Source organism: Salmo salar, chromosome 19 (assembly GCF_965601325.2).
Source record: "Salmo salar chromosome 19, fSalSal1, whole genome shotgun sequence".
NCBI classification, from domain to species: domain Eukaryota; kingdom Metazoa; phylum Chordata; class Actinopteri; order Salmoniformes; family Salmonidae; genus Salmo; species Salmo salar.
Window position 1 is genome coordinate 63,865,001 of NC_138309.1, and position 62,507 is coordinate 63,927,507.

General features: G+C 44.3%; 1 protein-coding gene across 2 annotated transcripts; it reads left to right on the forward strand.

Moving 5' to 3' along the window:
* Window positions 1-11,314: 11,314 nt before the first annotated feature.
* Window positions 11,315-29,749, forward strand: med1 (mediator complex subunit 1). Of its 2 annotated transcripts, none has more exons than XM_014158746.2 (16): window positions 11,315-11,518; window positions 12,131-12,237; window positions 12,561-12,639; window positions 12,826-12,880; window positions 13,182-13,314; window positions 16,763-16,791; window positions 16,956-17,027; window positions 17,123-17,197; window positions 17,400-17,563; window positions 19,128-19,239; window positions 19,443-19,567; window positions 21,142-21,266; window positions 23,479-23,680; window positions 24,009-24,104; window positions 24,463-24,568; window positions 24,846-29,749. In XM_014158746.2, exons 1-16 carry the CDS (start codon window positions 11,401-11,403, stop codon window positions 28,630-28,632), a joined length of 5,385 nt encoding a protein of 1,794 aa, XP_014014221.1. In that variant the 5' UTR covers window positions 11,315-11,400; the 3' UTR covers window positions 28,633-29,749. The 2 variants fall into 2 exon arrangements, with proteins under 2 accessions (XP_014014221.1, XP_014014222.1); XM_014158747.3 differs by having other exon boundaries at window positions 11,317-11,518; window positions 12,134-12,237.
* The last annotated feature ends 32,758 nt before the right edge of the window (window positions 29,750-62,507 follow it).

A 62,507-nucleotide genomic window follows, 5' to 3' on the forward strand; every position in this document is an offset into this window, starting at 1 on the left:
TTTTTTTTCTCTCTTTCTTTCTCTCTTCTGCTCTCCATCCCTCCATCTCTCTCCGGGGACTCTGTTGGCAAACTGGCTCCACTAGCAACGCCACCTCTCCTTCACACTCCCCTCCTGAACACTAACACACACACACGCACGCACACACACACGGGCTGAGAAACGAGAAATCCTATCTCACACAGAAACACACACACACACACACACACACACACACACACACACACACACACACACACACACACACACACACACACACACACACACACACACACACACACACACAGAGTTCTGGCTGTGGATTGTATAGGCTGCTACCTGGTAGTGTTGTCATTGGTAGTGACTTAGCACCTGGGCAAGTGGGGACCATCGGAGCTGTGCAGTCTGGCGGAGTAGAGTAGTGTTGGCGATCAGGGATGCGGGGACGCAGCGATTGAGATATAGAGCATTAGCCGGTGTCAGGAGGAAATTAAAGGCCAGATCGCTTTCTTAATCAGAGCACAAGCACTGTGTTAGAGGAATTAGGTTGACAGCTGCTGAGTTTCACTCTCTCTCATTCTCTCTCTACCTCTCTTGACTCTCACCACTACACCATCACCTCACTCACTCATCCTCTCTCTCACCCCCTCCCACTTTTCTCTAATGAGGGAACGACACTCTCTATGTGTCGCACTGTTTCCGTTACTCTCTTTTATGTTCGGTCAACAACATCCGTTTCTCTCAAAATTCAACCCTTACTCTCTATTTCGCTCTCGCCCTCCTATGTCATCCCCTTTCTTTCTTTCTTTCTTTCTTTCTTTCTTTCTTTCTTTCTTTCTTTCTTTCTTCTTTCTTTCTTTCTTTCTTTCTTTCTTTCTTTCTTTCTTTCTCCCTCATTGCTGTCCTCTCCCTCTTTCAACCCTCTTTCCTCTCATTCCCTCCCTCCCTCTCTGTATTTCTCTCCCTCTTTGTCTGCCATCCTCTTCCCCCCTCAAGACGATTTCAGGATCCCCCTCTCTCATATTATGTACTTTACAGGTCATTCAAACGTGATGCTTTTTTTGCCAGGCTTCTTGTTTTTGAGAACGGTTTTATCTCAGAGTTGAGGGTTTCTGTAGCCAAGTCTCATAGCTACAGCTGTAGTGTTTATAGTACACATATTTGTCTCTTCAGCTAAGGAAGATTTGTGGAAAAGAAAAAAAAAGTTTATCATTTTTGAACATTTAGGAAAATCGATGCCGGTGGGTGACTATGTGATGTTTTTTATTTTCTTTTATAGTTGGGGGGAGGTGTTATGATATGGGGGTTAGTTTAGTGTTAGCACATAGATGGACAGCACACTATCACTACCACATCCCACCCGCAGATTGCAGCAGACACAGGGTCCAGGTGCTGTGCCAGTGACAGGATGATCAGGACAATCGGCGCCCAATGAGGGAGAGGAGGCTAGGAGCCTCCCGTACTGACAGTGTTTGTTTTGTGTTAGTTAACCTCTTTAGTTTTGGCATGCCTTTTTTGTATTTCCTCTTTTCAATATACATGTATTTGGGTTCGTTACCCTAACCCAAACAAATAATAATCCGCTTGTGCTGGCCGACCATAAGGAGTCCTGCCTGAGCTGGCCGTTGACCCAGGAAAGGTTGCTGTCTCCTGGAAACAGGCACAGAATACGTGCCGCATACAATTGACTTCTTATGTGAACACGAACATTAAATCAGGTTACAGACCATTTAGCTAGGCCTTGGTACCCTAGACATAACCGAGTGTAGCAAAATCAGTAGGCTAGCTAATCAGTTTCATAACACGTCTCTCCCAACGTGATGTTTATCAAATTTCACGACTGTAGGTCAAAGATTGCTGGAGTTTGCTGTTTCCTTTGCTGTAACTCGATCAACTGGCTTGACGCAGCCATCTATGAACACAGTGCTTACAGTGACACATGCTTTGGGGATGAACTTGATCAGGTATTTGTCTCCTTATTGATGCAAAAGTGACATTGCTAACTGTCAAAATAGAGAAACTTTATTTATGATACCAGGCTGCACACACACACACACACACACACACACACACACACACACACACACACACACACACACACACACACACACACACACACACACACACACACACACACACACACACACACACACACACACACTATGCTGTGTCTAAGACCTATCTTATCCTATGTTAATAGTGGGATCGCATTGAACAACCCGGACCGCCAGAATTGTCAACACAGAAAAAGACAGAGGGAGGCTAAGAAAGAATGGGTGATGTGGCAATAACTGGAAAGGAGGGAAGAAGAAAGATGGAGGGGTGAATGGTGGATGTGAGGTTTTGGTCTGGCTCCAAGTGCGCAGTGCCACCCATGGCTAATGGATGAGCTGTCAGCGGTTAGACCTCCACATCAACCAGAGATGAATGGAGAAACAGCAGTAGCTCTCTCTCCATCTATCTATCATCCCCCTTTATTTCATACTTTCCCCTTTTCTTCTCTCTCTCTCTCGTTCACTCGCTGTCTCTCTCTTATGCATTTTGCATTTGCTCTCTTGCTTTTCCCCAAAAAGCCCTATTTTATTTAGAAATGGTTAACATGACACTCTAGGGCAATGTTTCTCAACATATGGTCCATGGACTGGTGTCCGTCCGTGAGACACAAACTGACACTAATTGAGTCTGTTTTACGGTGATGGTGTAACAGAGATAAGAAAGTGCTGCAAACTCACTCCACAGCTAGCTTGAAATGGAGCTATCAAACTGGATCCTTTTCTACAGCTCAACTGGTTGGTACGTTGTCAAGGAGGACGGTCACTTGTGTTTGCAAGCAGAGGACCACTAGTTCGAGCCCAGTAAGAGGACAGGGACAGTGGAGGAAGCTATAGTGTTGGCAGCACGCAGACGTCGGTTTCACTAGTCATAATGTAAGTGGTCCCCCAAAATAACTTGCCAGTCCCTGGTATAAAACTGTGCTCTAGCATAGAGGGCAGTTTTTATTTCATGAATTGAACCTTTATTTAACTAGGTAAGTCAGTTAAGAACAAATTCTTATTTACAATGACGACCTACCCCGGCCAAACCCTAACTCGGACGACACTGGGCCAATTGTGCGCCGCCCTATGGGACTCCCTATCACTGCCGGGTGTGATACAGCCTGGAATCGAACCAGGGTCTGTAGTGACACCTGTAGTGATGCCTCTAGCACGGAGATGCAGTGCCTTAGACCGCTGCGCCACTCGAGGTTGAGTGGGTTATGGGTGTCTGAGTAAAAAGTGAAAAAGATAGAAAGTGTGTATAAGTGATAATGAACTTACATTTTTTTAAATAATTTTTAAATAATCTCTGAAAAATGTTTCTTCAATCACAGTATTTTCAATATAGAGCTATTAGCAGAGCTATTTTGGTTGATTTTGTGGTCTCAAGCCAGTGAGTTTATTAACTTTCTTCATCAAGAATATAGGAAAATGTCATTATTGACAATGAAAGAGGTGGGAATGCTGTTCCCTTATCATATAATTGATACATTTACTATCAATTTAGGATTAATAATAGTTTTGCAGATTTCTTTTCGCGATGCAAATATTGGGCCGCAAGTGAGACAACCTGGTTCAATTTGGGTCCCGAGGCGAAACCAGTTGAGAACCACTGCTCTAGTGTCACCATCCTTGAAACTAGCGAGAATCGGATAACTAGCGTCCACTTTTTTTTCAGTTTATAAATTGTTTTCTTTGAGAAAACATAAAACAAATATGTTTTTATAAATATTTTCACACAGACAGAGGCCGGTCTAGCAGAAAAATGTCCAACTAGCCCTCTTTGCAGTGGTTCCCAACATTCTGTTCAACCGTGGCACACCTTGATGGGATATTACATTTACATTTACATTTAAGTCATTTAGCAGACGCTCTTATCCAGAGTGACTTACAAATTGGTGCATTCACCTTATGATATCCAGTGGAACAACCACTTTACAATAGTGCATCTAAATCTTTTAAGGGGGGGGGGGGGGGGGGGGGTTAGAAGGATTACTTTATCCTATCCTAGGTATTCCTTAAAGAGGTGGGGTTTCAGGTGTCTCCGGAAGGTGGTGATTGACTCCGCTGTCCTGGCGTCATGAGGGAGCTTGTTCCACCATTGGGGTGCCAGAGCAGCGAACAGTTTTGACTGGGCTGAGCGGGAACTGTGCTTCCTCAGAGGTAGGGGGGCCAGCAGGCCAGAGGTGGATGAACGCAGTGCCCTTGTTTGGGTGTAGGGCCTGATCAGAGCCTGAAGGTATGGAGGTGCCGTTCCCTTCACAGCTCCGTAGGCAATCACCATGGTCTTGTAGCGGATGCGAGCTTCAACTGGAAGCCAGTGGAGAGAGCGGAGGAGCGGGGTGACGTGAGAGAACTTGGGAAGGTTGAACACCAGACGGGCTGCGGCGTTCTGGATGAGTTGTAGGGGTTCAATGGCACAGGCAGGGAGCCCAGCCAACAGCGAGTTGCAGTAATCCAGACGGGAGATGACAAGTGCCTGGATTAGGACCTGCGCCGCTTCCTGTGTGAGGCAGGGTCGTACTCTGCGAATATTGTAGAGCATGAACCTACAGGATCGGGTCACCGCCTTGATGTTAGTGGAGAACGACAGGGTGTTGTCCAGGATCACGCCAAGGTTCTTAGCACTCTGGGAGGAGGACACAAGGGAGTTGTCAACCGTGATGGCGAGATCATGGAACGGGCAGTCCTTCCCCGGGAGGAAGAGCAGCTCCGTCTTGCCGAGGTTCAGCTTGAGGTGGTGATCCGTCATCCACACTGATATGTCTGACAGACATGCAGAGATGCGATTCGCCGCCTGGTTATCAGAAGGGGGAAAGGAGAAGATTAATTGTGTGTCGTCTGCATAGCAATGATAGGAGAGACCATGTGAGGATATGACAGAGCCAAGTGACTTGGTGTATAGCGAGAATAGGAGAGGGCCTAGAACAGAGCCCTGGGGGACACCAGTGGTGAGAGCGCATGGTGCGGAGACAGATTCTCGCCACGCCACCTGGTAGGAGCGACCTGTCAGGTAGGACGCAATCCAAGCGTGGGCCACGCCGGAGATGCCCAACTCGGAGAGGGTGGAGAGGAGGTATCACAGTATCAAAGGCAGCAGATAGGTCTAGAAGGATGAGAGCAGAGGAGAGAGAGTTAGCTTTAGCAGTGCGGAGAGCCTCCGTGACACAGAGAAGAGCAGTCTCAGTTGAATGCCCAGTCTTGAAACCTGACTGATTAGGATCAAGAAGGTCATTCTGAGAGAGATAGCAGGAGAGCTGGCCAAGGACGGCACGTTCAAGAGTTTTGGAGAGAAAAGAAAGAAGGGATACTGGTCTGTAGTTGTTGACATCGGAGGGATCGAGTGTAGGTTTTTTCAGAAGGGGTGCAACTCTCGCTCTCTTGAAGACGGAAGGGACGTAGCCAGCGGTCAAGGATGAGTTGATGAGCGAGGTGAGGTAGGGGAGAAGGTCTCCGGAAATGGTCCATATATATATATAAAAATATATATTTTATAAAAATGATGCGGCACACCTAAGATTTCCCTATTCATTTATTTCATAGGGAAATCAGATCCATACTACAAACCATCTATTTTCTGTGACAAACTTTTAAAAATAGATTAAATAGGGTATATTTCAAATATTTTCATAGTTCCCTACTCATGAGGGTTCATTTATGTGATGATGGTTCACCCCTTTAAGAGCGTCCCACGAATCTGCACCAGAAATAAGAAAATGTAACTAATAAAATAGTTTTTTTTTCTTTTTACAGTTTGGGCTGTAGACGAGTGGTTTTCTGCATTGTAAAGTTACAACCACAGACACAAAGCCATGCTCTGTTTGTTTTTATGGCAGAGACTGTGGTATAGCTAAGCCAGATCCAAAATGTAAATGCAATATGCAAAAATTTTACTGAGTTACAGTTCATATAAGGAAATCAATGAATTTATATAAATTAGGTCCTATTCTATGGATTTCACATGGCTGGTCAGGGGCGCAGCCATGGGTGAGCCTGGGAGGGCATAGGCCCACCCACTTTGGAGCCAGGCCCACCCACTAGGGAGTCAGAATTAGTTTTCCCCCACAAAGGGGCTTTATTTTAGACAGAAATACTCCTCCGTTTCATCAGCTGTCCGATTGGCTGGTCTCAGACGATTCCTCAAGTGAAGAAGCCGGATATGGAGGTCCTGGGCTGGTGTGGTTACACATGGTCTGCGATTGTTAGGCCAGTTAGACGTACTGCCAAATTCTCTAAAGCGACGTTGGAGGCGGTTTATGGTAGAGAAATGAACATTCAATTCTCTGGCAAAAGCTCTGGTGAACATTCCTGCAGTCAGCATGCCAATTGCATGCTCCTTCAAAACTTGAGACATCTGTGGCATTGTGTTGTGTGACAAAACTGCATATTTTACAGTGGCCTTTTATTGTCCCCAGCACAAGGTGCACCTGTGTTATGATCATGCTGTTTAATCAGCTTCTTGATATGCCACGACTGTCAAGGGGATGGATTATCTTGGCAAAGGAGAAATGCTCACTAACTGGGATGGAAACCAATATGAGCACATTTGAGAGAAATAAGCTTTGTGCGAATGGAAAATTTCTGGGATCCTTTATTTCACCTCATGAAACATGGGACCAACACTTTAGATGTTGCGTTTATATTTTTGTTCAGTATAAGTTGTATGTAGTGTTCAGTACAAGGTCAACCTATCCCATTTAAATGACTCTGGCAAAACCTAATCAGACTTGCCCGTGCTAATGGTTTACACAGACTGAAATTAAATTGTACAAATTACTTTGCTCGTGATGCGGGCCCCTCAAATGATACAAATGTAACAGCCTGAGCGCACTGGACATTAAACAACGATAGGCCTACAGTTGTAACCATGTGCCATTTAATGTAATATCTGACCGGCATTTGTGCGCCCAAGTCAAAATTCTACGTGCATTCCACAGATCACGTTTATAAGTGAGTGTTAAAAAAACATATTCAGAAAAGTTTCAAGGCACACCTGAGAGTTCCTCAAGGCACACCAGAGAGTTCCTCAAGGCACACCTGAGAGTTCCTCAAGGCACACCTGAGAGTTCCTCAAGGCACACCTGAGAGTTCCTCAAGGCACACCAGAGAGTTCCTCAAGGCACACCAGAGAGTTCCTCAAGGCACACCAGAGAGTTCCTCAAGGCACACCTGAGAGTTCCTCAAGGCACACCAGAGAGTTCCTCAAGGCACACCAGAGAGTTCCTCAAGGCACACCAGAGAGTTCCTCAAGGCACACCTGAGAGTTCCTCAATGCACACCTGTTGGGAACCACAACTCATTTGAGAGTGCTGTGCCTTACCATCCAAAGAAAACACTACATCTTCACGTTTGAAAAAAGTCAAACACTTGCTCAATTCATTTATCCATCAATCATTACTTGACCTTTATTTATCCAGATGATTCATATTCTTATTTTCAGAAATGTCTGCAAAAAGGTTTGAATTTGGCTCATTGAAAGATTGCTGACCGGCTGCTCAGCTCACACGGGTATATATACGAGTACATAGCAATACATACTATTCTGTACCAAATAAATAACAGAAAACTGAGAACAGTACACCACGTTGTAAATACCTGGGGCTAGAAAAATTATAGGCCTACCACAAAACAAAGGCAATAAGATAGAATGGAGATTTCTTATAATTGCTGATGTTACTGCAAAGTCGTGAAAAAGGCATTTCTACAGCTGGAGTATTAACAATAAAACGTCTCAATTTTATCCCCTTGTCTTTGCTCCTCTACAGTATCAAAAACAAACGGCAAGGACGACAACAAACAGGACATTGTCTCAAAATGGCGGTGGATCGCCGACTCCCGTACTGTACCCTCTCTGTGCCTGCATGCCCACTTGCCACGCTACTCGGTGGCAGTGATACATTGACTAGGAGGTTTAGGGAGAGCTTACCAACTGTGCCAGCCTTACCCCCTCTACCCGTCAGCTCAGAGGGGGTCCCCGCTGGCATGGCAGGGTGAACTACCCCCTGATTGATGGCACGGTTTCAGACCAGTCTGCCCGAGTGGTGCAGCGGCCCGCTCCCCAGAGCCCAGGCCTCCCTTTATCCCGCTGCTGTCTTGGCACCGGGTGCCCATCTCTCCCCTCCCTCTTTCCTCCCCCCATCCCCCTGCCAGCCAGCTAGCTCCTGGTGGGCACATCAATTACAAGCACCGCACATCCCCTCCTCCTCAGTCTGTCTGTCTTCTGTCTACTGTCTCGGACTATGCCAATCTGTTCTCTTCTCTGTTATCCTCTCTCTGTGTGCATCTCTTTCTCTCTCTCTCTCGTTGTCTTGTCTTTCCTTTTCTTTGTCTCCGTTTGCTACTGCCCATTTTCAGTTGTCTTTTGCTGTTGCTGATCAGTGTCTAACCATAAATTGCAATATCACAACACTTCATCCCCCCTCACACCAACACACACACACACACACACACAGATATGAAGTACCACTCACAGTACTGCACACTCCCTTAAACAGGTTATGATGGTTGGTGGGAAAACCTCTCTAGAGACCCCCCATTGCCGTAGGCTCAGCTGTCCAGCGAGTCTCAGGTGTGTGTGTTTCTGTGTGTGTGTGTGTGAGAGAGAGAGAGAGAGAGAGAGAGAGAGAGAGAGAGAGAGAGAGAGAGATGTGAGAGGGGGCCTCAGATTTGGAAAATCTTAGCCCTTGCTGTTTTTTTAGGATTTTAGGGTTCAATGCTTCAGTTTAATTTCTAAGAAATGTGTCTCAAATATGGCAGTTTGTTCACTAAAAGTAGCAGCAAAACACCTAAAATCTATTGTCTCATAACTAATGGTTGTGACTAGATGGTGTACAACTACAACTTTTCGTAGCAGGTTAGGAGAGCAGTTTAGCCAACCCTAACCCTAACCCTAGACCTTTTCCTAACCTTTTACTCAGTGTTCTAACCTGTTCCGTTAATTATCCTAACCTGCTGTGTAAGTTATCCCAAACTGTTACGAAAAAGTCCCTTCAGGTCGTAGCTGTATTCCACCTAGTCAGAACCATAATTAATGGAACTTGAAAGAAGAAAAAAAGTAAAGTTAAGAATAATCATCCAAGATATTTGCTTGCTAAGGTCGCCCTCTGGTGTTCATACATAGTCATTACTCTGTAGAAAACCTACACTTCTGTTTCACTTGGCTTGTGAGATTTTGGTTGTATTTACATTTCATATAAGGTGTTACTTCAGTGACCCTACCGTGTTTTTAGCTTGGTGGCTACTACTTACCTGCCGAATTAGTCCTAGGACCAATTCGGCTAAACAAGTCTTCCAACCTGGGACTGAACCACTCCATCCGCAACTGGATCCTGGACTTCCTGACGGACAGGGCCCAGGTGGTAAGGGTAGGCAAAAACACCTCCGTCACGCTGACCCTCAACACGGGGGCCCGCTTAATCCTCACCTGTACTTTCTGTTCACCCACGACTGTGTGGCCACGCACGTCTCCAACACCATCATCAAGTTTGCTGACGACACAATGGTGGTAGGCCTGATAGCAGACGGTGATGAGTCAGCCTACAGCAGCGGTGTCAATCTCGTTCCATGGAGGGCCTAGTGTTTGCGAGTTTTTGCTTTCTCCTTTTATTAAAGACCTAGACAACCAGGTGAGGGGAGTTATTTACTAACTAGTGACCTTAATTCATCAATCAAGCACAAGGGAGGAGAGAAAACCTGCAGATACTCGGCCCCCGGTGGAATGAGTTTGACATGTGGCCTACAGGGAGGTCAGACACTTAGCAGTGTGGTGCCAGGACCACAACCTCTCCCTCAACAGCTGATCGTGGACTACAGGAAAAAGAGGGGAGAGCCCGCCCCCATCCACATCGACTGGGCTGTTGTGGAGCGGTTCGAGAGCTTCAAGTTCCTTGGCGCCCACATCACTAAGTACTTAACATGGTCCACACACACCCGCACAGTCGTGAAGAGGGCATGACAGCACCTCTTCCCCCTCAGGACGCTGAAAGGTTTTGGCATTGGCCCTCAGATCCTCAAAAAGTTCGAGACGAGACGTTAGCATCTTGACTGGCTGCATCAACGCTTGCTATAGCAAATGCTCCATGTCATCTAGGACCTCTTTATCCAGCGGAGTCAGAGGAAGGCCCGAAAAATGGCCAAAGACTCCAGCAACCAAGGTATAGCCTGTTCACTCTGGTATCATCTGGCAAACGGTCCAGAGCGTTAGCTCTCAGACCAACAGGCTCCGAAACAGCTTCTACCCCCAAGACATAAGACTGCTAAATAGTAAATTAATGGTACCACATACTCACTAGAATAGACACACCATATACTGTACACACTCACTCACACACTACACTGAAACTCTCACACAAAACTCCCACACATTCACATTTACAAGCATTTTGCTACACCCGCAATAACGTCTGCTAAATATATGTATGTGATGGATAAAGTTTGAATACTGTAACGACCCATTTGATTTGATACACACGCATATCCACACAACACAAACACACGTGCATACACACGTTTACAGTCATCATTTGCGGCTGCTAATCTGTTATTTTATTTTACTCTTATTATTGTTATCAATCTTGATGCCTACTATAGTCCCTTTACCCTGCCTTCGTGTAAATACCTACCTCAAATACCTCGTACCTCTCACATTGATCTGGTACTCCCTGTATTTAGCTCCATTCATGTGTAGCCTATTTTATTTTAGTTACAACTTTTTTTTTTATGTGTTTTTATTTTTAACCTTGCATCGTTGGGAAGGGCTCGTGGGCAAGCATTTCACCGCAAAGTCTGCACCAGTTGTATTCGGCGCATGTGACAAATACAATTTGATGATATAATTTGAACCACGAGACCTCCGACACCGATAGAACAATGAGCCAGATGTTTCACCGGATATATACAACTGAAGCATGCGGTTGGCGTTCCCAAGAAGCCCAATGGCCGGCAGTGGGAGAAGATGGAGCGAGATGGATTTTGACCGATATTCTGCTAAACATTTGATCTCAATACAGTTTTCTGTTCCCAAAAATAAAATATGTTACGAACAGAGTGGACTACGTTTTGTAGACTTGACCTTTGCCAACGTTTTTTTATTCATTTAATTGCGTTGTTTAGGAGTGCAAGGGCTAATTTAGTTATTTCACACGCGCACTTCCCAGAGTAGGAGTTCCCTAACGTAAAATCGCAAATACATGCTAGAATGCGCCAATAGGATCTGGCTAGCTAGTGCTTGGCTCTGCCCACCTTCTCATTTGCTCCCGTTCCGAAACGGCATGCTGTGGTCTATCTTGGGGTTAGTTAAAACATCTTTGACTACGACGTCCCACCCACTACGGAAGTCCAGTGCGAAGCGACAGTGTAGCTAGCAAAAAGACGCTAGCTACTGAAGATGGCGGCGGTTTCTATGCAGGGCTGTAGTCCAAACCCAGCAAGAGAACTTGCCCTTTCAACACAATCTGGGGGAAACCAGGCTCTTGCAGATCGGGTAAAAGCTGAAGAAGGGACCGGTGAGTTGTATCATATTTGTGCAATCGTAGCTAGTGTGGTTACGCTTGGGTCAGATATTTGTTGTCAGATCAGTCACAACAAGCTGAGAGCAGGCTAATGCTAGCTCGGGTATTTGTGAGCTATATTAGCTACCTAGCCAGCATTGTAGTTATCATGCTAGCTAGCTACGATAATACATCATTATGTTTCTCTACGTGCAATTTGTATTTAAATACAGTTTACTGTTACTGACAACTATATTAAATGCACCTGGATTAGTTAAGCGGACATTCGCTACCTAGCCACTTTCTTGTACTAGATACGTTGTAGTCAGTTTATTACATAGCCTACTCTAACTTCGATGCAACATATTTACATTGTGCTGGACCCTCTTGAGAGCGCAATGTAAAAACTCAGTGAAAACCCTATTGGTTGCATCAAAGCTAAGCCTACTCCATCAATTCCACTGTGTTTATGTTTTGTGTAGGACACCATGTAAACAAATGATGTAGTTAGCTATGTAATTAGGATGTTATTAAAACCAGCTTATATTGTTCTCGTGGAATGTCAGTCATTGAACACTGAAGTGCTATAGTTCAAATTGAATGCAACGCACCTTTTTTTATTCCCAGAAGCCGAGAAGCAGAGTCGCGTGAACGCTCTGTTGGAGAGACTCCATGCCAAACACAATGCCTCACGGCCTTGGCAGGAGACCAGCAAGGTGGTGCGCCAGGCCATGGTGAGAAGATGGAGAGAATGTGTGGATGAAATAATAAGAAATGATGGAATGCTAAATATATAGAGTTAGGAATGAGTGTTAATTGGTCCGGTTGCACACCTTATAGACTATGGAAGATGCATACAGGACATGCTTAGAGGTGGAAAAAGAGACTCTGGCTCGCTGGCATTCTTGCATGCTCTACAATGTGATTAATGGATCTTAAACCAACGTTTTAGCCAATAGAACTTCATTGGGGTAAACCCAAATATACGTACATTATATGAGTTACAAAATCTTTACTCTCCTCTAATCCTTCCCTCCTCTTGTTTCTTCTGTCACAGGAGAAACGTGGTCAGATGAATGCGGCTGGACACCAGCTCCTGCTCACCTGTCTAGAGACCCTGCAGAAAGCACTGAAAGGTGAGACCCCAAAGAGAGACTTTGTCTCTCTTGATTGATCACAAAGACAACCTGTCCTATTCATTGAAAGTGTTCCACGGGCACTTCTGCAATTGGATGTCTATAGCAATCGCTCCTGTATCTTCAGATTCTTGACAGTTGAAAGACAATCTGCTGAGTTTTTAAATTTATCTCTCTCGGCTCTAGTGTCCTCCCTGCCTTCCATGACAGATCGCTTGGAATCCATCGCACGACAGAACATGTAAGCTCTTCCTTTCTTCTTGTCTCACTCACTTAGTCCTCCTTTCCCTTATATCACCAGGTCACTCATCCACTGATTCCTTATTCATACCATTGATGGGATAACCATGTGTATTTTATTAACTGTGTATATGTGGTGTGTATCTGTTGTATAGTACATTCCTGACCATGGATTTCCAAACTTGGGACAAGAAAGTCATTGATTGAGGAGGACATGGTTAAGCCACATTGAGTCTGCTTTGCCTCCCTCTATTTCTCTCTAACCCCACCCCACCCCTGCCATCCTCATCCTCTCCCACCAGGCTGGGGTCCCACCTGAGTCCTTCGGGGACAGAGTGTTACATCACTTCAGACATGTTCTATGTGGAGGTGCAGCTGGACACGGCTGGTCAGCTGGTGGATGTGAAGGTGGCCCACCACGGAGAGAACCCAGCGGTCAGTACTATCTTCTACACACAGCACTATTACTCTGTATGTTTATTTGGGCTGTTCATGCATAAAAAAAATATTGGTTGACCAAGAGTTGTCTGTTTCGACCAATTGATTCCTATACTTAGATTTGTGTGTATTGGGTATATGTTGTGAAATTGTTAGATATTACTGCACTGAGCTCGAAACACAAGCATTTCGCCACACATAACATCTGCTAAACATGTGTATGTGACCAATAACATTTGATTTGTCATTTTTGTAAGTGTACTTTTCCATATATAGACACATCCTGTATGTTTCAATCAAGTCAACCTTATGCACTGAGCTTGTCTGATGCTTTAAGCGAGCTGTTTGATGAAATAATGAGGACACACAAATGACTAGAGGGAGTCCGACCGCAATTGATTTGATTGTGCCGCCTGGCTCATACTTGCTGCGCTGTGTAAAAAAAGTAAAAAGAGTGATTTACTAGCACCTGTTGTCTCTCTCCTCCCTGCTGCAGCAACCGCCACAGAACATCAGTGTGTATAGCATTGTCCGTGTTGCTGAAGCTGCAACATAATTACAGCCATTTCTGACTGAAAAGTTATCTTACTGAAATGTTTACTGGTTGTGCAGGAGGTAAAGGGGAAGTCAGATGTGGGGAATAAATTTGACTAGTGCTGGGAAAAAACTGGAGATCAAGAAAAATAAGGTATTGAGCAAGCGCTGCGTGCATATTATGCCTACATGTGCCAAACGGGTGCTGTTAGATTACAATATCATTTTTCTGACAGTTTGGAACAATGTAAACAACACTAAATAAACTATAAGCGTACCAGAGAGTCTGTTTTAATGTTTTTTTCCCCCCTAAAGCCTTTATTACAGCAAAGACTAAAAACCGTCGCATTCATTCGTGAATGCAATTTCTGAAATGGAACAGTTTAGGCCTATTGATTGTTTATACAAATTATTCAATGGTCGTTTAGTTATTTTATTTTAAAACTAAAATACTTGATTGCATTTCACGTCATAAATGACTCGTATGCTGTGTGATGACATGAACAAATAAATGATTGATTGATACAGTAGCCTATAAGTATTGAAATATAGACATAAGTAAGTTATGGTATTAAGACTAAACAGGATGTGCTTCTAGGCCTACAGCTCGATGGTGGTTATAGAAGGCTGATATACTAAGCCTACTAATGACAATAACATGACATTATTATTATAGTGATGATCATAATAGTAATAACAACAATGAGAATGAGATCAAGGATAAGGGAGGGTTATTATTATGAATATAATTTAGCTGACAGTTTGGAACATTGTAAACTGCACTAAATAAATTATGAATAATGTCAGAGAGGCTGGTCTAACGTAAAATAAAGTGGGAAGCCTTTATTACAGCATAGCAAGGATTAAAAACAGCTGATTTGTGAAATTGTTCCGTCACGCTTGCTGCTCACGGAATCCGTAGGCTATCAACCGAACACTGAAACAGGCAACAGAAGCAGGATCACTATTTCTATATATATACAGTGCATTCGGAAAGTATTTGACCCCTTTCCCCCCCCCCCCCCCCCCAACTATCCATACACAATACCCCTTAATGACAAAGTGCAAACAGGTTTTTAGACATTTTTGCCAATGTATTAAAAATAAAACGGATACCTTCTTTACATAAGTATTCAGACGTTTTGCTTTGAGACTCGAAAATGAGCTCAGCGGCATCCTGTTTCCATTGATCATCCTTGAGATGTTTCTACAAATTGATTGGAGTCAACTTGTGGTAAATTCTATTGATTGAACATGATTTGGAAAGGCACACACCTGTCTATATAAGGTCCCACAGTTGACAGTGCATTTCAGAGCAAAATCCAAGCCGTGAGGTCGAAGGAATTGTCCGTAGCGCTCCGAGATAGGATTGTGTCGAGGCACAGATCTGGGGAAGAGTACCAAAAAATGTCTGCAGCATTGAAGGTCTCCAAGAACACAGTGGCCTCCATCATTCTTAAATGGAAGAAGTGTGGAAGCACGTAGACACTTCCTAGAGCTGGCAACCTGGCCAAGCTGAGCAATCGGGGGAGAAGGGCCTTGGTCAGGAAGGTGACCAAGAACCTGATGGTCACACTGACAGAGCTCCAGAGTTCCTCTGTGGAAATAGGAGAACCTTCCAGAAGGACAACCATCTCTGCAGCCCTCCACCTATTAGGCCTTTATGGTAGAGTGGCCAGATGGAAGCCACTCCTCAGTAAAAGGCACATGGCAGCCCGCTTGAAGTTTGCCAAAATGCACCTAAAGACTCTCAGACTATGAGAAACCAAGATTTGTATTCAGACCCTTTACTCAGTACTTTGTTGAAGCACCTTTGGCAGCGATTACAGCCTCGAGTCTTCTTGGGTATGACGCTGCAAGCTTGGCACACCTGTATTTGGGGAGTTTCTCCCATTCTTCTCTGCAGATCCTCTCAAACTCTGTCAGGTTGGATGGGGAGCGTCGCTGCACAGCTATTTTCAGGTCTCTCCAGAGATGTTCTATCGGGTTCAAGTCCGGGCTCTGGCTGGGCCACTCAAGGACATTCAGAGACTTGTCCCGAAGCCACTCCTGCGTTGTCTTGGCTCTGTGCTTAGGGTTGATGTCCTGTTGGAAGGTGAACCAGTCTGAGGTCCTCGTTTTCCCAGGCTAAACTTGCTGGCTAGCTGAACTATGCTGTTTTTCTTCCTCATTGCCAAATTTCATAAATACTGCATCCTCAACCTCAAAACTCCTTTGCCCGTCATACAATCACGTAGCTAAGACATTTGCTGGAAATAATTATTTATTGTTTTGTTGAATAGTCATTACTGGTTTGAGATATCTGTCATAAAACGACGGTGGCAAAGAATATCTTTGCTACTTAATGTGGATCCAAGATCAGTTTTGAGATCCACCGGCATCATTGGCGTAGGGTTGGCTGGACGTTTTTGACTGTTCTTGAAACTTGGCCAACACGGACAGATATGTACACAGTCTTATACTCTTAACCTTTTTTTATTTGTTTTATTGTATTTGTTAATTTAAAGCAGAGTTTATTAATATAATGAATAATCCAGGAATGTCACAAGTTAATTGACACGAGAGAACTCGAGAAAATAGCATCTCCACAGGGCGAAGTGACTACAATGAATGGCCAAATTACTTCCGGACAAAAAAGGGGTCCGCCCGTGGAGCACCTCCTCCTCCTCACCCCTCCACAGTCGCAGAATTAAATCATTACAACATAATTCATATATAATAATATCCAGAAATGTATTGAACTGATAATTTTGCTTAAGAAGTCTTACGCAGATAAGTTGTCCGTAAGAAGCTTCAGATCTGACGCAACGGCATGTGTGCGACACGCTTTACCTATAAAACAAGTGATATACGGTAAATATGTTATCCAAGTATTTATTTTTATATTCATTCTTTTTTAAATTCTTTACAGAGCTGTCCGGAGCTGATTCAACACCTGAGGTGAGATTCTAGATAAAATAAATAATAGAAACATAAATATTGTGTAATTATTATATAAACCAAAATATTTAAAGAATGTAAAATACTTGTCGATAAAGTGCTTTTCGTTCATTTTATTCTCATGATGACATCTTGGTTGTAATTTTTTCCCAACCTCTCTAAAGGGATAAGAACTTTGAAGAGTTCTCCAAACATCTTAAGGGCCTAGTCAACCTGTACAAGCTTCCTGGAGACAAGTGAGTAGCTATTAGAGCACTATAAGTGGTTGTGGAATTGAATTACATCAAATGCTGTTATACTTCATTTCCGTCTTTATTGCGGTTCCCACCAGTAAGCTGAAAACAAAGATGTACCTTGCACTTCAATCCCTCGAGCTGGATCTTACCAAGATGATGCACATGTTCAGGTATGTACGCATTGCAGTTTGATTAGGTGCATCTCAAAACCTCCTTTTTTACAATGCCCCTGATGTGGCAGATCTAAAGAAAATTTCTCCCTCTGTAAAAAAAAAAAAGAAATGTCCCAGAAAAGTATTTTGGAGTGGTTTCCCCTTTGAGAAAAATATGTTCCTGTCAGAATGAATTCTCACTATTCTGTGTGTGTTGCAGGTTAGCCACCAACGCTAACACTGTAGAGACCATCCTTCATGGGAGCGTGGGCCTGCTGACAGCCAGGAGCGGGGGCCATCTTGTCTCCCTCCAGTGCTACGTGTCCCCGTACGATGTGTTCGAGGAAAGGACAGGCTCGCAGCTCAACTTCACCGACACAAATGGTGAGGGGACAAAGGAAATTTGCCACAGTGCTGCCCAGAAAGCCAATGCAGTGCTTTCCGCTCGTGGGGGTTAATCCTGAATAGAGATGAACACATATTTTCTTGATTCAGCCATGGTTTAATAAATAAAAATTGTTGAAAAGATATACAGTTGAAGTCGGAAGTTTACATACACTTAGGTTGGAGTCATTAAAACTCGCTTTTCAACCACTCCACAAATTTCTTGTTAAACTATTTTGGCAAGTCGGTTAGGACATCTACTTTGTGCATGACACAAGTAATTTTTCTGATAATTGTTTACAGATTATTTCACTTATAATTCACTGTATCACAATTACAGTGGGTCAGAAGTTTATATACACTAAGTTGACTGTGCCTTTAAACAGCTTGGAAAATTCCAGAAAATGATGTCATGGCTTTAGAAGCTTCTGATAGGCTAATTGACATCATTTGAGTCAATTGGAGGTGTACCTGTGGATGTATTTCAAGGCCTACCTTCAAACTCAGTGCCTCTTTGCTTGACATCATGGGAAAATCAAAAGAAATCAGCCAAGACCTCAGAAAACAAATTGGAGACCTCCACAAGTCTGGTTCATCCTTGGGAAAAATTTCCAAACGCCTGAAGGTACCACGTTCATCTGTACAAACAGTACGCAAGTATAAACACTATGGGACCACGCAGCCGTCATACCGCTCAGGAAGGAGACGCGTTGTGTCTCCTAGAGATGAACGTGCTTTGGTGCGAAAAGTGCAAATCAATCCCGGAACAACCACAAAGGATCTTGTGAAGATGCTGGAGGAAACGGGTACAAAAGTATCTATATCCACAGTAAAACGAGTCCTATATCGACATAACCTGAAAGGCCGCTCAGCAAGGAAGAAGCCACTGCTCCAAAACCGGCATAAAAAAGCCAGACTACGGTTTGCAACTGCACATGGGGACAAAGATTGTACTTTTTGGAAAATGTCCTCTGGTCTGATGAAACAAAAATAGAACTGTTTGGTCATAATGACCATCGTTATGTTTGGAGGAAAAGGGGGAGGCTCTGTCAGGAGGAATGGGTCAAAATTCACCCAATTTATTGTGGGAAGCTTGTGGACGGCCACCCAACACGTTTGACCCAAGTTAAACAATTTAAAGGCAATGCTACCAAATACTAATTGAGTGTATGTAAACTTCTGACCCACTGGGAATTTGATGAAAGAAATAAAAGCTGAAATAAATCATTCTCTCTACTATTATTCTGACATTTTACATTTTTAATAATCCTAACTGACCTAAAACAGGAATTTTTACTAGGATTAAATGTCAGGAATTGTGAAACTGAGTTTAAATGTATTTGTCTAAGGTGTATGTAAACTTCCGACTTCAACTGTAGGTTGGCAAGCAATACACCTGGTAACTTATAATCGTCTAATTTGTTTGGCTGGATTTGCTGACTTGGCTTAAACCGTAGAAGATTTTGGAACTAGACTATAAATTAAATAATCTAATGATCCTCCTTTGGCCATCTTTCTCCATCTGTGCATGTCTTCACATGGCCCTACTTTAACTCCTGTACAGTCCCTCGCTCTCTGGGTGTGAGTGTATCTGTGACGGTGGAGGGGACCTCGTCAATCTACAAGCTACCCATCGCCCCCCTCATCACGGGATCTCACCCAGTGGACAACAAGGGGTGAGACCTCTCCCAAATTTCAGACATTCAATTTAAGTTCCAGAGCAAAGATTTAGATGGGCATTAAAGATATTTTTTTGGTGAATAAAATACATCAGATACTTTTATAAATTGTTCATAATAAATGGCTAATAAGTAGTTATTTCGTCGTGGGGGAATAACTTGATAATTTTGAGATTGTGTGTCTCCTCTCTCTGTTGCAGAACCCCTTCCTTCTCGTCTGTGACCAATTCCAACTGTGTGGACCTTCCTGCCTCTTTCTTCCTCAAGATGAACCTGCCCATGCCCTTCTCCCTCTCCTTCATCCAGAGGATGGGCAATGCTACAGGTGGGTGGTCTCAGACGTGTGTATGTGTTTTGGTGTGTGTATGTGTTTTGGTGTGTGTGGACTAGGGTTGGGCGGTATCCAGGTTTTCAAGCCATCATATCGTTTCTGTACCATACCCGGAGTATAAGATATTACCGAATGTGCGCACAAGGGGTGTTATAAAAAATAAAATGAGTGCAAAACAATTTAGGTTACAGGGACCTTGATCCAGGAGGGGATTGAATGTCTCTGTTCTAACCAAGAAGCTTGATCTTGACATTAGCCAATTTGCAAGCCAAATGCGTAGCTGGAGGCCTGAGCTGGATTTACAGTGTCTTCAGAAAGTATTCACACCTTAATGATTACAAGCATACCCATGTCATGATGCAGCCACCACTATGCTCAAAAATATGGAGCGTGGTAGTCCGTAATGTGTTGTATTGGATTTCCCTCAAACATTACATTTAGTATTCAGGACAAAAAGTTAATTGGTTTGCCACATTTTTTGCAGTATTACTTTACTGCCTTGTTGCAAACATGGGGCATGTTTTGAAATATGTGTATTCTGTACAGGCTTCCTTCTTTTCACTCTGTCATTTAATTTAGTATTGTGGACTAACTAGAATGTTGTTGATCCATCCTCAGTTTTCTCCTGTCGCAGCCATTAAACTCTGCAACTGTTTTAAAGTCACCATTGGCCTCATGGTGAAATTTCTGTGCGGTTTCCTTCCTCTCAGGCAACTGAGTTAGGAAGGACGCCTGTATCTTTGTGGTGACTAGGTGTATTGATACACCATCCAAAGTGTAATTAATAACTTCACCATGCTCAAAGGGATATTCAATGCCTTCTTTTTTTACCCACCTGGTCTTTCTGGTTGAATCTGTTTGAAATGCACTGTTCGACTGAGGGACCTTACAATTATCTGTATGTGTAGGGTACAGAAATGAGGTAGTCATTCAAAAATCATATTAAACACTATTATTGCACACATGCAACTTATTATGTGACTTGTTAAGCAGATTTTGTCTCCTCAATATATTTAGGCTTGCCATAACAAAGGGGTTGAATACTTATTGACTCAAGACGTTTCAGCTTTAAAAGGTTTTATTAATTTGTAAACATTTAAAAAAAGAATTCAATTTTGACATTATGGGATATTGTGTGTAGGCCAGTGACAAAAGAAGTCTACATTTTAATCCATTTTATATTTAGGCTGTAACACAACAAAATGTGGAGAAAGTCAAGGGGTGTGTACTTTCTGAAGGCCCTAATGTATTACATATCTTAGATTTATTATACTTATAGTTATAAGCAGTGGGGTAGCACGCACCCCTGTCCCTACCCCCTTCAAAAAAATACAAAACAATTATGTTGAAACAGTATTGAAAATCATACCGTCTGTATTTTGAAATCCCCCATAATTGGTATATCGCCAAAGTCTAGTGTGGTAGGGTGTGGTGTATCTATGGGTTTGTATGTTTTGCATTGGTTGCTTTTGTTTTCGCCCCTGTGTAGATGTGGGTGTTTGTGCACACGTCTGTGTGTGTCGGTTAACCCCCCCCCCCCCCCCCCCCCCCCTCCTCCCTCCTACCAGGGATTCCTGTGTTTGAGACACCCCCCACCCTGTCGCCCCTCTACGAGCTCATCGTCCAGAGTCAACTCCAGGAGGAGGTGGGGAACCCCTTGACCACCCCCACACACGCCATGCGCTTCTACGCTGTGAGTCGCCTCCTCTCACTCCCCTCTTAGACCTGCCTCCTGGGCCCTTATGTAGATGTGAAGGTGTTGGAAAGAAGTATGATGAGAGCTCCACTTTCCCCTCAGATAGGCTAGCTGAAATATGAACTGTTGCTTACATCTATCCGCTCTTCTCCGATCGACTACACAAGTGCAACGAAAGGCGATTTCATTTTTTAAAATTGTATTTTTAATTTTTATATATATTTATTTATTTTTGGTTGATTTTAATTTCAGTCGTCAGATAACGTCAAGCGCTCCGTCACATTAACACAAGAGGGTACAACTGCTTCTTGAGGGCTGCAGTGTGTGGCGCTGCTTTTCTTGTCGTCCCGATCCTCAGTGTGACCTGTGAATGTCATGTGATTGGCCGGAAAGTCTCAGGTTTGACTCGGTCCAGTGAGCCTGTATGAACGGGTTGTAAGCTACACATATACCTCTTAAAACACCTCTAAACAAGACAAGTGAAACATAGCAGTACAGTTTATTTGAAGTGGGGGCAAAAAATGGACTATCAGTCTTTTAATTTGGCTCAACCACAAAGAGCTTACTAGTATATTGAAATTCGGTAGTTTTAAACACTGAATTAATTCTGTCTCTGAAAAAAAACAATAAAAACAAGGCTGTCCCATAGAGTTAGAGGGCTCGTCTTTTGTATTTGTCCTATTATGGCGTCTGTGAGAGCACGGGCAGTGCCATAGAGCCCCACAGTGGAGGTGTCATGATGGCCAAGCATTTTGCTACGCCCGCAATAACATCTGCTAAATATATGTATGTGACCAATACAAGTAAGTTTGATTTGATACCCATAAAACCTAGTGGTCAAACGGGTAAATGGTTCCAGTCGTTTTTCCAACATTCATTTTTCCAGTAGGGGATTTTAGAAACACTTCTATTAAGGGCTGTGTTCCGTGTAGGCTTACCCTGACGTGGCGTTTTGATAACCATCTCTCTCAGGCAAGGTGACAGAGCTCTTATTTTAAGAGGCAAGGTGACAGAGCTCTTATTTTAAGAGCTCTGTCACCTTGCCTGAGAGAGATGGTTATCAAAACGCCACGTCAGGGTAAGCCTACACGGAACACAGACCTTAATAGAAGTGTTTCTAAAATCCCCTACTGGAAAAATTAATGTTGGAAAAACGACTGGAACCATTTACCCGTTTGACCAATAATCTTTATGGGTATTATGACTCATACTGTGGTACTCTGTTGAGGCCATCTCCATTTAGAAGTAGTACATTTTCTTCTTCTTTTGGGTTCTAGCTAATATTGGTGACTTACCGCCACCTGCAGTGATCTGAACCATATCTTGTCATTAATTCACTGTGGCCACTAGATGGCGGTGATATAGCGTAAAGCCATTTTTATTTTATTTATTTCACCTTTATTTAAGCAGGTAGGCAAGTTGAGAACAAGTTCTCATTTACAACTGCGACCTGGCCAAGATAAAGCAAAGCAGTTCGACAACATACAACAACACAGAGTTACACATGGAGTAAAACAAACATACAGTAGAAAAATAAGTCTATATACAATGTGAGCAAATGAGGTGAGATAAGGGAGATAAAGGCAATAGATAGGCCATGGTGGCGAAGTAAATACAAAATAGCAATTAAAACACTGGAATGGTAGATTTGACAGTAGATGAGTGTGCAAAGTAGAAATACTGGGGTGCAAAGGATCAAAATAAATAAATACAGTAGGGGAAGAGGCAGTTGTTTGGGCTATTTATAGATGGGCTATGTACAGGTGCAGTGATCTGTGAGCTGCTCTGACAGCTGGTGCTTAAAGCTAGTGAGGGAGATAAGTGTTTCCAGTTTCAGAGATTTTTGTAGTTCGTTCCAGTCGTTGGCAGCAGAGAACTGGAAGGAGAGGCGGCCAAAGGAGGAATTGGCTTTGGGGGTGACAAGTGAGATATACCTGCTGGAACGCGTGCTACGGGTGGGTGCAGCTATGGTGCCCAGTGAGCATTAACAAACCATGCGACCAAATTTTATGAAGACAATGCTCTTATCATTGGCTGATCGCTCCCAACCATAGAAACCCCCACCTAGTTGAGTACTTTAAAATAGTGGGAGCCCTCAGTGGCAGCGTCCATGCAAAAACCGGTTACATCCGTGATGAGTCCTCTAACTATCTCTATGGGCTCTCCATCTTACCTCAGTTTTTTTCCCTTCTCCTCTCACTCTGCTCAGTCGTTGCCCGACCAGCAGCACTGCTACTTCCTGAATGGCGACGCCCCGGTGCAGGACGGGCACTCGCTGCAGGGGACGCTGGTGTCCAAGATCCCCTTCCGCCACCCAGCCCAGGTGCCCGCCCTACTGGATGTTATCAGGCACCAGGCGGCCGCCAACACGCTGATTGGCAGCTGCGTCAAGCGCACCTTCATCAAGGATGGTGCGTAGTGGTGGTGGTTGTTGACCATCTGAAACAGGAAGGGGCCTGCACTTGTCCAATAAGAACCGCTAACTAATGAACACAACTGGTCCTGGAGAACTGCAGTGTACAGGGCTGTTCCATCTCAACCGAAATACAAAATCATTTTCATATTGTTACTCTAGTCAGTGTAATACAGTACATGCCAACGCATTGTTTGAGCTCTCCTTACCGATGCTGATCAAAACAAATGGAAGCAATCAACCCACAAAAACAAATAATAATTGACATGAGATGGATTCTTGCGCTATTGAGTGATGTAATATCCTGCTGTGTAACCCCCCTCCAGACACTCCAGGGCTGCTACAGTTTGAGGTGTGTCCTCTGACCGACTCCAGCTTCAGCGTCTCCTTCCAGCACCCTGTTAACGAGTCCCTAGTCTGTGGTGAGGACGTACACTGACATTACCATGGAATTAAATAGGACATAATTGAATGTATCCCTATGGACATTACTGCTGTTTCAGTCCGCCAGTCCTCTAACCGGTCCTGTGACTTTCACAACAGAATTGACTTTAGATCTACTCTGGCCCTGTTGGTCTGACGTTTTTGACTCACTCTTGACTACGGACTCCAGCTCTTTTACATTGACGTTGAACCTAAAACATTGATAAAATTTGCACTGTCCTTGTCAAATAAACCCCTCTCTCCCCCTCTCTCTCTCTCTCGAAATTCTCCGTCTGTCTCCTCTCACTCTCCGTCTGTCTCTCCTCTCCACCACCACCTCCTCTCTCCCTCTTGCAGTGGTTATGGAGGTGATTGACTCCAGGCAGGTGTCCTGTAAGCTGTACAAAGGCCTATCCGATGCCTTGATCTGCACTGACGATTTTATCACCAAAGTGGTCCAGAGGTGAGCGGCCATTTTCTCTGTTTCAAGTGTCCTTCACGCAATCTGTTTTATGTTGTAGTAGATGGTTCTCAGCCTGTCTTGTTGTTACCCCACTGCAAAGAAACCAACCCAAATGGGTTCATTCAATATGCTTTATTCAACAAAATACAATTATTTTGAGGCCATGTGACCTTCAATAGAAAATAATGGATGTTAAAATAAGTAAACGTCAGATAAATGACAGTTAAAAAAACAAATGTAATGTCCGCCCCATCCCCATTCGGATCCCTTTCCTCAGGTGCATGTCCATCCCTGTCACCATGCGGGCCATCCGACGGAAAGCGGAGACCATCCAGGCAGACACGCCAGCCCTCTCCCTGATTGCCGAGACGGTGGAGATCATGGTGAAAAAGAACTTACCCCCTGCTGGAAGCCCCGGGTACGGCATGGGCACGGGGGTTGACCCCACCAACCCCATGGGGCTCCCGGGTGTCGGTGGAGGCAACACTCCCACCGGGAACAGCGGGGGAGGTAACTTTGCCGGCCCAATCACATCTCTGTTCGGGATAAATCGCAGCCAAAGCCAGGGGGGAGAGTGTACACCCCAGGGTGGGGCAGCTGGACAGCAACAGCAGCAGCAGGGGGGTCAATCAGGGGACGACTTCAGCAAAGTGACCCAGAATCCCATTCTGACCAGCTTGCTGCAGATCACGGGCGCTGTGGGCACTAGCCCCACTCCCCAGAACAGCTCTTCCGGATCGCAACCCCACCAGACTCCGCCCCCCACCTCCTCCCCTGCCACCAACACCAAGAACCACCCCATGTTAATGAACCTGCTGAAAGACAACCCCGCCCAGGACTTTGCTGCCCTCTATGGCTCGAGTCCCCTAGAGAGGCAGAACTCTTCCTCTGGGTCGCCACGCACTGATGGCATGGGTGGCACCTGCCCCGGAAGTGGCACCAAGGGCAAAAAGAAGCGTCCCAGAGGGATGGAGAAGGGTGGGGTGCCTGGGGCAGGAGGAGGGGGGATGGGAGGGATGAACAAGCAGCAGTCGGGGTCCATGCAGCCTCACCACCACCAGCACCAGCCCACCGAGGACGACTTCCACCGCGAGCTCTTCTCCATGGACGTGGACGCCTCCCAGAATCCCATCTTCGACGTCAACCTGCCTGGCGATGGCTTGGACACGCCCCACAGCATCACCCCGGCGCCCAGTCAGTGCGGGACCCCGCCTTCCGGCGCCGGAGTGTCCTACCACTCGCAGTCACACGTCCAGTCCCAGCAACAACAGCAACCGCCTCCGGGATCATCCTTGCCTCGCATGGTACGCCTATCGAGCTCCGACAGCATCGGCGCGGACATAAACGAGATCTTGTCGGACTTACCCGAGCAGACGGGTAAAGGCGGCAGCGGTTCGCACGGGCAGCACCACCTGGGCAGCGGGGAGGACGGGGGCCCCCTGGGCACCCCGCACCGGGACTCGTCCAGCTCGGGACAGGGCAGCGCCGTGTTCGAGGCGGACATCTTCAACACCAACAGCAACGAGAACCCCTTCACGAACGCCGCCGACCTGATCGCTGAGGCGACCGCCACCACCCCTACTAGCGACTCCTCGTCCACCAACTTCTTCCCCGACACGGTGGACTTCAACCCCGAGCTGCTGACCTCCAGCCACGGCTTCCCCCAGGCCTACTTCGACGACAGCTCACCCAGCGCCGATGGAGACCTGGACCTGGTCAAAGGCTTCGGTGGGAGCAGCCAGCAGAACACGCCGTCCGGCACCCCCCAGAACCCCACCCCGCACGGCCAGAGCACACCCGACCCCTCCCTCAAGGACCCCTTCGACATGTCAGGCATGGTGTTCGGGGGCAGCAGCGGAGGGGGCAAGCCACTGCTGGGTCAGGCCCTGGATCTAGGTGACTCGCACTCGTCCCACATGGGGGGAGGCCAGAGCCCTCTCATGATGGCCATGGGAGGGGGGAGCAGTGACTTCAAGAGCGGCGAGGCCAAAGCCAAACAGCAGCAGCAGCAGGGACTTATGAGGACGAAGGATGACAATGGGGGCGGGAGTGGGCGCAGCTCAGGGATGGGGATGACCGGCAGCAGCTCCACTGAGGGGAAGCAGGTGAAGCGAAGCCGCACCCCTTCCAGCGAGGGCAAGTCCAAAGACAAGCCCCCCAAACGCAAAAAGCTTGATCCTGATGGGAAGTCCCCATCTCACAGCACAGGGGGGCGACCCTACACCCCACCCAGCGGAGGCTCGGGATCTGGAGGCAGCATTGGCGGAGGATCCAAGTCTCCCGGTAGCTCCGGGCGGTCGCAAACCCCACCAGGAGGTGCCACACCACCTATCCCTAAGATCACCATTCAGATTCCCAAAGGAACACTGTCTGGTGGGAAAACCTCGTCCCATGGCGGGTACACCTCAAGCAGTTCGGCGGGTGGTGGCACGGGAGGTGCAGGCAGCACTAGCGGAAGCAAGAGCCATCATTCCCACTCCTCGTCTTCCTCAGGCAAGATCAAGAGTAAGGAGGGCACCCTGGGCCAAGCCATCAGCTCCAAGCCTGGAAGCGTGGGAGGGGGTGTTGGAGGTGGACCCCCCCAGATGAAGAGCTCTTCTCAGGGAATGGGCGTGGGGAAGCCAGGCTCTTCTCCCATCACCAAACATGGACTCTCCGGGTCGGGAAGCAGTGGTGGCGGGGTTGGAAGTGGGAACAAGATGAAGCCGCAGGGGGGCAAGCCTCCCGGGTCCCTCATGAACCCCAACATCAAGCCCAACATTTCCCCCTCGCACTCTCGCCCCAGTGGCTCTGACAAGCTCTCTTCCACCATGAAGATGCAGCAGTCGCAAGTACCAGGAACTCCGCCGTCCTCCAAGGCCAAGTCCCCCATGGGCTCAGGGGGTGGCGGCTTGGTAGGTTCCAAGTCGTCCTCCGGTGGGGGGATGGGATCCCAGAAGCAGCTGGGCGGTGGTGGTTCCTCTTCCGGCTCCTCGTCTTCCACCTCCTCCTCCAGCTCCTCTTCCTCTGGCTCAATGCCCTTTTCCGGAGGCTCCCAGTCTCAGTATGGCTCTAGTGGAGGTGGAGGGGGTGGTTGTGGTGGGGGACAAGGGAACAACGCTAACAACCCCAACGCCAAAGGAAAGTCCCCTAGCCGCAACAAGAAGCCCTCGCTGACCGCCGTCATAGACAAGCTGAAGAGCGTCGGCGGGGGAGGGGGTCCTGAAGACGAGGGTGAACCACCTGTTGGTGGCAGCGGTGGAGGCGGACCAGGGGGCGGGCCACCAAACCTCGGCCCCTCCTCCAAGCACGGAATGTCCTCTCAAGGCGGGGAGTACCCGATCAAACGAGAAAAGTCTGAGAAAGAGGGCAAGTCCAAAGTGTCCGTGTCGGTGGGCGCCAGCGGGGACAAGAAGCTCATAGATCCCAAAACTGGAGGCGTGAGCAGCACGGGCGTGGCCAAGATCATTATCAGCAAGCCGGATGGCGGCTCCCCCAGCATCAAGGCCAAGGTGACCCTGCAGAAGCCCGGAGAGGGCTCAGGGGAATCCATGCGCCCCCAGCTTTCCGGTCTCAAAGCCTCACCCCTGTTCAGCGGCTCCACGCCCAAGCATGACCGCTCTTCCCCCAGCCACAGCCGCTCGCCGGGCTACACGCCGCTCAACCACGACAGCGAGAGCGAGTCAGGCAGCAGCTCTGTGGCAGAGAAGTCCCACCAGAACAGCCCTAGCTCGGACGACGACCAGGCCATGAGGCCCGTGCCTCCGCAGGACTACATGAGCTCCATGCCTCTCAGCTCCGGGGAGAAGCACAAGAAGCACAAGAAGGAGAAGAAGAAGCAGAAGGAGAGGGAACGCGAGAGGGACAAAGATAGAGAGAGGGAGAAGAAGAAGTTGTCGTCCATGTCAACTGGGAACGTCTCACACGGTCCCATGAAGGCTGACAGCTGGTCGCGGTCACCCATTTTGGCCTCGGACACGTCTCTCTCTATGATGGGCTCGGACCGTCCCTCCCGCCCCAGTCCTGTCTACATGCGGAATGAGGACGATGACCTCATGGACTCGGCCCTCACTGGTAACCTATAACCCTTTCAATAGACACACATTTGATTTGGATTTTAAAGGCCAGCCTGTAACTTTCATTTCCAATCAAAAGTCACGCCCCTGGGGGTTTAAAGAGGCAGACCAATAATTTGAAGGTTGCTGGTTCAAATCCCGGGCCAGGCAATGAAAAGTGGGAGATTAGCATTCAGATTGCTGTACAGATTCCAGGTGTACCATCTTCTGCCGTTGCGCCCTTGTGCAAGCAAGGCCCTTTATCCTTAAATAGCACGAGTATTGCTAGTGGCAGCACTTTTGACATGAAATGAGAACTTACAGAATGTGCCTTTTCATAATCTTGACTGCAACTCTTCCCTTGGCGTCCAAGCCATATTTGCAAAGACTGGCAGCGCTCTAGCAGTAGGCCATTTATCAAGCAGATCTTTGAAAAACGGTCTGAAGCTCTACCAGTGTACCTGTTTTTTATTTTTGTGTGTCTTTTTTTTACGTATCAGTATATGTCCAAGAATGACAAATACAGCAGGATTCTACTTTGAAATCCAAGTGTGTTCTACAGCCATATTGTTACCTTGACCTAGACATGGAGATGCCAATTTCTACTGTGATGTGGGTGGAGGGTGAGGCATTTTGGAATTAAAGGGATAGTTCACCCATCACCTAATTTGGGTGAACTATCCCTTTACGAAAATCCACACGTACCCAACGACACATGGTATCTGTTTCAGTATCTGTTTGAGTCTTTATGGTTTATTTGAGCTACGATGTTGGTTGTATTTTAAGTTAGAATATCTTTTAGATTAATTATTTACTCTAGCAGCACCAAACATAGAAGATTACAGCTCTGTTTTTGATGGGGGGGTTAAAAAGAGTTAAGACTGTAGAATTGCACCATGTTTAAAAAGAAAAAATAACAACATGTAAAAAAAATATATATTTTAAATATTTTGTTTTATGAAGTATCATTCGGCAAGGGTTGTAACATCTTATTGTGTGTTTAAATGCCTTAAATGTGGATTCAGAAGATTGTGAATTTTAGATTTTGATACCTCTTTTAACATGTAATGGGCAGGTTAGTGTTGAGATGTAGAACTTTTTTTGCAGAGAAGTTTGGCAAGCTTAAAATAAATATTTCAATGCTGAATGATTTCTCTCCTCTGTGTACACCTTTTCGTATTTGTTTAGAGTTAACTATTAGTCGACTAGCTCCAGGCTTAATATTTTAAGCTTCCCAAATCCCAGACTGTAGCTTTTAGGATTTCTAGTGGCCCATCGGAGGGGCACTGCAGTTGCGTCAATCTCCTGCAGATGTCAGCAGCGAGTCATGCTGCAAAATCCTCATAACCATATCATAACCATGAAACAAATATTTCCCTGCAGGATGGAATTCCTGTGGTTATGATTAGAGGGTAAAAATAAATTCCATGACTTTATTCACTATTCTATTATCAAAAATACAAGGAGTGGAAAAATATTGGGGACCAAGGCAATAATACACATTCTAATGAGTGAACCAGAACATGTTTAGTGATTAATATGCAAATAAATGGGATTGGTTGACCTTGTACTGAACACTACATACAACTTATACTGAACAAAAATATAAACGCAACATGTAAAGTGTTGGTCCCATGTTTCTTGAGCTGAAATAAAACATCCCAGGAATTTTCCATAAGCACAAAATGCTTATTTCTCTTTAATTCTGTGCTCAAATTTGTTTACAACCCTGTTAGTGAGCAGTTCTCCTTTGCCAAGATAATCCATCCACCTGACAGGTGTGGCATATCAAGAATCTGATTAAACAGCATGATTACAAAGGTGCACCTTGTGCTGTGGACAATAAAAGGCCACTCTAAAATGTGCAGTTTGGTCACACAACACAATGCCACAGATGTCTCAAGTTTTGAGGGAGCTTGGAATTGGCATGCTGACTACAGAAGTGTCCACCAGAGCTGTTACCAGAGAATGGAATGTTAATTTCTCTACCATGAGATGGTAGTACGTCCAACCGGCCTCACAACAGCAGACCACGTGCAACCATGCCAGCCCAGGACCTCCACATCCGGCTTCTTCACCTGCGAGATGGTCTGAGATGAGCCACCCGGACAGCTAATGAAACTGTGGGTTTGCACACCAGAATAATTTCTGCACAAACTGTCAGAAATCGTCTCAGGGAAGCTCATCTGCGTGCTCGTCGTCCTCACCAGGGTCTTGACCTGACTGCAGTTTGGTGTTGTAACCGACTAAAGTGGGTAAATGCTCACCTTCGATGGCCACTGACACGCTGGAGTAGTGTGCTCTTCACGGATGAATCCCGGTTTCAACTGTACCGGGCAGATGGCAGACAGCCAGTATGGTGTTGCGTGAGTAAGCGGTTTGCTGATGTCAACGTTGTGAACAGAGTGCCTCATGGTGGTGTTGGGATTATGGTATGTGCAGGCTTGAGCTACAGACAACGAACACAATTGCATTTTATCGTTGGCAATATGAATGCACAGAGATACCGTGACGAGATCCTGAGGCCCATTGTCGTGCAATCAGCCGTGTGTTTCAGCATGATATGCATGGCACCATGTCGCAAGAATCTGTACACAATTCCTGGAAGCTGAAAATATCACAGTTCTTCCATGGCCTGCATACTCACCAGACATGTTACCCATTGAGCATGTTTGGGATGCTCTGGATGTGTACGACAGCGTGTTCCAGTTCCCGCCAATGTCCAGCAACTTTGCACAGCCATTGAAGAGGAGTGGGAAAACATTCCACAGGCCACAATCAACAGCCTGATCAACTATATGCTCGCTGCATGAGGCAAATGGTGGTCACACCAGATACTGAATGGTTTTCTGGGATTATTATTTTTTTTTTTAAGGTATCTGTGATCAACAGATGCATATCTGTATTCCCAGTCATGTGAAATCCATGTATTTATTTCAATTGACTGATTTCCTTATATGAACTGTAACTCAGTAAGATCTTTGAAATTGTTACATGTTGCTTTTATATTTTTGTTCAGTACATATTGTATCGCAGTATTCTGATGGAGCATGAAACCAGTGAACTCTGAAGGTAACAGGGCAAAAAGGAGTTTGTACTGAAGTGCATTTTCAAACAGTCATTTTGGACCTGGTGGGGGCAAATCGCTTGCATTCTAGTTGGATCATAATGGCTTGTAGTGCAGTCTACCACAATATCTCATGAATTCTGTTAAAATATTTGTATAATGTATCTTTCCTCTCACTTCTTTGACGTAATCACTGATCTGACATGTGATTGGTGGAAATTATGTTGTGAAGTGACTTTCATTTCGCTTATCCAGTCATGTTCGATCTAGTGATGACAATGAAGGGAGGAAGAGAAGAGGAAGTACAAGTAATGGAATGGGGCTCTGGCCCCGTATTCTGCCATTTAGATCGTAATGAAAATGTTTGGACAGGGGATCTGATCCTAGATCAGCACTCATGTTCTGAGATGCTTTTTTGAATGTGGGCCCTGGCATCTAACCTTCCCAATACAGTCAGCTGACTTTTTGACCTTTCACCCTACCCCAAATATTTGTATAATGTAGTCGCCTTGTCTGAGAGAGATTTACATGGTTATTCAAAAGTCACGCCAGGTTAAGCCTATACGAAACACAGCCCTTATTTTAAGTATTTCTAAAATTTCTTATGGGAAAAGTGTATGGTGGAAAAACAATTGGAACCATTTCCCTGTTTGACCGCTAGGTTTTATGGGTATTATGACACCTCTGTTGAAGTGACACTGTTGCAATGGACCAACATGCCATTTGAACTTCCGTTCCCTCATCCCTAGTTATCCGTCCCGTACACTTAGAGTCCACAGATATCCAATTTTGGGTGTGTCCCAATAATCTCTCGTTCCTCCTGGTATGTGCACCCATTCACTACTCCCCACAAATTAAAAGCATTGAATTGGTGTTGGCATGGGATTGAGGTAGTTTCCATACATGTAATTTCCTTTCAAATCCATAAAGGGAAGTGAACAATTACACACTTCAGGAGAAAGGAGATAATTGGGACACATACATGGTCTTTGGATGCCGGGCAGGGCAGTGTCAATGCCATGTGTGGCTACTGAAAACTAAAAGCTTTGCCAGTACACATACAGTACCAGTCAAAAGTTTGGACACAACTACTCATTCAAGGGTTTTTCTTTATTTTTACTATTTTCTGCATTATAGAATAATAGTGAAGACATCAAAACTATAAAATAAATCATATGGAATCATGTAGTAAAACAAAAAAGTGTTAAACAAATCAAAATATATTTTGTAGCCACCCTTTGCCTTGATGACAGCTTTGCACACGCTTGGCATTCTCTCAACCAACTTCATGATTTAGTCACCTAGAATACATTTCAATTAACAGGTGTGCCTTGTTAATTTGATTTGTGGAATTTATTTCCTTCATAATGCGTTTGAGCCAATCAATTGTGTTGTGACAAGGTAGGGTTGGTATACAGAAGATAGCCCTATTTGGTGAAAGACCAGGTCCATATTAGGGCAAGAACAGCTCAAATAAGCAAAGAGAAATGACAGTCCATCATAACTTTAACTCTTAAGGATCGGACCCTTTAAAAAAAAAAAAAAATTCGCCTAAAATGACTTACCCAAACCTAACTGCCTGTAGCTCAGGACCTGAAGCAAGGATATGCATATTCTTCATACCATTTGAAAGGAAACACTTTGAAGTTTTTGGAAATGTGAAATTAATGTAGGAGAATATAACACATTAGATCTGGTAAAAGATAATACAAAAGAAAAAAAACATGCATCCTTGAAATGCAAGAGAAAGGACATAATGTATTATTCCAGCCCAGGCGCAATTTAGATGTTGGCCACTAGACGGCAGCAGTGTATGTGCAAAGTTTTAGACTGATCCAATGAACCATTGCATTTCTGTTCAAAATGTATCAAGACTGCCCAAATGTGCCTAATTGGTTTATTAATAACTTTTCAAGTTCATAACTGTGCACTCTCCTCAAACAATAGCATAGTATTCTTTCACTGTAAAAGCTACTGTAAATTGGACAGTGCAGTTAGATTAACAGGAATATAAGCTTTCTACCAATATCAGATATGTCTATGTCCTGGGAAATGTTCTTGTTACTTACAACCTCATGCTAATCACATTAGCCTACATTAGCTCAACCGTCCCGCGGGGGACCAACTAATCCTGTAGAGGACATGAAGGTCAGTCAATCCGGAAAATTTTAAGAACTTTGAAAGTTTATTGCATTTCTATTCAAAATGTATCAAGACTGTCCAAATGTGCCTAATTGGTTTATTAATAAAAGTGCAGTCGCAAAACCCATCAATCGCTATGATGAAACTGTCTCTCATGAGGACCGCCACATGAAAGGAAGACACAGAGTTACCTCTGCTGCAGAGGATAAGTTCATTAGAGTTAACTGCACCTCAGATTGCAGCCAAAATAAATGCTTCACAGTTAAAGTAACAGACACATTTCAACATCAACTGTTCACAGGAGACTGTGTGAATATGGCCTTCACGATCAAATTGCTGTAAAGAAACCACTACTAAAGGACACCAATAAGATGAAAAGACTTGCTTGGGCCAAGAAACACGAGCAATGGACATTAGACCGGTGGAAATCTGTCCTTTGGTCTGATGAGTCAAATTTGAGATTTTTGGTTTCAACCGCCATGTCTGATGACACTGTCTGTGATTTATTTAGAATTCAGAGCACACTTAACCTGCATGGCTACCACAGAATTCTGCAGTGATACGCCATCCCATCTGGTCTGCACTTAGTGGGACTATAATTCGTTTTTCAACAGGACAATGACCCAACACACCTCCAGGCTGTGTAAGGGCTATTTGACCAAGAAGGAGAGTGATGGAGTGCTGCATCAGATTACCTGGCTTCCACAATCACTCAACCTCAACCCAATTGAGATGGTTTGGGATGAGTTGGACCGCAGAGTGAAGGAAAAGCAGCCAAACAAGTGCTCAGTATATGTGGGAACGCCTTCAAGACTGTTGGAAAAGCATTCCAGGTGAAGCTGGTTGAGAGAATGCCAAGAGTGTGCAAAGCTGTCATCAAGGCAAAGGTTGGCTACTTTGAAGAATCTAAATTCTAAAATATATTTTGAATTGTTTAACACTTTTTTTGGTTACTACATGATTCCATATGTGTTATTTCATAGTTTTGATGTCTTCACTATTATTCTACAATGTAGAAAATAGTAAAAAATAATGAGAAAGCATGAGTAGGTGTGTCCACTGTCGTTCAAGTTCAGGCTTGTGGAGCTCATTTGAGTATTACCATTTTTTGTTTTTGTGGCTTTTGCCAACCTTCACTTGTGCTTGAAACTGTTTTGGGTTTTCGATATACTCGATTCTATATTTAAACAGACACTAACCCTGTTTCACGTGTGTAAACTCACATTGGTTAGGGATTTAGCAACTACCTCTCACAGTCTTAATTAGACGTTCATCCATGTTTCTCAAACGTCAAATTTCATAGTATTTAAGGTTAAATTTAGGCATTAACTACATTTCTTTATGTTAGGGTTAAGTTTAGGCATTAACTCTGAATTCTTAATGTTAGGCATTAATTCTGATGGGTTAAAGTTTGGTATAGGCCTAAAACAAAACAAACGTTATATCACTGGATTCAAACTCGCAACCTTTGGAATCTGAGGCAGATGCTTACACCCATCTACAACGCCTTAGCAAAACCGAAACCTACTTGAAGGTAACAGCTTCTCACTGTTGCACCTAGTGGCCGATTTCCATTAAATCTCCCGACGTCATGGATGGACTGTCACGTCCTGGCCAGTATAAGGTTAATTGTTTTGTAGTTTGGTCAGGACGTGGCAGAGGGTATTTGTTTTATGTGGTTCGGGGTGGTGTGTTTGTGTAAAGGGTGTTTGATTTAGTATTTCCGGGTTTTTGGTTGATGGTCTATGTGTTTGTATTCTATGGTTAGTCTGGTGTGTGTGTTTCTATGTTTGGTTAAGTGGGGTTGGGACTCTCAGTTGAAGCCAGGTGTTGTCTATCTGCCTTTGATTGAGAGTCCCATATATTAGGGTGTTTGTGTGTGATTTGTGGGTGATTGTTCTGCGTTGAGCCTATGCTTTGCAGACTGTCAGTTTATCGTTCGTTTTCTTGTTTGTTGTTTTTATATTCGTGTTGATTTAATTAAATGTTCAAAATGAACAACTGCACACCTGCTGCGTATTGGTCTACCTTTTCCGATTTCGCATTATCGTCAGAAGACGAAGATACTTGTGACATGGACGTCAAATACTGACTTGTATCAAGGGTGACCTGGCTGGGATTTATTGTGATACATAGTTAGGATATTTTTTTTCACACACACACACACGCCTGTACTTTACTACTGTCACTCACACACCACTCTGTGGCAGTGAGCCGACTAATTTGCAGCACAGCCGTTTGCACTGTGTGTCAAACCTCAGGGAGATGAAAGAAACCCTGAAACAGCAGCAAGCCTGTCACACTCCTCTTTTCTCCCTCGCTCCTAGACTTTCATTTCTTTCTCCTGCGACCTTTCTAAAACTGCTGATCCTCTGCTTCTTACACCCATCCAATTTCACAATCATCCCATCCTACCACCCACCTCCGACTCTTTCCTGGTCTGACACCCCTCCTATTTTTTTGGCACCCCTCCACTTTTTCCCGTCTTCCCTGACCTATGTTTTATGCTTTGCGTCCTCTCGTGCTCCTTCCCATTTATTAACTGCTATTTTTACGCTTTTATCTATTCTACCTTTTCACCCCTGCCATCCATCTCCCTATTTTTTCCCTTTATCATTGTCTTCTCTAATTCTCTCTCTTTCATATGTCCCGCTCTTACTCTGTCACTCTTACCCCATCTCTCCCTCTCCTTCCTTTGGCACTCACCCCATCTCTTTCTCCTTCTCTCCCTTTTCCCTCTTTTGGCACACACCATCTTTCTTTCTCCCCTCTCTTTTGTTTGTCACTCACCCCCTCATTCCCCTTTCCCTCCCTTGTCACTCTGGAGTCGGTCCATGTCATTTCAGCAAACCATGATATCCACCATTTCAGATTGTTCCCCTTGTTCAGAGAAATTAGTCAATTCAATCTTTATATTTTATTTACCAGAAAGTGTAGAAGTACCATATTTTGACCACTAGATGCCACTGTTCCTGCTATAAATACATCACCACATTTTGTTTGCAACTTTGGGTAGAAAACCATTCAATTTTGCTCATGATGAAAATAAATTGTGTGGTCATCCTCAGTTCAAGCCAGTCCTCCATGAAAGCAATTCAGTTTTTCCTTCACTTAGCAACCTAATGCTTCAAACCAGCTCTTCTTGAATAGTCCATCAAGTGGGAGCTCTCTCAGAGGGCTATGGTGCAATTCTCAAAACGTTAATGGAGAAATAGGCTCGGGACTAAAATGTTGTGACAACCCAAACAAAATAATACATTGCATGGCTGTATTGTGTTTTAAAAAATGTATATATACAGTACCAGTCAAAAGTTTGGGCACACCTACTCATTCAAGGGTTTTTATTTATTTGTACTATTTTCTACAATGTGGAAAAATAGTGAAGACATCAAAACTATGAAATAGCACATGTATTTATATACACTGCTCCAAAAAATAAAGGGAACACTTAAACAACACAATGTAACTCCAAGTCAATCACACTTCTGTGAAATCAAACTGTCCACTTAGGAAGCAACACTGATTGACAATAAATTTCACATGCTGTTGTGCAAATGGAATAGACAACAGGTGGAAATTATAGGCAATTAGCAAGACACCCCCAATAAAGGAGTGGTTCTGCAGGTGGGGACCACAGACCACTTCTCAGTTCCTATGCTTCCTGGCTAATGTTTGGGTCACTTTTTAATGCTGGCAGTGCTTTCACTCTAGTGGTAGCATGAGATGGAGTCTACAACCCACACAAGTGGCTCAGGTAGTGCAGCTCATCCAGGATGGCACATCAATGCGAGCTGTGGCAAGAAGGTTTGCTGTGTCTGTCAGCGTAGTGTCCAGAGCATGGAGGCGCTACCAGGAGACAGCCCAGTACATCAGGAGACGTGGAGGAGGCCGTAGGAGGGCAACAACCCAGCAGCAGGACCGCTACCTCCGCCTTTGTGCAGGGAGGAGCAGGAGAAGCACTGCCAGAGCCCTGCAAAATGACCTCCAGCAGGCCACAAATGTGCATGTGTCTGCTCAAACGGTCAGAAACAGACTCCATGAGGGTGGTATGAGGGCCCGACGTCCACAGGTGGGGGTTGTGCTTACAGCCCAACACCGTGCAACACGTTTGGCATTTGTCAGAGAACACCAAGATTGGCAAATTCGCCACTGGCGCCCTGTGCGCTTCACAGATGAAAGCAGGTTCACACTGAGCACGTGACAGACGTGACAGAGTCTGGAGACGCCGTGGAGAACGTTCTGCTGCCTGCCACATCCTCCAGCATGACCGGTTTGGCGGTGGGTCAGTCATGGTGTGGGGTGGCATTTCTTTGGGGGGCCGCACAGCCCTCCATGTGCTCGCCAGAGGTAGCCTGACTGCCATTTGGTACCGAGATGAGATCCTCAGACCCCTTGTGAGACCATATGCTGGTGCGGTTGGCCCTGGGTTACTCCTAATGCAAGACAATGCTAGACCTCATGTGGCTGGAGTGTGTCAGCAGTTCCTGCAAGAGGAAGGCATTGATGCTATGGACTGGCTCGCCCGTTCCCCAGACCTGAATCCAATTGAGCACATCTGGGACATCATGTCTCGCTCCATCCACCAACGCCACGTTGCACCACAGACTGTCCAGGAGTTGGCGGATGCTTTAGTCCAGGTCTGGGAGCAGATCCCTCAGGAGACCATCCGCCACCTCATCAGGAGCATGCCCAGGCGTTGTAGGGAGGTCATACAGGCACGTGGAGGCCACACACACTACTGAGCCTCATTTTGACTTGTTTTAAGGACATTACATCAAAGTTGGATCAGCCTGTAGTGTGGTTTTCCACTTTAATTTTGAGTGTGACTCCAAATCCAGACCTCCATGGGTTGATAAATTGGATTTCCATTGATTATTTTTGTGTGATTTTGATGTCAGCACATTCAACTATGTAAAGAAAAAAGTATTTAATAAGATTATTTCTTTCATTGAGATCTAGGATGTGTTGTTTAAGTATTCCCTTTATTTTTTTGAGCAGTATATTATGTAGTAAACAAAAATGTGTTTAACAAATCAAAATATATTTTTGATTCTTCAAAGTAGCCAACCTTTGCCTTGATGACAGCTTTGCACACTTGGCATTCTCTCAACCAGCTTCATGAGGAATGCTTTTCCAACAGTCTTGAAGGAGTTCCCACATATGCTGAGCACTTGTTTGGCTGCTTTTCCTTCACTCTGCGGTCCAACTCATCCCAAACCATCTCAATTGGTTTGAGGTTGGGTGATTGTGGAGGCCAGGTAATCTGATGCAGCACTCCACCAGTCTCCTTCTTGGTCAAATAGCCCTTACACAGCCTGGATGTGTGTTGGGTCATTGTTCTGTTGAAAAACGAATGATAGTCCCACGAAGTGCAAGCCAGATGGGATGGCGTATTGCTGCAGAATGCTGTGGTAGCCATGCTGGTTAAGTGTCCCTTGAATTCTAAATAAATCACAGACAGTGTCACCAGCAAAGTACCCCACACCATCACACCTCCTCCTCCATGCTTCACGGTGGGAACCACACATGCAGAGATCATCTGTTCACCTACTCTGTGTCTCACAAAGACATGGCGGTTGGAACCAAAAATCTCAAATTTGGACTCCTCAGACCAAAGGACAGATTTCCACCGGTCTAATGTCCATTGCACATGTTTCTTGTCCCAAGCAAATCTTTTCTTCTTATTGGTGTCCTTTAGTAATGGTTTCCTAGCAGCAATTCTACCATGAATGCCTGATTCACACAGTCTCCTGTGAACAGTTGATGGTGAGATGTGTCTGTTATTTGAACTCTGGGAAGCATTTTTTTGGGCTGCAATTTCTGAGGTTGGTAACTCTAATGAACTTATCCTTTGTAGCAGAGGTAATTCTGTGTCTTCCTTTCCAGTTGTGGTTTTCATGAGAGCCAGTTTCATCGTAGCACCTCATGGTTTTTACAACTGCACTTGAAGAAACTTTCAAGTTGTTCAAATTTTCCAGATTGACTGACTTTCATGTCTTGATGTAATGGTGGACTGTCATTTGTCTTTGCTTTTTTGAGCTTTTCTTGCCATAATATGGACTTGGTCTTTTGCCAAATCGGGCTATCTTCTGTATACCACCCCTACCTTGTCACAACACAACTGATTGGCTCAAATGCATTAAGAAGGAAAGAAATTCCACAAATTAACTTATAACAAGGCACACCTGTTAATTGAAATGCATTCCAGGTGACTACATCATTACATCATGAAGCTGGTTGAGAGAATGCCAAGAGTGTGCAAAGCTGTCATCAAGGCAAAAGATGGCTACTTTGAAGAATCTCAATTATAAAATATATTTAAATCTGTTTAACACTTTTTGGTTACTACTGTACATGATTCCATATGTGTTATTTCATAGTTTTGATGTCTTCTATTATTTTACAATGTAGAGAATAGTAAAAACCCTTGAACGAGTAGGTGTGCCCAAACTTTTGACTGTATATATCAGGAAACAGCTCTGATTATTAGTAATATTTAACATTAAGCCCAACCCAGTACCATTACCATTGCAAAACACTATACACTGTGTGTTTGGTACTTGTTCCTTTGAAGACCATAACATTGAAACCATTAGAACTGCTGTAGCCTAATTGTTTGCTTGTTCACCAGGAATGGTCTAACAGTAACTAATTCCAGGCCTTTTTTTAAAGAGAATAAAACATACACAAAGGGGCCGTTTGTTGGACATAGATTAAGCGTAAGAGAAGAACAAACTGAATTGTTTTCATGGAGGACTTGAATTGTGAGAGTGTTTTTTTTTTTTACCCAAAGATGCAAAGGAAATGTTGCAATCTATTTAATTAACACAAGAGACCAGCAAAATTGATAAAGTAGTGATGGCGGTATAGCAGGAACAGCAGCATCTAGTGGTCAAAACATGGTACTTTCACACTACTTTACAGTAAACAATGCAATTACTTCAATTCGTTTCTCTGAATAGGAGAAAAGACCATCACCAGATTCACAGGGAATACATTACATCGCATGAAGAAGCAATACTCCAAACCACATCTTCATACTACTTGTCAAATATAGAGGACTGAAACTGGTTGTTGGGGTGGGATTGGCGTGGGGTGTGCTGTGTCCGTAGGTGTCTTTTGACAATTTCTTTGGATTCGTCATGCCTTACTTATTGGTAGGAGGAAGTTTAGTCCAAATTGGATGTCGGGTACTATATTTATTGAATATTATCACAATCCTATCAATTAAAATGGCCAATTTGGGATGCAATCAATTAGCTTAATTTCTCAGAGATCAAATTATATTTAAACAAAATTATGTTTCAGGAATGCTAAATGTATCTGTTACTAACTACAGAACCCTTCAGAACAATCTGAGATAGGTGGGTGTCGAAATCCTGTTCCTTGTTCTTTTTGAGGTAGAACGACCCTCAGCCAATGTCACTTTCTGTCAGCCCCCAGTGCAGATGCTTTGCCTGCAGGCCCCAGAGCTGCAGTCTTGCCACTGTGTGCCTGGAGCTTCGATAAGCCACTCTGTCCTCAATCCTCTAGTGCAGCCACAGCTCTTGGCACCACTCTACAACACAGCCTCAGTCACTGGAGGCCAAGGAGGAGGAGGATGCCTTTGCCCGTCAGCCATCATGCTGCCAAACATAGCCCAGCTCAAAGCATGTTTACCTTCCGCTAGAAGACTGAATGCGTGAACTTATGACAGTAGTTAAATGCTACTATAACTAAATTGGCCACTGTAGAGTGTGAGTCAGAAGAAGTGTGCGGTTCTTGGTTACTTTGAAAGTGAGCTAGGGATTAATTATGGATTTGATGTCCGTTATTAAAAGTGCACTGCAATATTGACTGCTATGTCATCTGATTTCTTCCCTCCTGCCCCTCCACTTTATAGCAAACCATGTGGCGAGGCTGCAGTTTACTGAAAAGAAAAACAAAGAAATGAGGGATGTATGCCGTTAAACGAGAGGTCATAGTGAGAAGGGAGAGAGACAGAATGAGTGTGGCTGGGTTGACAGCCCGAGCTCAGAATGTGAGAATGTGTAGCTCGATGATTGCATTTAGCGAGAAGACAGAAGGGTTTTCTTGGTCATCTTTAGTAGTGTGATCATTTCTATGAATAGCGCTGTCATCCTTCCATAGTACATCACAGCTCTTCTCTGTTGACGGTGTGAAAATAACTGGTGCGAAAATAACTGGTGCACACGACCACACACTCGTCAAGCTAATTCCCGCGGAGAGGAGCAAGAGGCACCGTCGGGAGTCATTTGCCAGTTAAGCTTTATGGCGCATAGTCGGCTCGAGAAACATGGGGACGGAGGGAGTAGGGGGGAGGATGGAAAGGAGGTTGTGGGGAGGGTAGCGGTATTTTCAGCTTCTAAGCACCATAAGGATATATTATACTCAGTGAGCTACAGGCAAATACAGGCTTCCGGTTTTCCTGTTCCACACAGGGGCTGACGCTGCTTACTGCATTTGAGGCGACAGTTTTAAGCTTGATTGTACAGCTCTTCTAAGCGTTCTTGAGCTCAAAAGACCTCTAGCTTTAAAACCGTTTTAAAACCACACCAGGCATAGAAATTGAGTGACAGCAATCTGTACACTGGATGGCTCCACACAGAGATGGGACCAAGTCACAATTGATCAAGTCCTGGGCAAGTCTCAACTCTTAACCTTCAAATCTTGAGTCAAGTCCCAGGTCAAGTCTCAAGTTCCAGAGCTCAGGTCAAGTCAAGTCACAAGTCCCTAATTTGGGGTTTTGAGTGATCAAGTCAATGGTTAAGTCTTTTATACCACTTTCAATGTAATTCTTTAATTCAGGTTATATTTGATGTTTTTCTTACACTAGGCCTACTAGTACAGTACATAGGCCTACATAAGAAACTTCACAGATCATGAAATAAATGGTTTTTGAATCATTACTAATGGAAAGGCGATCCAAATTATGATTCATAGCAAGTGTTGATAGTACAGGTACAGTTTGACAAAATCTCCAGTTAGAATCAAATGGTTGGCTGAGAATAAACATTCACGGAAACTCTTGCTCAGAGTGCATATTGTCAAGCATTGGAAAAATATAGGACAGTGCTTTATTTTTCCCCTTGCCTTTCTGCACTTGCAGGCACAGTGGCGCTAGGCAGAACAGAATTTAATGGTCACTCCCCCATATAACCTAATGCAATTCTCCACTTTGAGCAACAAAATTGCCACAAATGTATGTTCACGATGTAATAACAGAATTTAACAGGAGCGGAAGGTGGTGCTGCTCTTTTGGGAGGGGGAAATCCATGTCGCTCGAGTCTCTTGAGCGTTAACTTGGATTTGGGCTTGTCACAAGTCACAGATGCTCAAGTTGAAGTCACGTGCCTCAAGTCCACATATCTAGCACTACACTCCGGGGTGAAATTTCCCCTAGGTACAGATCTAGGATCAGCTTCCCCTCCCCCAATCCTAACCTTAAACATTAGTGGGGAAAAATGCTAAACTAACCCAAGATCAGCGTCAAGGAGCAAAGTCATCTTACACTTTGGTAGTATGGCTACACACTCAAGCGGCATAAAGGTGAAGTGTGGCAAAGCAGGAAATGGCGTGTATGGCCTGAACACTCAAATGTCCCAGACGCTGTGAACCCATTTTTTCGGGTTGGGATTAGGGTCCAATTTAGGGTTAGTGCTAAGCCTAAAGACAGTGGAACACTTACCATCCAGCCATCACTGTGCCTTTGTGGGCATGACAGTACCTGGCAGGGATGTGAGAGGGCCTGCCCTAGAAATAGAATGACAAATTCTGCTATTCTATTCAATTACTAATTCTAGTTCTATTTCTATAGGCTCTGCTATGCTGCAGCTATTATAGTCTGTGGGTGACTAATAAGCTTGACATCAGGATTCATGAGGTAGATATTATCCTCAGATCTTTTTGATGTCAAGGTCAAGGATACATTTGACGCTCAACTGTGTGTCTACTCACTTACACAAACACACACACACACACACGCACGCACACACACACACACACACACACACACACACGCACACACACACACACTTTCATTCTTTATTTCTCTCTCCCTCTGCCACTCTGACTCTGTCTGTCTCCCACACTCTCCCTCTCTGCAGGGAGGGCTACGGATCGATCGGCCTTTGATTAAGGAGATTGGCAATTAATAAAAGGGTTTTTCGACTAGCGACTGACATTTCAGCTCCAAAGGGACAGAAGGTGAACGGTCCCCGGCGGGTAACTTAGGCAAAGGCACAAGACTGGGATGTAAATGAAATGGGTGTTCTTAAAGTCCTCTTTTTAACATTCTGTCTCCTCTACAGGAATTCTGAGCTCTTCCCTCTCTTTTCTTGCTCATTCTCTCTCTCTCTCTCTCTCTCTCTCTCTCTCTCTCTCTCTCTCTCTCTCTCTCTTTTTACAGTATGTATGCCTAACCTTTTAAATAAATGAAGAGAATCAAATGTCAAAGACAATTGACATCCTCCCCTCCCTCATCTCATCTTATCTTTCCTCGTTTTTACGCACCTTTCACCCTCCCAAGCTGGTCTGACAGCGTTTTACAGACAGAAGTATCCTTAGGGGTAAGGCATGTTACGCAGACGCAGAGAGGAAGTATCACTGGTCGTTTTCCCTTGCAAAACATTTGGATATGGCGTGCCTTAATGAACATGACCCTATACAGTCAATGAAATTGAAATGACTAGCAATCAGCTAGTAAGGTTCCAATTACCTACCAATCCTGGTGCTGTGATGGCAGAGGAGTCAGTCAGTCTCTGACACACTCTCAATTAAATAGATTTAGTCATGCTGTCTTCACTGCAGAGTCCAGGACACGGTAGCATCACAGCCTCTCTTCCATGCACTGAACTGCTAGGTTCTTCAATCAAATATCAAAAACCCACCCAAACCTAGCGTCGAAGAAGAGAATGTGTGTGTGTGTGTGTGTGTGTGTGTGTGTGTGTGTGTGTGTGTGTGTGTGTGTGTGTGTGTGTGTGTGTGTGTGTGTGTGTGTGTGTGTGTGTGTGCGTGCGTGCGTTATATTTAGACCCTAAGGGTGAAGCTGCAGGGGGGAGCTGAAAAATTTATATCTTCAGATCTGCAAATGCGGCATGACATGAGTTCGGCTGGGGGAGCTAAAATAACCTGTCTCCTGGATTTAAGATCCCTTTCTCTCTGTGACTTAATGGATTTGAACTCCATTAACTTTTACGGCCATTGTTGAATTCGCAGGCTTTTAGGGGAGAAAGAGAGGGAGGTTTTGTGTCTTCCTCAACATTCTACAACATCTTGATCCTACAGTGAGAGTCTACACACCCCTTGCACAATCTTCACATTTTGCTCCCTTAGAACGTTTTTTTTTCTTTTCTCCTACAGATACTTGTTGGAAGTGCCTTTTGCAACCGTTACAGCTGTGAATCGTTGTGAATAAGATTCTACCAAATTTGCACAACTCTTAGGGCAACGTACACTGAGAATACCAAACATTAGGAACAACTTTCTAATATTGAGTTGCCCCCCCCCCCCCCCCCCCCCCCAAAAGGTGTCAAAAGTGTTCCAGGGATGCTGGCCAATGCTGACTCCAACACTTCCCACTGTTGTGTCAAGTTGGCTGGATGTCCTTTCGGTGTTGGACTGTTCTTGGCTGGATGTCCTTTCGGTGTTGGACTGTCACCCTCAACACTTGGGAAAGTGTTGAGGGTGAAACCCCCAGCAGCGTTGCAGTTCTTCACACAAACCGGTGTGCCTGGCACCTACTACCATACCCTATTCAAAAGGCACTTAAATATTTTGTCTTGCCCATTCACCATCTGAATGGCACACATACGCAATCCATGTCTCAATTGTCCCAAGGCCTAAAAATTCTTCTTTTAACCTGTCCAGAAGCTCAGTAAATTTGGCAAAGGAATCATTGCTGGATAGCTATATTCAAACCTTGTCACTTGATTCCTCTTGGAAAGCCATTCTTGTGTCTTTGGAATCAACATTTTTGTAATGGTCCCGCTGAAAAATGAAACTATCCCAGGGTTTTAGAAGAATGAAGCCAGTTTTTCTCAAACTTTTTACTGTGGCTTTGCTCCTTTCATATTTATTTTGATCCTGACAAATTCCCCAGCGCCGGTGACAAGGATACCCATAACATGATGCTGCCACCACAGTAAAACACACATTATTACTTATTGGCCTAGTTGAAAACAGAATTGATGATTTGGAGTGAATTTTTTAACACAGGCTTAGTTCTTTTCACTTTGTCACACAGGCCAGTAATGTGGAGTGAATGCAATGTTGTTGATCCTCTATATTTTCAAGTATTGTGGTGGCCGCATCATGTTATGTGTATGCCTGTAACTGGCAGGGACTGGGGAGTTTGTCAGGATCAAAAGAAATATGAAAGGATCAAAGCCCAGGTAAAAAGTTAAAGAAAAACTCGCCGCAGTCTTCTGATAACCTAACCACCCCCTTGGGCACACACTGGTTGAATCAACGTTGTTTCCATGTAAATGTCAATTAAATTACGTTAAACCAACTTTGAATAGATGTTGAATTGACATTTGTGCCCAGTAGGACAATTACACAAATTGAAATGCCAAAGACACACCAGAATGGCTATCCAAAAGGTGTTAAGTGTTCCTAAATGGTCCAGGTTCAGTCCTGACTTAAATCTGCTTGAAAATCAGAGACAAGTTTTGAATATTGCTGTCCATCAATGATTCCCAACCAAATGTACTGAGCTTGTGCAATTTGGACAAAAAACTATCAATATATGTCGCCCTAACAGTTGAGCTAAGCTAGTAGAATCTAATTCACAATGATTCACAGCTGTAATGGCTGCCAAAGCTGCTTCCACCAAGTATTAACTCTTGGGTGTGAAGACATACGTAATCAATGCATCTTTTTTTTTTTATTATTGTATTAATTTGGAACATTTTCTATCATTATTCTTTCACTTTGAAAATGTGGAGTAGGTTGTGAAGAGCGGTACGAAGGAAATCAAATGTAATCCCTTTTCAAATTCAATTTTAAGACAGCAAAATGTGAAGATTGTGCAAGGGGTGTGTAGACTTTCACTACCAGCCTTCGTAAAGATTGTGTGAGGAGTGTGAAGACTTTCACTACCACCCTAATTCTCTATAACGTGCATTTCTTTTGGCAGGCTAGGGAATAGGGTGCCAGAGCCTCATAAACCCCTAGCTAAAAGTAGAGCACTATCAAGGGAATAGGGTGCCAGAGCCTTATAGAGCCCTAGCCAAATCATGTGACAAATCTAATTTTATTTGTCACATGCGCCGAATACAACAGGTGTAGACCTTACTTACAAGCCCTTAACCAACAATGCAGTTTTAAGTAAAACATTTACCAAATAAACAAAAGTTTAAAAAAGTAACACAATAAAATAACAATAACGAGGCTATATACAGGGGTATATACAGTGGGTACCGGTACCGAGTCAATGTGCAGAGGTACAAGTTGTGCACTTTGTAGGGAGTAGGGTGTCACAACGGATGCAGGGGTGTCATTAATGCAGAGCGGGCCTTGCCAAAAGTAGTGCACTATCTAAGGAATAGGGTGACATTGCTGATGCAGGAGTGTCATTAATGCAGAGCAGTACAACTAACGGAGAACATTAATGTCCAGGGACTGGAGCCTGGGGTAATTAAACAAGCATGACCGCCAGCTACTGCTAATTAGGCTGCGACCACCAGGGAGTGGTACTGTGTTGTATGTGTGTGTGTGCGTGTATGTGTGTGCGTGTATGTGTGTGCTCGGCATTTGTAATGCAGGGGGTGCACTTACCTTATCCAAATTTACAGCATTCCTCACCCCAGCTCAAATGTGTGTCAGGATGACCTTGATCCCTGATCTTCTGACTCCCCCTCTCTTGAACTCTTTGGTACATTCCAAGCAGTCGAGGCTAATTTTGGTATCAGAGTTACATTATGGGCCAGGTTAAGATTTGATATGGGGGTAATTGGAAGAAAAGAGGAATTGAAAGTTGAATGACAGTGACCTTCATCCTCTCTGAATATTAAATGTTAATAATGTAGCCAAATCAAATGGGAAAGGAATGCATAAGTGGTTTTAGAATGGGTGGAGGTTACTACGTTCAACTGCAGTGAATGATGTATGTTCAGTGGGGTCTGAAATTATTGACACCCTTGAAAAAGATGAGCAAAAATGACTATAAAATAAATAATTCAAATATGGAGCTATATTGTATGCTAAAACAATTGGGGAATTTCTTATTTTAATACAGTCATTTTTGCTAATCTTTATCAAGGGTGTCAATAATTTCAGACCCCACTGTACATACATCATTGACTGCAGTGATTTATCAAATAAATAATTCAAATATTGAGCTATATTGTACGATAAAACAATTGGGAATTATATTATTTTATACTAATACAATTGTTCAGAGGAAGAGATTTTGTTTAACAAGTAATACTTTTTTTTCCTCAAAACGTGGGGGTCTAAATTACTGACAGCCCTATTTTCAATACCTTTAAATAACACCTTGCGAGGATAACTGCACTGAGCCTTTTTCTAAAATGTTTTATGAGTTGGAGAATACGTACATTGGGAGGGATCTTAGACCATTTCTCCATACAGAATACTTCCAGATCCTTGATATCCTTCGTCTGTGCTTATAGACTTCCCTCTATAATTAAATCCAACGTTTTTCAATGGGTTTCAAGTCCGGAGACTGAGGTGGCCATTGCAAAATGTTGTATTTGTGGCCAATTAACCATTTCTTTGTGGTTTAAGATATGTGCTTTGGGTTATTGTCTTGCTGGAAGATCCACTTGCGACCAAGTTTCAGCCTCCTGGCAGAGGCAACTAGGTTTTTGGATAAAATATCCTTGAACTGGGTAAACTTCATGATGTCGTTGACCTTAACAAAGGGCCCCAGGACCAGTAGAAGCAAAATGGCCCCATAACATCAAAGATTTACCACCATATTTTACATTCGGTATGGGGTTCTTTTCTGCTCATGCATCCTCATTTCCATTCCAAAGCCACCACTGAGCTATATTTTCATGTCCTCCAACAAATGTAAACAGCTGGATGTTGCTAAACGGCATTGGTACTTGGATTGGAACTGGTGTTTTGGTGAGATGACATGAAAATGTATAACACATGGGTAATACAGACAAGCACGTCATATGAGGTACAGTTGCGGGTAAATATATTGGCAACCTTGCACTTTAGAATGGAATGCAATGGAGCAGAATGTTCTGTTTTCTCTTTTCAAACCTTGCTAAATGGATATTTTTACCCTGTATACAGTAAATGAGAATCACTTGCCTCAAACCAAATTAATGGCGATTTTGAATAATTTAGTCAAGGACAAAAATCTCAATTTTAGTTATAATTTTTTTTTGAGGGGTCCTGTACAGTTGTAAATCAGACAAATACACATGTGAACACTAAAGAAGAAATAGTGAGTGCAAGGGTGCCAATATATTTGACCACAACTGTAGATACACTGTAACAGAAAACAGGAATTGATATGGTAATTTGGGGTATTATCAACAGTAAAATACTCTGAAACGTTGTACTGCTGCGTACTGTAAATGATGGTGCATTTTGGAAAAATGTTGTGGGTGGGGAAAGAATTGCTATATTTCGAATGGTACTGTAATTCCACCCCACAGAATACAGCACCTACCATTTCTTAGGAGCACAATTAAACCTTTTGACCACTAGTGGGTGCGTGGTATTTTTGTTTTTGGCTCATTAACATATTTTGAGTTGTGAGCTGTAAGAGGCTATATTTTTTGGGGAATGTTGTACCAATTAAACTCCTATTTGGTTATAGTGCCCCATCAATTTAAAATGTATAGGGGACAGATTGGAGTGGTAGCAAGTCCTATACCTAAACATTTGACCATGTCCTTTTGGTCAGTTTTGCCCTGGAGTCGCTACCAGTTTGGAAACCTTTGTTAAGGCCTCTAGAAGTCCAAGAGATATAAAACACAAAATATGAATTAAAATGCTGTAATGTGCAAACACTTTACCTAGCAGCCAACCTGCTTGCACCAATCCCTTGTAATTACAGTAAAATACTGTGAAATACAAGCCCCTCTCCTCAATGAATTTCATTCATTCATCCATTCATTCCAATTACGGTAGCATAGATTTTTTTTTTTTACAGTATAATACAGTATTGTACTGTATGTCATTACACACAGTTACCCTGGTACTTGGGAAAAATTGCCCCTTTCTAAAAACTTTAAATAACAAAAAAAGTGTAAACTGTAGCCACTTAATTTCCTTCATGGTTTGTTTACATAAAGCATGACCATCATCCACATACATCTTTTTTTAACTCAACTTTGCTTTTTTGCATCAGCAGTTGGACATTGGTCTTAGGGGAGGCTAGTTACCCCACATTACCCTACTGATATCATATCATATAATAGCACTCACAGCTTCCATGAAAACAAACATTTTAATATTTATGGTCTGTTTACATACTGTATACAGCCTCAATTCGTCGGGGTATGGAATCTACAAGATGTCGAAGCGTTCTACAGGGATGCTGGCCCATGTTGACTCCAATGTTTTCCACAGTTGTGTTAAGTTGGCTGGATGTCCTTTGGGTGGTGGACCATTCTTGATACACACGGGAAACTGTTGTACGTGAAAAAACCCAGCAGCGTTGCCATTTTTGACACATTCAAACCGGTGTTCCTGAAACCTACTGCCATACCCCGTTCAAAGGCACTTAAATCATTTGTCTTGCCCGTTCACCCTCTGAATGGCACACATACACAATCCATGTCTCAAGACTTAAAAATCCATCTTTAACCTGTCTCCTCCCGTTCATCTACACTGATTAAAGAGGATTTAACAAGTGACATCAATAAAGGATCATAGCTTTCACCTGGATTCACCTGGTCAGTCTATATCATGGAAAGAGCAGACGTTCCTAATGTTTGTACACTCAGTTCATTACAGAGGCTATTTATACAGAAAATTGGTATAAAACCCATATGAACTGTATTTATAATTATATGGCCATATTTTAAGTTGACAATAATTATATTACCAATTTCTGATATATCACCAGCCTTACTTGTATTTTCCTGCATAAGTAAAATCAGGATTATGCCTCTACTGCCTTTCATTCCAATTAGACTGGTTCAGATTTCTCCCTGACTAATATGGCTGCCCTTTTCATCCCATTCTGGATCTTTGAGGGTTTCATCACATAGCCCCTCTAGTAATTTAATAGGATCTCTACGGCTCCATCTGTATGCATTTTCTCTCTGACCCAGTCACCACCTGGTGACACAACTTCTGCCTGTCACCATTAGGCCTGCATCAACCAACACTGGTAATAGTACTGACCAGTACCAGTGTCCACTCTGTCAGGAGAGATTTCACGGAAGACCCAAGCTATACATGTCAACAAAGCATTCAGAGATGTAGTTGATCAATTTAAAGCAAGACGCCCAGCCCCTTTGTCTGTGTCTGGCAGTGTCCAGTGGAGGATGGCCCTGGTGATCTGCTTGGCCTTTGTGGTGTATATGATGTATCCACAGACATGGGAGAGAAGATTCGGGAGAAACTGAACGGAGAAATTCAGCAGATGATCCAGGAGCGACTGGAGAAAGTCGGGTAGGTCAAACACACAGTGGAGCTCAGCGAGAGAGACGCAGACAGACAGTGAGGCATCAGTTTTAAAGTCAATCATTGAAGTGAAGCTAATGATTGAGAGAAGCCAGGCTGAGCTCATAGAGATATCGAGATGAATCAGAGAGCAGCAGAGAGGCTCACTGAAGGGCCCATTAAAGAGCTGGAGTAGGAAATAGCTTAGCTGCAGAGGAGAAACACTGAGCTGGAGCTGCTACACAGTGAGGACCACCTCCACCTCCTACAGAGTGAGTCTCCCATCCAAGGACTGTTCTGAGATCAGTGATCGGTTTGTGGGAACTGTGAGAGGAGTTGTGTCCGGGCTGATGGAGAAACTCAGTTCATTGACTGATGTTGAGCTGAGGGGGATGCCGCAGTATGCAGTGGATGTGACTCTAGACCCTGATACTGCACATCCCTCTCTCACCCTGTCTGAAGATGGGAAACAAGTGAGATTTGGAGACTCAAGACAGAATCTCCCTGATAATTCAGTTAGGTTTGATCCTGTATTCTGTGTTCTAGGAAAGGAGGGCTTCTCCTCAGGGAGATTCTACTATGAGATGTAGGTGTTGGGAAGACCAGAGTGGGAGTGGCCAGTGAGTCAATCAACTAGGAAGGGGCAGATTGACCTGGGCTTTAAGAATGGATACTGGATTATGGAGCTGAGGAATGATAATGAGTATAAAGCTTATGATGATCCCCTTTCCTCCTCTCTCTGAGTCAGAAGCCCCAGAAGGTGGAGGTGTTTGTGGATTATGAGGGGGCCAGGTCTCCTCCTATGATCTGGAGGCCACGTCTCATATCTTCTCTTTCACTGACTGCAACTTCTCTGAGAACCTCTATCCATACTTCAGTCTGTGCCTTTATGAGAATGGTAAAAACTCAGCTCCGTTGGTTATCATTCCTGTAAATCAAACAGACTGAGTTTTCACTTTTAATGGCAAATGAAAGGGGCCATTCTATTTATATTTCCCATCCTCCTACTGTAAAGCAGACGAAAAAAAGCCTACTACTTATTAAAACGACATACGATGTACTAAACATACTACTTAGAACATGCTGTTTAGTAAAAATGTATGCCGTAAGCGACAACTATCAACATACTGTACTAGCCTCACCCGTACTGAGAATGCGTCATCGATCGAATGCGCAATTACGTTGTTTCCAGCCATTTGTTCATTTTGGTACAGTGTGTCCCTTGATCTGATTATCAGCCGGCCCGGCTCTTTAAGGTGGCTTAGCCACCTCAATTGAAAATTGTGCTCCCTCAGTTTTAGTTTTATGTCCCTATATAAAAATAGCAAAAAAGTCTAAATGATTGAGGGACAGGTTGCGACAAAACCTGTATCTGCGCTGCGCTGTGTCAGTACAATGGGCAGAGCGTGCCGCGATGTGTTTCGGGGGGCTATGGAAAGCCACTGGGGTGGTTAGGTATGACTCCTTCGGGTTTCCATAAAAAGCAGGAAAAAGTTGTTTTTCTAATAACCAATTTCTGTGTTCTATGTTTGTGCTTTTCTAATAATCAATTTCCATGTTCATGCAAGTGACTGATTGAACGAATCCTCCTGACCAGTACCTGCAATTTGGCAGTTCGCCCAGAACTTTGTTTTGAGAAGGAAAGGATATCTCCGTTTCAAGAGATATCCTTTAAGCTTGGAGAGAAGAAGCCTCGTGAGGTATTGGTCTGCCACATGCATGAACCGAACGTTAATGATGAATTAATTATGAATAATGAATAAGCTAAATCATGCAAATATAACTTGTCTGTGTAAGCAGTATATAAGAGAAGTAACGGGACTGGCCCGGTAGAGCTCACTTCAGACCGGTACTTTATGCATCTGAGTTTGACTGTGACCTCTCCAGCTTGCTGTTAATAAACAATGATTCATTTAAGATAGAATCCAAGTGTCCCTGTGTAGAATTTCCACGACAAAACGCTTCTCATCTGTGGTAGGCTAAGTGAATAGCGTTATACACCTCCGCCTGTAATATTTCAGTTTGATTTATAAGGGTGGGGTCAAGTTTGCCAGCACACTCAACTCTGCTTCACGCCCCACCACTACAGTTTAGTTAGCTTCTTAGCTAGCTGTAAAAAGCGTTAGTTGTGACAGCATGGTAAGTTCCTCTCTGACATCGAACACAGGAGTAAGACTCCAGGCTACAGAGCTGCTGGCGCCGGTGACCGTCCCCGGCTTTAAGTTTACAGCCACCGTGGTGCACAGAATCCTCAGTCTTCTCCATCCTCCAAAACAAATTACTTCAGGCAAAAGCAACAGATATTTACACTAGTGTCAAAGTGGTCCGCAGTGCGTTGGAGTGCATTGAGAAGCTGAGGAGCGACAGTGAGTTCAAAGCCATTTAGGCACAGTGCAGTGCCAGTGGCACTGACTCACCACCAGTTCCACGCAAACGACGACGTTATGCAAGTACAAATCTCCAGCAATACGTGGTGGACAGTACAGTATGCCAGCCGGACAGAGAAGAGTCTGAGTGACAGCACGTTGGATGCTGTCATTGGTGAAACGTCAGAATGATTCAGTGAATGCAACAGCCAACTGGTTGACGCCTTGTGTGCCCTTGACCCGGAGATCCATGACTTTTCTAGATGTGAAAAAGGTGAAACCACTGCTGGATCTAAGCAAAACAGATTTAGTGGAAGCCGAGTTTAGTGTCGCTTGCCAGTTTTTGCAGACTGAAATCGCTTGCTCCGGCTCCAATGTGGACAAATGGACCTCACTCGATATCCTGCAATGATTCTCTGGGCCTCTCTCCGCTATGCCGACCCTGCTTTCTACACTGAAACATGGATTTACTTTTGGGATGTCCACAGCTACATGCGGGAACACATTTTCCACTTTGACAAACGTGTTCAGTCAGCACAGAAGAAGCATGCTGCACCGAGGAAAGCTCAACTAACCCAGCTGGCATTGAGGGGGATCTTACAAGAAGATATCAGGGCGAATGGAATGATCGATTAATTCAGGAAGTTCCACAGAGCATCAAGAAAGCTGCAACTCTTCAGAAAAGGTACGAAACAATCTATCTGGTTGTTTTTTTTTCTTCTTTTCATGGTTGTATAGCCAGTGGCATAATTTTAGCAAAAATCCTAGGGTATTGAATGACAAAATGACTTTCTTAGCCAGCCTAGGTTTTCTCAAGCCTTGCTTTAGTGTGTAGGGCACTATCCATAGTGCTGATAGAGCACAGCGGAGATTTCACACCAACCTGTCACTTCTTGGTCAAAAGCACTCAATGGTCTCAGCATTTTAACTTTCATGTTTATTGTGGTATTGCGTGATATAAGCAGAATTCAATATAATTCCAATGGAAGAACCCAAATGACACCCCTGGCTGGGTATAGCTACATATCGGTATGTTTCATCATGGAAATGGATACATTCTATTATGGTTTTCTTGGTAGCCTATTGGTTTTCGTGGTTGTAAATGGAACTGTATGTATTGGAAACATGTTTATGGCAGGCTGGCATTGCTTAATTGATTACGTGGGTTGAATTGGATCCACAGGAGTGTATTGTGCCATATCACAACGTGTTGCTGTACTCATGAGAGGCATGGTTTTCTATGTTTGAAGCGGGCCTATAGGCCTATTTGTTTGGCAAGACAGCTGTGCATGGCTGCATCTCACTGTAGTAGGCTGTAGGCTGATGTTTAGTTATTTTGATCTTTATTCGCCTTTTGTTTACATTTTACGTAATTTAGCAGACAGTCTTATCCAGAGCAACTTACAGTAGTGAATGCATACATTTTTTTCCTTCCAAACTGGTCCCCCGTGAGAATCGAACCCACAACCCTGGCGTTGCAAACGCCACGCTCTACCAACTGAGCCACACGGCCAACTACTTTCAGCATTTAGTTTGCATTATTTTGATAAGACAACTGGATTCACATAGGCTGTTTTGCAATAGGTGAATTACCCTATCTATCTTGTAGCCTATGTTCATTACAAAAATGGCCTTAACTCAGTATGTAGGGCGCTGTCCATTGTGCTAATACAGCGCACCACTCAATCAATGATCTTGGAGTCTCGACATTTGAACTTTGTTTCTTGTGGTATAGCATGATAAAAACAGAATTCAATAGAATTCCAATGCAAAGAACCCACCAAACTTGTGAATCCTCACTGATTTCAACTGCCCCCTTAGTCACTTTATCCTGGTGCCGCGTCTGTTATCAGCCGATTATCAGCGGATACTAAACACACGTGGATTTGAAAAGATGACTCTCTTCCTCAATAGCATACAGCAAATTCGTAATAGATTAAAAGCTGAAACGAGTATGATGTCCTGGCAATTAAAGCATACAACATTTTCTAAATTGCACATACTATAAAACGTTGTATTTTCGCATACCCAAAATGCCTATTATTTAGAACACATGTAGAGGTATTCGGACACGGACTGTTATTTTCTGAAATGAGATACATTTGTATAAGGATTTACCATGGGGGTTTCATCATTATAATGATTCATATGAGATATGTTTTTTATTGAAACTCCAATGTTATTTTTTCTTTCTTTCTATCTTTCTCTCTGGCCATGTCCGGAATCTGTCTTGCCTGCTACTTACTAAAACTATATACTGTGTGCTAATGATACTACATGCTATTTAGAACATACTGTTTAGTAAAAATGTATGCGGTCAGAAACAAATATCAACATACTAGGCTCACCCATACTGAGAATGCCTCCTCTAATGCACAATTCTTTCTTCATTTTGGTACAGCCCGTCCCCGTCCATTGTTCTCAATAACCTAACTGGTAAAAATAAAGGTTATGAAAATTAAACAAACTTTGGTTCATTCCAGATGGCACAGGTCACTTCTGAAGAGCAAGTTTGTATTTTGAATACCTCTGAGATTCGCTACATCCCTTCCTTTTCCGCAGTGCAGAGACGACCGTTGGTCATTCGGTGTCACAATGCAAAAAGGTCCCCCTGGGCTCAGCATGGAAAAGACTGGCTGTGTGTTGCGGTGAAATGTGTCATTTACGCCTTCCGGTGCCCCCTAATGTTAATATTTGTCTTTGATCAGGAACAGCATAAGAGTGGGGGGTGGAGGTGGGGAGAGAGCAGCGTGGTATAACAAGATATTAGACCCAGAATCTGGGAGGAGATTAAACACAACATTCGGTGGGTATTTTGACACTTTATTTAGACAAGGAGGAAATCAGAGGGGATACAGGCAATTTATTAAAATGTCTAAAAACATCATTCCATTTTGACATTATTGGGTATTGCGTGTAGGTCAGTGACGCAAAACCTCAATCTAATTCATTTTAAATTCTGTCTGTAACACAACAAAATGTGGAAAAAGTTAAAGGGTATGAATAGTGTCTGAATGCACTGTATTTGTCTTTCTCCGTAATCAAGAGCTATTTTATTTTCATCATGGATATTCCTTTCTACTTGGCCAGTATTGTAATGAAGACGTTACTATTTAAAGTGTCTTATTGATTCAGCTTCCTCGTTTTGAAATGTAGACGATGTAAATTAAATCCTTTCTTCCTCGCAACATTGAGAGAGAGAGAGAGAGAGAGAGAGAGAGAGAGAGAGAGAGAGAGAGAGAGAGAGAGAGAGAGACAGAGAGAGAGAGAGAGAGAGACAGAGAGAGAGAGAGAGAGACAGAGAGAGAGAGAGAGAGAGAGAGAGAGACAGAGAGAGAGAGAGAGAGAGAGAGAGTGAGCCATAAAAATAGAGGGGAGATCTCATAATTCCTGTAGAGGAGACAGAATGTTAAAAAGGGGACTTTAAGCACAACCATTTCTCAATTTGGTGTCGCAATTGACACTTACATCCCACTCTTGTGTGTTTGCAATATATATTGGAGAGCAATATAAAGCTGCAGAGAGGTGAGTACAATACATCTAATAATATTGTAGCGACCCTGTAGGTCTATCGCATGGGGGGCTCATGGGGAAAGTTTTGGGGTAAGAGTTACCTTTCAGGTAGCTCTTAATGCCCCTAGTTTTGGGGGTTGAGGGGTAGCAGAAGGAGAGCGAGTCAGACCGAGACTGAATGGACAACGATAACCTCTCCTCTAAGTTCCAGCAAGTTATTCGAGTGAGCCAGATGCTTTTATTGTTTTGGGTAGCCCTCCTAACCCTCAGTTAGCCTGTAGTTCAAGGGCAATATAAACCCAGTTCGTATGTTCAACTTGAGCTACCGTCTCCTAGTTCTTTTAGGTAGCTAGCTAACTAAGAAGTGGACCCGCTAATGTCACAATATGTTAAGGCCGCAAGATCTCTTGATTTGTTTTTTTTTTTTTACATTTGAACAACTAACTTTGTCCTGACCCTGACATTTAGTGATGACACCATCCGCTGGCCCTTTCGGAAAGATGCTAGGAGAGCGTGGACTTGCTCATTCAAGACGTACAGCAAAATGTACTTTTTATTTATCCCTTATTTTACCAGGTAAGTTGACTGAGAACACGTTCTCATTTACAGCGACAACCTGGGGAATAGTTACAGGGGAGATGAATGAGCCAATTGGAAGCAGGGGATGATTAGGTGGCCATGATGGTATGAGGGCCAGATTGGGAATTTAGCCAGGACACCTGGGTTAACACCACTACTCTTACAATAAGTGCCATGGGAGCTTTAGTAACCACAGAGAGTCAGGAAACCCGTTCAACGTCCCATCCGAATGGCAGCACCCTGTACAGGGCAATGTCCCCAATCAATGCCCTGGGGCATTGGGATATTTTTTAGACCAGAGGAAGGATTGCCTCCTACTGACCCTCCAACACCACTTCCAGTGCCATCTGGTCTTACATCCAGGACCAACCCTGCTTAGCTTCAGAGGCAAGCCAGCAGTGGGATGCAGGGTTGTATGCTGCTGGCTCGATAAAAAGCTGTATTTGTCACTCGTTTCATTTTCTCTGGTGGTGTTCCAGTTTCATTGCAGGTGTGTGTGTGTGTGTGTGTGTGTGTGTGTGTGTGTGTGTGTGTGTGTGTGTGTGTGTGTGTGTGTGTGTGTGTGTGTGTGTGTGTGTGTGTGTGTGTGTGTGTGTGTGTGTGTGTGCCTGCATGCATCTGTGTGTGTGTGTGTGCAAATGTGTGTATATAATTGTCAGCAGTTCATTACATCTAAGGTTTTCTGGTTGCACATTCTCTGGGACACATCCATAGCCAGTTAGTTCAAACACGTTCATAACATCAGAGCCTCCTACCTTGGCTCTGCCTGTTAACAGTCAGTTTCTCCAGCACACTTTCATGTTGAGCGAATGAAAATGATCTGACACTGGAGAGTGATGCCACCTCAGAACAAAGAGACAATCTCTCGCTCATTTACACTACACTGGGAACGGAGAGAGAGAGAAATAGGAGATACTGAGAGAGAGAGAGAGAGAGAGAGAGAGAGAGAGAGAGAGAGAGAGGAGAGAGAGAGAGAGAGAGAGAGAGAGAGAGAGAGAGAGATGAATGAAGAGTGACAGGATATTTGACATAATATGATTAGTTCTCTTTCAGTTGATTAGTTCTCTTTCAGTTGGTCACTCTGTATAAAATAAAGTGAATTCGGAAAGAATTCAGACCCTTTGACTTTTTCCACAGGTCTCTCCAGAGATGTTCGATCGGGTTCAAGTCTGGGCTTTGGCTGGGCCACTCAAGGACATTAATTGACTTGTCCCGAAGCCACTTCTGCTTGTTTTGGCTTTGTGCTTAGGGTCGTTGTCCTGTTGGAAGGTGAACCTTTGTCTTTCTGTAATTTGCTCTGTGCATCTTTCCCTTGATCCTGACTCGTCTCCCAGTCCCTGTCGCTGAAAAACATTCACACTCCACCATGCTTCACCGTAGGGATGGTGCCAGGTTTCCTCCAGACGTAACGCTTGGCATTCAGGCCAAAGAGTTCAATCTTGGTTTCATCAGACCAGAGAATATTGCAGGCTGGGAGACCAGATGCGGCCTGTCATGTGCCTTTTAGTGAGGAGTGGCTTCCATCTGGCCACTCTACCATAAAGGCCTGATTGGTGGAGTGCTGCAGAGATCATTGTCCTTCTGGAAGGTTTTCCCATCTCCACAGATGAACTCTGGAGCTCTGAGTGACCATCGAGTTCTTGGTCCACTCCCTGAGCAAGGCCCTTTTCCCCCGATTGCTCAGTTTGGCCGGGCGGCCAGCTTTAGGAAGAGTCTTGGTGGTTCCAAACCTCTTCCATTTAAGAATGATAGAGGCCACTGTGTTCTTGGGGACCTTCAAAGCTGCAGAAATGTTTTGGTACTCTTCCCCAGATCTGTCTCAACACAATCCTGTCTCAGATCTCTACAGGCATTTCCTTCAACCTCATGGCTTGGTTTTTGCTCTGACGTGCACTGTCAACTGTGGGACCTTATATAGACAGGTGTGTGCCTTTCCAAATCATGTCTAATCAATTGAACGTACCACAGGTGGACTCCAATCAAGTTGTAGAAACATCTCAAGGATGATTAACGGAAACAGGATGCACCTGAGCTCCATTTTGAGTCTCATAGCAAAGGGTCTGAATTCTTATGTAAATAAGGTAATTCCATTTCTTTCTAAATGTAAAAACCTGTCATTATGGGGTATTGTGACTAAAATGTTTTATTTGCTGCAAGTTTTGGGTCTTGGTAACGTTTTTTGTGTTTGCTAAAAGCAAACCACTTTTTTCTCTGCTTGTGGTCGGAGATGATAGGGGTGTCACCCCAGCCGAGTGAGGTTCATTCCAGTTTCCCTGGCAGTGTTCAGAGTCCGGATTCCGGGGATGATATACTATCCCTGGTTAGCTTTGGAGGGTTTCATAGTTTGAATCGAATGACATCAGTCTGGAGGAGCCTAAAGCCCTGGCTTTGGATTCAACGGGGGAGAGTGAACCATTGGGGGTTAATGCGCCTTTGATGGAGCTATGTCATAGGGCAACAGGTCACGTGGGAGTGGATTGGTCATCTTCAGGTTTGGGAGGTATCCCTGCAGCGATGAAGCGTCGCTTAACCCCTGTTTAAAGAATTAGCCAATGCGCTAAAGGTGGCCTGGTATTCCCCTCATTCAACCAGGCTGCTGCTACCAGGTTATGGCGAGTTCATGAATGTAGAGTGTAGAGAGGAGGTGGGGCTTGTTTTCACACCTCCAATGGATGAAAAGTTGGTGCGTTAATTAGCTCCAGAAGCTAACAAGGGGGCTAATCCTAGCACAGTGCTTCCAAATGAACAGTGCTGGTTCTCATGGATCAGCTCAACAAAGTATACCAGGCTGAGGCGGATGCATTTGGATGAGCCAGTTTTGCCAACAAGGTTGTTTGGCTCGTCTATGCAGTCCTTACAGACCCGTTTCGAGGAGAAACAAAAACAAGACGCAGCTCTATGGGAAATCCTTTGCAGGGCTGTTTGGCAGTTCCCGACGAGTGAAGGAAAGGGTCCAGGTCAGAGGTGTGTTGCCCCGAACTAGAAGGCGGCTTCGAGATTGGTCTTTGACTGTGTTAGTGCTTCTGGGTAGCGGCGAACGTTCTGGCACAGGTGCCCTGCTGGGTCGAAGGAGAGCGGGGTGAAAGCCGATTGTTCTGCGGCGTGGGGGAATGAGCAGACCTCGCAACCCTAGCTGGAGGCTGGGGGAGGGAGTGTACTGTACTCAGGGCCCTCCTCCCCAACCATTTACAGTGGCAACAGAGCTCCCAAGTGGCTCAGTCAATGGTGGCAAGTTACTGGTTGCCAAAGTCCCCGATCCCGGTGTGGGCCGGGTATCAGAACAGCGGTACCAGAAAAGCACATAGTTTCTATCCAAGGTTCCTTGGTGTTCAGGGATATTGAGAGTGCGGTATCGTCCGATGTGGGCATAATAAATACAGTTTCTTCCCCACATTCAGACACACGGTTGTCGAGTGGTGGATATGCCCCCCCCCCCCCCCCTATCAGGAGATAATGTTTGGGAGACTGGCAGCATGCTTTGTCCAGTGGCAGGCATGCACAGTTTCACCATGGGTGATGAGGATGGGAATGAGGGGGTACGGTCTGCAGTTCACTGTGTGTCCTCCTTTTTGAGGCGTCATTATGTCAATGGTCCCCGAGGTCCTAGCGCTGTCCTGAGAGAGGATATTTTCTCTCTCCTTCAAAAGCAGGCTATTCGGGTGGTCCCAGTGTAACTGATGTGAAATGGCTAGCTAGTTAGCAGTGGTGCGCGCTAATAGCGTTTCAATCGGTGACGTCACTCGCTCTGAGACCGTGAAGTAGTTGTTCCCCTTGCTCTGCGAGAGCCGCGGCTACTGTGGTGCGATGGGTAACGATGCTTCGTGGGTGTCAGTTGTTGATGTGTGCAGAGGTTCCCTGGTTCAAGCCCAGGTTGGGGCGAGGAGAGGGACGGAAGCTATACTGTTACACCTGTATCAGAAGTACAGAGCGGTTGGTACGGCTAGTACTTCTTATTTCCCAAGAGCGATGAAACTTGCGTGTTTTAAATACCGTAGAGCTGAAGGAGGCATATTTTCACGTGGCTATACATCCTCCCCACAGAACGTTTCTGAGGTTTCATTTTGAGTGTGCGGCCTAAGAGTTTCTGGTCCTGCCTTTTGGGCTCCCCACATCTTTTCTATAGCTTGGGCACCGGTGTGGTGCCAGGGAATCAGAGTATTGGCCTATCTGGACGATTGGCTGGTCATAGCAGACACAAGGGGGAACAGCTGGTTTCCCATATTCAGTCTCTAGGGTTCATAGTGAATCATAAGAAAAGTTGTTTGACTCTGGCTCAGCACATTCAGTTTCTGGATCTTGTTCTGGACTCGGTTCTGAATTATGCATTTTTGTCCCAACAGAGGGTCACATTCTGGCTCTGTCTGAAATGGTTCCTGTATGATAGCTCTGGAGTCTCTGGGACTTATGTTAACGCGTTTGTTTCAGCGCTGGGTGATTGCTAGGCGTCTGGATGCATCTTGCCACTGCCATAGGTTGCTCAATGTATCAAATCAAATTTTATTAGTCACATGCCCCGAATACAACAGGTGTAGACCTTACAGTGAAATGCTTACTTACAAGCCCCTAACCAACAATGCAGTTTAAAAAAAATACGGATTAGAATAAGAAATAAAAGTAACAAGTAATTAAAGAGCAGC

Coding starts and splice junctions, on each gene's coding strand:
- med1 (XM_014158746.2), top strand. CDS start 11,401: ATGGCGGCGGTTTCTATGCAGGGCTGTAGTCCAAACCCAGCAAGAGAA. Junction 17,564..19,127: donor CAACTTCACCGACACAAATG/GTGAGGGGACAA, acceptor ACTCCTGTACAG/TCCCTCGCTCTCTGGGTGTG. Junction 21,267..23,478: donor ACGCCATGCGCTTCTACGCT/GTGAGTCGCCTC, acceptor CACTCTGCTCAG/TCGTTGCCCGACCAGCAGCA.